The 72,089-nt window shown below is 44.7% G+C and overlaps 1 protein-coding gene across 1 annotated transcript; it reads right to left on the bottom strand.

Annotated features, from left to right (window-relative positions):
* Positions 1–17,685: 17,685 nt before the first annotated feature.
* LOC135547541 (A disintegrin and metalloproteinase with thrombospondin motifs 18-like) lies at positions 17,686–64,504 on the bottom strand. The gene is made up of 23 exons (XM_064976633.1): positions 64,184–64,504; positions 63,991–64,069; positions 62,895–63,214; positions 47,848–48,115; positions 47,127–47,326; positions 46,843–46,926; positions 46,584–46,734; positions 45,635–45,740; positions 44,599–44,736; positions 44,309–44,462; positions 43,256–43,351; positions 42,590–42,738; positions 35,198–35,370; positions 33,573–33,703; positions 33,320–33,443; positions 32,320–32,564; positions 28,404–28,524; positions 27,785–27,911; positions 21,645–21,849; positions 20,649–20,843; positions 20,028–20,261; positions 19,472–19,661; positions 17,686–19,371 (listed from the first exon to the last, which is right to left on the bottom strand). Exons 1-23 carry the CDS (start codon positions 64,283–64,285, stop codon positions 19,253–19,255), a joined length of 3,711 nt encoding a protein of 1,236 aa, XP_064832705.1. The 5' UTR covers positions 64,286–64,504; the 3' UTR covers positions 17,686–19,252.
* Positions 64,505–72,089: the final 7,585 nt, after the last annotated feature.

The raw sequence follows: 72,089 nt of genomic DNA, 5'->3' as shown, positions 1-72,089 counted from the left end.
AATAAGCCACAGGAGTTTTTTGAGCGAGAATTAAGACGACTTTCGAGTAGTAAGACATGTAGAAAAGCTACAGATACCATTAATAAGGAGGGGCTAGAAGCGTCTTATATGGTGAGCTACCAAGGGCCTAGGACAGGCTAGCCCCATACTATTGTGGAGGACTTACAGTAATTATTCCTACTGTCGTGGATATGGCTGGGACAATGCTGGGGGAAAAGGCCAAAATAAACTATACGAACGATGTCATCATCAAACAACACTGTTTCACGACGCAACAGTGACATGGCAGGAGATGTTCTGAAACAATTACTGCTTTGTTTACAAGCCAGTGAATACTATGCATTACAGCTGGATGAGTCAACAGACGTGGCGTGGCGGGCCTGGCACAGCTCCTGGTATATTTCTGTTACATTTACGGGGGGTCGATTATGGAAGACATCCTCTTCTGCAAACCACTGGAAACAAGGACAACATGAGAGGATATTTTTAAAGTACAGGACAGCTTTGTGACATGAAATGGACTTTGCTGGTCAAGATGTGTTGGTATCTGTACTGATGTCACAAAAGCCATGACAGGGAGACGTAGTGAAGTGGTAATGCGCGTGCAAGCAGTTGCTCCCGATGCCACTTGGGTACAATGCAGCATCCACCAAGATGCTCTTGCTGCCAAGGGAATGCCTCTGACAGCTTGAAAGACATTTTGGACACGATAGTGAAAATTGTTAAATTTGTTCAAGCAAGGCCCCTGAACTCTTGTGAATTCTCTGCACTATGCAATGATATGGGCAGCGACCATGTAACGTCTTTACAACATATCGAAGTGTGCTGGTTATCAAGGGGCAAAGTATTGACATGTTTTTTAAAATTGAGAGACAAGCTTAAAGTTTTTTCTTTACTGACCATAATTTTCACTTGTCTGACCACTTGCATGCTGACTAGTTTCTCACACAACTGGTCTATCTTTGTGATGTTTTTTCTCGCCTAAATGATCTGAATCTAGGATTACAGGGACTCTCCACAACTATATTCAATGTGCGGGACAAAATTGAGGCTGTGATTAAGAAGTTGGAGCGCTTCTCTGTCTGCATTAACAAGGACAGCACACAGGTCTTTCCATCATTGTATGATTTTCTTTGTGTGAAAATGAACTCAAGCTTACGGACAATGTCAAATGTGATATAGCGAAGCACCTGAGTGAGTTGTGTGCACAATAACGCAGGTACTTTCCCGAATCGGATGACACAAACAACTGGATTCGTTATCCCTTTCATGCCCTGCCTCCAGTCCACTTACCAATATCTGAACAAGAGATCCTCATCGAAATTGCAACAAGCGGTTCTGTGAAATTTGTATTTAATCAGAAGCCACTGCCAGATTTCTGGATCGGGTTGCGCTCAGAGTTATCCTGCCTTGGCAAATCGCACTGATAAGACACTGATGCCCTTTGCAACCACATTCCTATGTGAGTGGATTCTCGGCCCTCACTAGCATGAAAACTAAATACAGGCACAGACTGTGTGTGGAAAATTATTTAAGACTGAGACTCTCTCCAATACAACCCAACATTGCAGAGTTATGAGCATCCTTTCAAGCACACGATGGTTAAACAAAGAGCTCCAATTATTGATTATTATTAGATTATTTGTGCCCTGGTCCTACAAAGACCTCTTTGTCACTTCCCACAAGCTATGTTGTGACAAACTCACACTCGTTCTTATGTTTAATAAATGTATCATATAGTGTGTGTGTGGCAGGCTTACAATGATGGCTAAAAACAACATTTGAGAGTGCGCTGACCCTAGTACCAGAGGGGGTACGCAGCTGGAGCTTGAATGTTTGAAGGGGTACGGGACTATCAAAAGTTCGGGAACCACTGTCTTAGAGGAACCAAGGCGATACACTGCCATCTTGTGAGAGTATAATAAGTAGACCTTCATTCTGAGAGTCTGAGACTATAATGGAAAACCCGGCAGCCCTTATCCATTAGCTGCTCCTAGTTTTAGGTAACATCGAATGTAAGAGGATCTTTTATGTGTGTACATACTCTTTGTCCCCATGCTTGATGGACTCCTCTCCAGCTCCTTGGCTGTGTCTGTGTTCCACTCTTCCCTGTGTGGTGCAGGTAGTCCGGAGGGGTATTATCCCCACTACTGCCACGGCAATGGGACTTAAAGCTCACATGGAAAGACCACTTGGAACTACTTTGATGTGAGTTGGTATGGTAATTGTGTGCTCTGTTTGTTAGCCTCTCATCTGTGAGATTGTGAAGGCTAATCTGGCTGATTTCTAATGAAGGGAGTGATGATAAACAACAAAACGAGCTGTGTTTTCCTGTAAGTCTAAAACAAGGGACGGCAAAGGATCCCCTTGTTATCAGATTCCATCCACAACGCCTAAAACAAGAGGCAGAGTTACAGCTTTTAGCATCACTCTGTCCGGTTTCTCTCTCACTCTCTCCCTTTCATCCACTCTCAGTCTGCTGTGTGTGCAGTAAACCAGACTTTAAGAGCCATAGCACTGATGCTCTCTATCAAAATCGTAGTATCAGCCTGCATTCACTTTACACTGGATGACTATTTTCAGCTGCACATAATGCATCTGTGCTGGGGTCATCTACATGGACACTCTCGTTAAGAGAGACAGGTAGCATTTACAACCAGGCTCACACGATTATCAAGCCCTACAGTACAGTATGTTGCTGCATTAAAAGTCAAGGAGGGTGATTGTATCGAAAATTTTAATCTTTTCACCATAGCAGATGGAGTTTTTAAAAAGGCTGAAAATGACTACACAACCCGTGAATGGAGCTGCCCGTACCGCTCTTGATTATAATACCCAATAAAGCAGCCAGAGCATGAGCGAGCACAAAGCCAAGGTTAATGTGGAGATGGAGGGTGGCGATACGCACACTCACACTCGGTGAAAGGGACCCTGATGACTTTTCATTTCCAATGTTCATCTTGTTATCTGTAATTGTTAAGGGATGATATGAAAGAGTCAGAGGCGCTGCCTAATAACCATTTGTGTGACAGCCCCACAAATTGATGCTTATGGTCCACCACAGACGAGAGGAGGTCGAGGGAGAGATGCAGTGGGAGGGAGGAGGGGTAAAATGCAACACAATTATGAAAATGGTCATTACTTATTAATGCACTTTCGTTACATTGACAAACCATGTGGTTTTGACCAGGCAAAGGTATTTGCAATGAAGATGGTAGACTGCAGGGCCCTCAATACAGGCACACTTATAGTGCACACAATAATGATGTACTATTATTATTAGAGGATGTGAACACAAGATAAGTCATGAAAAGAATATTGATTTAAGAATTGACTGTGCTGAAATCCCCGAATTCAAAGTCTCTTCCATTAATATCATTATAGCCCATGCTCTACTCCTTTACTCAGCCCTAATGAGGTTAACATACATCTCTTGTGAATTTACCAGTGTAATCATTATTCATTATTAAGAGGTTTGATTACTATAATGTAGTTGAGTTATCATTTAGATAGTGCTACAACACTATACTTGCTATTGCTGAGCCCGATCCACCATCCTATTTCGTCCAGTAATGCATAGTATCCAGAGCTGGTCTCAGAGCTGGTCTCAGAGCTGGTCTCAGCTGCTGTTGTCTTCACCAGTGGATGAGTTGTGGAGGAAAGGTCAGTCTATCTGAGGAAGAGGAGAACAGACAGATTCTAAAGGTCTGTGGCATGGTCAGGGTGTCTGGGAATGAAAAATAAGAACAGTGGATGTGTGTGACACATACTGTATTTTTGTTCATTCAGGACTGGTTTGACTGTTGTAATGTCATAGCATAGCATAATATTGGAGACTTCTGGAATTAGAAATCACATGTGCAAAAGTTTGTGGTCATACGCACATCCTTTAAAAACATAGGTGCTTGGCTAATAAAGAATACTAGTATAGAACAAGAAGGCCTGCACATTGTTAAAGATCCCACTTCACCACCTTATTGACAACGTTTCGATCCAAAACAGGTCTTGGTCAGGTCAAACACACTGAGTGTTCAAATCCCAAAATATACACATTTCACCTCACATGACCATTGCGGACATGAGCCATGGTGGGTGCAATTTTCGTTTGTCTATCTCTAATAATTAAATAACAATGAGATGGGTGCATGTAATCGTTCCAGAACAAAGTAATCAAACAAGTTACAATTAATGGAGGACAATCCCGTTCTAGGAGAAACAGTCTTGTTCTATTTTACAGAAACAAACGGGACCTTAAACACAATCACCATACTTAGATCTAACTAATCAATATTATTAATAGCACTAATTATTGGACAAAATGGCTAAGTGGGTAACCTGTAAGGCAAGACAAATCAAAGTTAAGTGACATATTCAGGTAGGAAATGGTCTGAAATCAAACTCTTGATTCATACCTCTATGAGACATGATACGCAAGCGGTGAATCCAATACAATTCTCCTCTCAATAATAGATGATCAGTATCTCCGCCCCTCCTGGGAGTCTCCACGTGTTCGATGCCGATGTATCTCCAGGAGCTAATGTTGCGTCGAGCCTCCGTGAAATGCGCAGCCACAGGGTTTCTCTGGTCTAGGATCCTGATATTACTCCTTTGTTCTGCTGTCCTTGTTTTCAGGGCTCATTTTGTTTTTCCTACATAGAATAGACCACAAATACATTTGATCAGGTATATCACTTTTTTTTTGTGCAACATGTAATGATGCCCTTAATCTTAATGGCCCTGCCATTAACATTGTGCATTTCGTTTGTGAAGTTACACTGGGTGCACCCGCCACAACTATAGTTACCATCCGGCACATTGTCTAGAAAGATACTGCGTGGCACTGGTGGAAGATCAGACCTCACCACCATTTGACTGATGTTGACTGAAGACTGCCCGCGGGGGTTCTTTAAATGTCTTTTCCAGTTGTGGATCAGTGTTCAAGATGTACCCGTGTTTTTTAATGATGTGGTCGAACTGTTTACCAAGTGGGGAGTACTGAAGGAAGTATTCAATGCGATGGTCAGGAGGGCAGGGAGGTTTGGGCTTAAGGCTGTCATCCTGGGTCATATTTTTACAGTTTGTATTTTGACTTGGAGATCCATGTTAGATTCTTCACAGGTCTCTGTGGGGAAGAAAGCTATGATCACTGAGGGAAGCCTGGAGATACATCATAGAACATGGATTTCCAGCTGGATAAATATAGATACATAGAGAGGGAGGAGATGGTTGTGGTCCCAGAAGATATCAAATGTGTAAATGTGTATGCTTTTGCACATGTGTGTGTGTGTGTGTTTGTGTGTGTTTGGTATTACGATCCTTGTGGGGACCAGAAGTCCTCAAAAAGATAGTAAAACAAGGAAGATTCTGACAAGTGGAGACATTTTGCCAGTCCCCACAAGGAAAAATACAGTGTTAAGCTAAGGCATTAGGTTTAGGGTTAGAGTTAGGAGTTAGGGAAAATAGGATTTTGAATGGGATACACACACATGTTAGTAAAACACTTGAGACCAGTCTAGTTAGTGATCTTTTGTAAAGTGTCTTTTTATTTCTCAGCATGCATAAATAATCCATATTTTCGGCTGAATTATGAACACAGACATTTTCAGCTCTTATTATGTTGGCGACGTGACACAATTACAATCGTGGTCTTGGATTGGACTCGCATTGTTACAGTCTCGGTCTTGACTCAGACTGAATTTGCTCCGGTCTTGATCTTGACTTGGTCTGACTTTAGGTGGTCTTGAACACACCACTGTGTGTGCCCACTTGCGTGTGTGGGTGTCTGTGTGCAAGTGAACTCTCTGCTCCATAGGTTTAGAATTCAAATAAGCCAATAAGTAGCATAGTAGCGGCCTTATCTCTCTTAGTTAAGCCACACATCCATACACTCTTCTCCTTTTCTCCTAGTTAAACCACACATCCATACACTCTTCTCCTTTTCTCCTAGTTAAACCACACATCCCTACACAACTCATCTCCTTCCAACACAACCCAGAGGCTGCCGTCTCCTCTGCCCTGTGCTTTCTCTTCCTGGAAACAACAAGGTGACAGGAGGATGTCCTCCTACCTCCTCTATGGGCGGTGCTGCTGCTGTGACAAACAGCAGCATGACAGGCCATGTCACATGGTGGACAAGTAGCTGATGGGCACTCCACGGTAGGCTATAAACCCTGTCAATCTCCCAGCGTCAGCAACCTCCAGTCTCCTGCTCCGCACAGGCAGCCTGGCCATTAACATTTCACAAAGTGCACCAAGCCACATTGATTATGAGCTCCCACAGCTGGTTAGCCTGATAATCCCACAGCCCTCCTGGCAACGCGCTCCATTTTCCACACCTTTATTAATGGTCTATTTTTACATTGTGCTGTGTAGCCAATGGGGGGACTGTATGGGGGTGGTAGGGATGAGTCTAGGGAGGTCTTCAGTGTCTCTGGAAAGGTCAGGGGAGGTAAAAGGTCCTGCAACCCCATATGGGCCTTGAGCCTAGCCTTCCTGCTGACTGGCTCCCACTCAAGGCCCCCACCTTACATAGAGTGAGGAGAGGAGAGAAAAAATGTGTTTTCTTCCATCTTCCATCTCTCCTATTGATAGTTTGTATTTAAGGAGAAGAGCTTTCTGAGATTGCTTTCGAGCTCTGCATATGGATGCTGCGTTAAGAGTGCTTACCGACACGAGGCGGCGTATCTGGGGAGGACTGCATGATGCAAAGAGAGCCTCTCCAATTAGATGCTCCTCCACATCACCGACACCCGGTGGCCTGGCCCATTCGCCACGTCAAACGCTCCTTCATCCCTCTTCATCCCTCTCTCCTCTCCTCAACCGCTGCCGCCACACACACCCACCTCCACCGACTCCCCTCTCCTTCGTGCAGATCCAAACCATGCTGCTGAGAGCAACGGCGACATTAGCATCCCTAGTTTTCTCTCTCCACAATAAATAAAGGCGTCAATCTGTCTTGTTTTCTTCTCCTGCAAATTGACGCCTGTCTCGTCAAATGTTGTGAGAAAGAAAACACAGCTCTTTTCAAGCTGTAGGCAGTGTTCGTATGTGTCTGTGTTTCATGTGTTTTCATGTGGGACAATACAGCCTATCTGTCAGCTTCTTGTTGTACTTCTGTTTTCTTTGACACAATGAGTAATACACATCAAATGAAGCACTCTGCTCATCGTGTCATTATTCTGTTTGTCACACACCCGACAGAATTGACTATTTCTTTCTCGTCCTGTGTGTTCCATTTTCTATGGAACAGGGCCCTTTAATGAATTATATTGTTTATACGTAGTGCTCTGAAATGACCTCTGTGGTGTTAAATTGAATATCGGTGGCTACATGAAACAAAGGAAAATGTTGACAAAGTTGTCAACAGCATTACTGAAAACGTAACTTGTAAGAATGGAGGGTGAATATAACAGATTTTCCACCCTCATTTAGAACGGATGATAAATGATGACATTGTCTTGACTGGATGCCAGAATGAGGGCAAGAATGTCTCATCCAGGCCAGATTAATGGAGGCCTCAGTATTATCAGTCTGAGGTGAAATATTGTTGAGTCTTTGTCCATCATTAAACATTAATAACGGACAAGGTGCATGGCTGGTCTCGTCTGTATCCGGGGGGTGTGTTGGGCAGGCTGCGTGTACTGGTGAGGTGAGGACAGAAAGCCATGACCATCCTGACCATCCTATATTATTTTCCTATTCCCAGCATGCTATGTGGTTTATACCCAGCATGGTCAAGCTTTACTCGTGTTTTGATAATGTTCTCCCACTGGCCAAACCACACAGGGTGTGAGTCGCATATGGAGATATGTATCGTTTTCCTATTTCCAGCATTCAGCCTGGTTAAATGAACGCGGCTGCTATAGACTTTAGCCTGCTGTGGTTTGCCTGTCATTTAGATGCCAATTTCTTTCTTTCTATCTCTCCTCATCTCTCCCTCCCACTATCTCTCTGGGGCCCTCTGACAGCTGTAAAGGCTTGTATCAAGGTGTTGAACTCCACTGCGCCACCACCACCCCCACCCCCCCCCGCCTCCCTATCCACTTGCTGAAGCCTCCCGCCAGCTCTCCCTCTCAGACACGGCTATCTGCAGCTGATCCTCAGCAGCTGATAACAATGTCTTTTATCTATGGGTTACCAGCACAAAGGGACCTCTGCATTGATCAAATGCCAACCAGCTGATGAGTCCTCAGCGGACTGCTTTTAAGGCTGCAGCACCGCCTGGGGAGAGGCTGTTAAACGTGCACAGAAAACACAACGCTTGAACTCAAAAGGTGTCACAAGTCTTAAACTACCCGTAAAGAACTGTTCTGGAGCAAGTAAAGATTTGAATGCATGAATGAAGGGAGATCATTTGTCAGCTTTAGCTGAAAGTTGAACTCCACTGCTGTCTTACCATAGTCTTACCATAGTCTTACCATAGTCTTACCATAGTCTTACCATAGCACAGAGATACAGCGCCTTGCAAAAGTATACATACCCCCTTGGATTTCTTCACATTTTATTATGTTACAAAGTGGGATTATTATAGATTTTATTGTCATTTTTTTTGTCAACCATCTACACAAAATACTCTGTAATGTATTTATATGTGTTAAAGACTGATAGAAATTCAATAACTAAAATATAGTTGTTGCATAAGTATTCACTTCCTTTGGTTAGGCAAGCCTAAATTAGTTCAGGAGTAAAGATTTCAAGGAGTAAAATCTGGCTAAACAAATCACATAATAATTTACATGGACTCACTCTGTGTGATATAATAGGGGTTGACATGATTTTTGAATGGCTAACCCTTCCTCTGCCCCCCATACATACAACATAATGACATAAATGACAGATTGAATATAAAGAAAAAAAATATTCCAAAACATGCAACTCTATGCAACAAGGCACTAAAGTGATTCTGGGAGAAAGACAAAAAACAACAGCAAAGGAAAACACGTTTTGGCCTAAATGCAAAGACTTATGTTTGGGGCAAATCCTTCACAACACATCACTGAGTAACTGCCTCATTATTTTCAAGCATGGTGGTGGCTGCGTCATGGTATGGGCATGCTTGACATCGACCATCTGATCATTTATCACTCCAGTGTTAATCTGCAAAGTTGTAATTATTCGCCTACCTCCTCATGCCTTTTGCACACAATGTATATAGACTCCCCTTTTTTTTCTACTGTGTTATTGACTTGTTAATTGTTTACTCCATGTGTAACTCTGTGTTGTCTGTTCACACTGCTATGCTTTATCTTGGCCAGGTCGCAGTTGCAAATGAGAACTTGTTCTCAACTAGCCTACCTGGTTAAATAAAGGTGAAATAAAAAAATAAAAAATAAAAAAATCGACAAAAACTGGGGAGTTTTTCAGGATAAAAATAAATGGGATGGAGCTAAGTACAGGCAAAATCCTAGAGGAAAACCTGCATCATTCTGCTTTACACCAGGAATTCACCTTTCAGCCGGACAATAACCTACAATAAAAGGCCAAATCTACACTAGAATTGCTTACCAAGAAGACAGTTAATGTTCCTGTGGCCATGTTACAGTTTTGACTTAAATCTGCTTGAAAATCTATGCAAGACTTGAAAATGGCTGTCTAGCCATGATCCCCAACATCTTGACAGAGCTTAAAGAATTATGAAAAGAGTAATGAGCTAATATTACACAATCCAGGTGTGAAAAGCTCTTAGAGACTTACCCAAGAGGAATCACAGCTGTAATCGATGCCAAAGTTGTTTCTAACATGTATTGACACAGGGAATACTTATTCAACAACTACACATTTTTCTTCCACTTTGACAATACAGAGTATTTTGTGTACTGTAGATGGTTGACCATTCTTTTTTAAATGAAATACATTTGAATCCCACTTTTGTAACACAATAAAATGTGAAGAAATCCAATGGGAATGAATACTTTTGTAAGGCACTATAAAGCATCGCTGTCCGAACCACTGTCGTCTCTGTCAGTCCTACTGTTGTTGTCAGATTTAGGTGTTGGGGTAGCCCAATTGAGCACACAGTTAATGGAAACGGCATATAGCGAGATAATGCCATCAATTCCACTTCGGGTCCCATCAATTCAGCTATTACGACCTGTACTAGTCTAGTCTGGCTTTGATGTACTGCCATGCTTACGTGTGCATAACCACATGGGAGGTTGTTTTTTTCTCGCTCTCTTTTCAGATGCTGTCAGAGGAGTGCATACATGACGGTGAGGATATGTACGCATGTATGTGTTCATATGTGCACATATCTGTCTATGTTAGCACGCCGTCTGGAAGTCATCTCTTGCGAAGAGATGTCTTTGGATGTCTTTGGCTCAGCTATAAATCGTGAACCTGCGGCAACCGAGGGATTGGCGATGAATGAGAATCGTCCCTTGTGGTCGGAACAGTCTAAATCAACATTCACCTTCCCCTAGTATCTGCCCTCTCTCAGTGACTTGTGCCTCTTTGTGTTCCAGGATGACCTTCTAGAGAAGGCATAAATAACATATGGGGAAGGATGCAGTGACCACCAAAGCTCTTGGGTATTCAATGATCAAGGATGCTGCCAGAATAGCAAGCACTTCCATCTCCCAGAGCACAAGTGGCTCTTTGGACTTTATATAAAGCTCAATGGTGCTTTGGTTTTTGTTCCAGGGAGAGAGAGAACAGACACATTAACATTCCACCCACTTATAATGCCTGTATTGAGATCTCTGATTAGAAAATGGTGTCATTTTGTACCTGCCTAATACGGTGGGTAATGGTTTGCCATAGAAATATGGTGTGGAGCATGATATCATCTGTGATTATACTTATCTATAAATTGAGTTGCTATTCTCATCCCCTTATGAAAATGCCACAAATGACAGTGGAGTTCTCGCAGTAGGCTCCTCATGTACACATGCGTCACTTTTGCTGCAGTTTGCCTTTCCTGTTGGAGGCAGCAGAAAGCACTGACACAATAAAGTAACTCTTTTGGTTCTTTACCATTGAGTTAGTTGAATAACTAATCTATATCTCCTGCTGATTTCAAGCTTGCCTCGAAATAGCTCTTTTTGGGTGCTTGCCTTGCAATCATTCCACAACAGCATGCAGAGAACTTGTGTAATTAAGCTCCACCATCCCCTGTGAATCCCATCCAGGGAATGGGACTTTCATTCTCCACTAATTGAGGCCATCGCAGGGGACAGACAAGGTATCAATGGCTCCTTGAGGGTTGGTGGACTGCTGAGAAGGAAGATTACAGTGGATAACTGGTTTTCAGACATGCCTACTCACCCCCCCAGGTCTCATATAGGAAAACCCGAGCCTCCCCAAAACAAACCGTGCATATTGGCTCACGAGAAAGTTAATGATGGTTTATTCTTTGTTGTTCTGAGAAGGAGGGGAGCAGGTGGGCTGATTGATTTGCTTAATTTGTGCTGATATCTATTGTAATTGTTACTGTTGTTGACAGCTGTTCCGCCAGCTCCAGTGAGATGGTAGAGCACAGGGAGCTTGAGGCACCCGCTGATGCTATGTCTAATAAGCGGATCCATTTGTAAATATGATTTATTTATTCGGGAGTTATTAAAGGTGTGTATCCTTTCTTTGCTTTGCGTTTTGCCGAGCCGACCGAGCTAAGCTAAGGCATGCAGCCCCATCAAAATTGTTTCCTTCGTTTTTGGTGACAGTTGTTTTTGTGTGTAATAACATCGGCAAATGGCGTCGCTGCAATACCTCGTTGCTTTCATGCTCACTTTACCAGAGGCGATGTGAAAAGAGTTGACTGTGTGGAGTACCTGTCACAGGACGCCGTCTCCTACTTTCTCCATTCCAGTGACAAATCTGACAGCTCTGAAGCCGCAGAGATCCATGTAATGGTTTGCTGCTGTTGTCTCAGGGAGTTGTCTTGAGTTATACCTGCCTATCACACGTCTGCATGAGGGATCTTCCGAGACGGCTGCTCATAAAAATAGCTCCTGTTCTGTTCCGAGTGTTGCAAAGCCGCTCTGTCAATGGTTCAGGGCTTAGTTTAGATGCTGCCTAAGCCGCATCAAGCAGGTTTCACATTGTTCTATACTTAGAGGAATGACTTCTCAGAAGTCATTGTTTCCTAACGGAGGAGTGCAGAGGTTCAGAAAGGATTCAAGCTAAAGACTTGTTCAAATGTGCAAGTATAATGAGAAAGCTTAATCAATAGGACAATATGTCAACCTAAAGGATAAGTACAGTTGAACAGTGCATGTTTCATGCACCACATACAGTAGTGCATGTTTCATGCACCACATACAGTAGTGCATGTTTCATGCACCACATACAGTAGTGCATGCGATGTTGCCAGCTTATAGTTATCTTTGAAACAGTGTTTCACTAGTAGGCCAAGTCATTTTGCTTGCTTGCCCTTGTTTGAAGCGATGCTTGCCCTCTTTGATTTATTGAGGTTTCTAACCTTGGCCAATTACATACAAATTCTCTCCTTGTTTTGCAATGACGCTGGAGAGCACCTTGGCCCTGCAAAACAACACCTTGTTGCTTTGTTTGCAAAAAATAATTCAACCTTGTGTGATTATTGTCTTGTGTGCTAATGTTTTCCCTTAGCTGGCAGGGTAGTGCTCCATTTACCTATTAGATCACTGGCACACCAAACAATGCCCATTTTTCACTTATGCATCAGGGGTAACACTTGGGACAAGAATGCTCTTACTATTGCTGTTCGTATTTATAACCAATGGTTTAGGAATGCACATCAATGGAATCACACAATAACATTCCATTCAGATGATTGTCAGAAGAGGCCAGACATAAATAAGGCATAAAAGTACAGTAGTATGCAAAGGTTATTATTATCAAATGGATATTATCAAACACGAGGTGGCATGTTAGCGATACAAATTCCTGATACAGGTAGAAAACATGACATTAACATGCCTTTGGTTAAAGCTTTGGCAATTGAACTACTGATTTAATGCCTATAATAAAAAAAACATTTACGTTTCACAAACATTTATAGCTTATCTCTAGTTGACTTAATCATCATTTGTTTAGACAATACAGGTCACCCTGGCGAAGGAAATGGTCTACTGAGAAGAGGAGGTAGTGGACTCTGTCGGGATGGTTTTTTTTTGGTGAGCATTGTCCTCTGCTGGACGGAAAAGTAATAGACATATTTTGTAATGGAGGGCCTCCATCACAGCACAGTCAGTGTCATTGTCCTCACATTTTCTCTTTATCCTTACACAAGAACTGTAGCTTATTGTACAGTCAGATTCAACGTTAATAGTGTATCCGGTGCTTAATCACAAATGGTTGCCCTGACCCGTATGTGCCCACAAAATGACACATGGTCGGCAGTACTGTAGGTGACCCCGGTGTTTGTATTACTATGTCAAAAACAAATGGATGTCCTCTGAAGCCATTGCACCTCTAGGGGGGCGCTGCCTTACAAGTCGGGTACACATCAGCACTTTGAAATACAACAGTGGAAATGGATCCGCTCACAGCATTACATTGATTAATTCAAAGGTGTCAAAAGGAAGGTCTTCCGAATATACATTACGACAATTTAAGAGTCATGAAATTCTGCAGTGTGGCCTTGGAGCAAGGGAGGGAAGGCAATGCCAGAGAAAGAGAGTGAAGGAGAGAGAGAAGGAGAGAGAGCGAGAGAGAGCGAGAGAGAGAGATTGAAGGAGAGAGAGAGAGAGAGAGAGAGAGAGAGAGAGAGAGAGAGAGAGAGTGAAGGAGAGGCAGTCAGAGGGAGAGAGAGAGAGAGAGTGAAGGAGAGAGGGAAAGAGAGAGAGAGTGAAGGAGAGAGGGAGAGAGAGAGAGAGTGAAGGAGAGGCAGTCAGAGGGAGAGAGAGAGAGGGAGAGAGAGAGAGAAAGAGCGTGAAGGAGAGGCAGTCAGAGAGAGACAGAGACAGAGAAAAAGACAGAGAGAGAGAGAGGAGGGAGAAAGAGAGAGGGACTGAATCCTTTGCTGTTACTTTGCTGCTGTTTCCTCTGCTCAAGGTCAGAGCGTGATCCGCTAGGCTCGGTGGCTGCAGCTGGTGCCCACGGGGATGTGGATTGTAATCAATTCTAACATTTCAAGGGGAAAATGATGAGAACGAGTTGCTCAAAGGAAGATAGATGAGAGAGGACCGCCACAAACACACAGATCAATAATATGCATAGCCCAAATTACAAAATACAATAAATAACAGTTTTAATCAATGAGCTTTTATGGCATTGCAGAGGGATGTGGCTGTAAATTCTCCATAAGCAATTCAAGGATTATTTAGAGTGGAAAGAAAATGAGAGAACTCTGAGAAATGTACAGCAGGTGGACACAAACATAAAGGCATAGACACATTTGGCCTTCATGTTGATATGAAGTGTCTGTTCAGGAATGAAATATAACTGATCTTGAGAAGGATTCACTATGAATCCAGATAATTAAACTACGATAATAACATCATGTTTCCATGTACATTTGAGTCATTTGGCAGACGTTCCTATCCAGAGCCACTTACAGTATCTCCTTTAAGTTACAGTAGTTGTTTATGATGTTAGGACACCCTTGTAAAATCACTGTTCAGGATATCAATCCACATTCAGCCTCGATCTACTCTACTATAGGCAATGGCTTGGTTAATTGCACTTTGTAGAAAGGATTGTTTCAACCTTGTGCTCAGATGTTCATTGTGATATTATAGAGTATCCCTGTAATCACAAATGTGTCTTGTAATATGCTCCTGCTGTGTTTTATCATCATGGCCATATAACCAATTAATATAAGACAATGCCCTTCATTAGAAACCAAGTCACATTGACGCAAAAACCTTATTACCTCATGTCGTCTCGCTATGACAACCGTGAGAAACATAGTGTATCAGCTTTATAGAAGTGTACACTCCATGTGGACAGATCGCCTCTTGGATCCACTCCAATCTGCCAGTCCTGACTGACTAACACTACATGGGGTGGCTCTATGGTTTCCGCTGCTCTCTCATAGCCCTGTCTTGCTGTGCTCAATGCAGCGAGACGCTCTAATACGACTGGATCCCCTATGAGAGCGCTAAAGCATAGGTGTCACTCCACAAACCGAGTAGTCTTTCCAACAGGGGGGTTAATGCTGCGAGTCAACCTCTACAAAGTTGGGAAGGTTAAGGAGTCAGGGCTCAGGGGCTGGATTTGGAGGGTACCAGGGAGGGTGGGGGTGAAAGGCTAGAGGGGGTTGAGGGGGGTTTGTGCAGGCTTCTGATTCAGTCGATGTGATGGCAACATAATGGCGAGGTGAGAAGCTGTCAATTCATTTGAGATGGTAATCTGAGAGATTTTTGCCTCTGACAAATGGGGCGAAGGAACCTGCCATCTTTAAATTATAGAAAGATATGGGCAACTTCACCTGACAGCAACAAATGAGGCGTGTGCCTGGGCTCCTGCACAATCACACAGATCTAAACCCACCTGATGCCCTAAGCCCCCTGATATAACCCCACTGGGAATGTCAGACAGACTCCTCACACCCCATCTGACTGTGTGTGTGTGTGTGTGTGTGTGTGTGTGTGTGTGTGTGTGTGTGTGTGTGTGTGTGTGTGTGTGTGTGTGTGTGTGTGTGTGTGTGTGTGTGTGTGCGCGCGCACACACACAAGTATGTGCTCAGTGAACTCTGCCTGACATTGTAGTGGTGATGAGAGCGGTGGCATTGAAATATGACAGTTCGCACTTCGATTGAAGTCTGCCCTTAGCCTGAGCGCTGGGAGACATAGAGAGATCACTCTCGCACAGAAAAGGAGACGCTTACGGACAGAGCTCTGTTCAAATGTGATTAGAATGACTGTCAGAAGTGCGCAGCTCTCCAAAGGTTCATCTCACAGGAAGGATCATAGGTGACTGCCTTAGTGCAGCTGAAGGATCATGGAGTGTGGGGGTTACCACCAAGTTACAACTTAGCTGGAGTTGGTCAGACGGCAACTTGTGCTTCACTGCCTTAAGAAACACCCACGACAACTAGCTCAATGCTCAGTGTGAAAGAAAGAGAAATACTGTCGTCTTTCAGCTTCAAATGAAAATAAAAAACACAGAAAAGGTGACAGACCCATTTGGATGCTGGCAGAGTATATAAAGAGATACAGTACCATGTTCTTTGGAATGAATCATCTCTACAGTGTTTTTATAAATACATGAGCTGAAGTAGATCATGAGGAGAAATAACCAAAGGGTGTAACGTTGTGACAGGTCTGTACGTGAGTGGTGTTTGGGGAGGATGGAGATGACAGAGAGCAGGCTGGTGATCATGGAGGAAACAAAGGGGGCTGTTATGCACAGGACCATGACAAGGCATTCATCCTCCCATGAACAAAGGAAAGAATATAGCTGAAAAACCTCCACCTCCCAGACCCATCGCTACCCCTGAAAATGTACAAAATGGCTGCATTGATCCGTGAGGTGTTTATAATTCACTCTGCCCTGCCTGCCTCTCAGTAGGGTAGTAAGCGTGCAGTGGAAATGATGGGGGATTCCTGCCGTCATGATTCAGGGTAGATAGAGAGAAACGTGTTGATTAAACCCAATCATCCCTCCCGCCGAGTGTGACACAAAAGTATTAGAAGCATCGGAGAGGTAGGGGGAATACATTTTGTCATAGTTTTATTATAAAACTTTGAGAAAAAGTATTAAATATTACACGGATCATGCTCTATAGTACAAGCAGCTCCCCTCTCAACCAATAGTGTTCAGTATCTCAGATCCAATGAAACAGTAATAAATTACACACATTTCCTGTCTTTACAGGTGAAAAGACAATAGAGTATACAACAACTGTACAGGACATAGAAAATAACACGAACAACACATGTGGAAATACCAACGAAGGCTGATGAAAAAACACACATCAAATCAAACATTCCCCGCTCCCATGACCTCCTACAGGCCAATGTGACATTTGAAAGTCTATTTGAGAGCATTAATTCAGCACAATAAACTAGAGATCATTCACACAGACAATTCCCAGGGACCGGAAACTATTTGAGTGGTTTTATAATACAGAGAGAGTACCATCCCTGGTGGAAACTAGTTCATTAACCAATATAACACACAAAAAAAACATAAAATGACCATACGAGTATAGCAAGAAAGGGAGAAGGAACAGTCAACAGTCCATCTTGACCCTTTGTGAGCGTAGGTTGCAGGGATGCTGTACAGAGGCCTGGTGGAGGCAGGGGAGGAAGCTGTGGTACTGGAAGGAATGGTAGCCTCCCATGAGAATGACCGTGTTAGCCGTGAGCAGGCCAGACCAGAGGCAGAGAGAGCCACCACTCAGGAATGTCCTTCACAATCATATCAGTCTTTCTCTCTCTGTCCCTCTACACTCTCCATTCCAAGCCACTGATGGGAGAGCAGGCTGAGGAGGAGGAAAAACAACTCCATGGTCATAGAGCCTCTGACCAGACCAGACATCTCTCTCTGTATGGGACCATCCCTCTCTGGGGAGCAGGGGGAGACGGAGGATCTTTATGATTTACAGCCAACAACATCCTATACTTGAGCCATGCTCTTCCTGTTTCTCTCCCTGCTGGCTGGAAGTAGGTTGCCCTTGCTGTCTGTACAATTGTCTATCCCATTGCCTTCCACATGGCCAGTAGTGCAAAACTGGGATTTACCATCGTGTAGCTGCGATCTACAGGACTTCGTAGCACTGACTGATGCTAAAAATGAAGGTGGTGGTGGGGGGGGGGGGGGGGTCACGAGAGAGGGAGCGGGGGAGTGGAGGGATGCTGACATTTTCTCAAACAAACCAAACAGAGCTGGTCTGGATGGTGAGAGCAGGGGCAGAGTAAACAGAGGGAAGTATGCAGCAGCCCTCTTTAGAGGCCTTTGTTGGTCTGCTCTGCTCCCCCCTAAAGTCTGTCTGCTCCCACCACGCCAGGCTCTGTGACTAATTAGCATTCTGAAAAAGTATGTCGAGAGCACGTGACAACCTCAACCCTGGCTACCCCTTCCTCCCTCTCAACTATGCCGCAAACTCTCGCCTACCACTTCTCTCCACATCTCCCACCTGGCCAGGCAGAGGAAATAAAGCATCTTCTCTGGCCCGGCCCCATCCACAGCTCCCTTTACTAGCCTGCAGACATTGATTTTCATGAATGAGTGGTGGAAGTCTGGGGGATCCTCAGTGGCTATACCCAGCGCTAGTTAATGATTTGGCATCATATCTATCCGGTGTGAGAGGACCTAGGTTCAGTGCTGCTGGCCCAATAGACAGAGGATGTTGATGGGAATGATGGGAAAGAACATAGGGTGTCCCGACGGCTGTCAGAATTGCACCAATATTTTCACAAGAAAGAGAAGGAGGATACCTAGACCGTTTGCGCAACTGAATGCATGCAACTGAAATGTGTCTTCCGCATTTAACCCAACCCCTCTGAATCAGAGAGGTGTATGAGGCTGCCTTAATCAACGTCCCAAGTCATCGGCGCCCGATGGAACAGTGGGTTAACTGCCTTGCTCAGGACACTTGGAGCATACATTAAAATGTGGGTAAACAAATGTTATTTTCTCATACACAAATATGCATGTATTCACAACATGAAGATGTATCGACTGAACACATGTACTGTAAGTACTGTATCTTGTTACACAATAAAGCACCAATCATGAACCATGAGAGAAAGAGGGACCGGGCCTGATAAGTGCATTTGGGAGATGTGATCAACTTCAAAACGTCTTTTTAAAGTTTTACATGTATCATTTCTGTGATAGGTAGCCTGCTACATGTAAAGAGCTTGAAACATGGAGCACATGCAGCACACAGAGCACATGCAGCACATGGTACACCTGACAAATGCTAAAATGACATGTGTGCCGTAATAACTTAAAATGTTGTCTGAAACTAGATGCCTTTACATATCCAAAACATGAGCGAGCTAAAATGCAGATATTCTCAGAGCTCTCTTGATGGCTTTGAGTTAGATGTTGACAATATCAGGACATACAACACATATATTTACACAGAGAATGTCCTGCAATGATTTGTTGCACTGCATTTCCAGTTATGAGATGCTGCGTTCGCATGAATGTCTTTGCCCACATTGCCATCTTTAGCACAACGTATCCAGAAAGTTGGAGATTATTCTCTTTTATTTGGCTAAATCACTGTTAGTCAAGTACTCCAGGAACAGAGACTGCACCTCAGTTCTCTTGTGCATTATGGCCCAAAGTGTATTTTCAACCACAACAACCTTTAGAGTTGTAGCGCATATTAAGCAATTCGCAGCTAGAGGCTCATGGGAAAAGGAGTCCTCCGAACTTATAGCTTTTTGCCATTGCAGGACTTGCAGCACTGATGTCCGTAGAACTTGTGATTGCACACACTGTGCTGAGGAACCAGGTGACACCAGCTGAAGAAGTCGACACAAGACTGTTCGTCTGATGGAGAGAAGATCAGGGGGATCGTGTCAATAAACGCACACCGACAAAAGTGCCAGACAGAACTTTACGATAGTTTCTATGAGTTGAAGTAGATCACCTTTGAGGGCTGGCCCAGGAGCAGGAACAGGAGGAGCAGGGGGAGCAGGACGAGGAGCAGGACAGAAGTGTGTGTTGCAGGCCCGGGAAGTTATGGGTCTCTGGGGGTTCAGGCATCCAGCTGCAGGACGTCCCTGTCTCAGACACTGGATAGAACGGGACTGTACCCCTCCCCCACAGGATACAGAACACTGAGAGAGAGAGAGAGAGAGAGAGAGAGAGGTGTTGAAGATCGTACTTCGAATAGATTACGAATGCATACACCATGTCCATTACCTCCAAGCTATGTCTAGGGAGAGGAGAGAGAGCCTATGTGCATACAGACATCACAGGCCCCCTGATCAAGGGGAAGTCAGATGTCAGACTGCAAGAGGTTGCCTTGGTAGATACTACATACATATACATGAATACCACCCCCTTTGGGCCTGACAACAGAGAGATAGAGAGCGAGAGTCGAGGGCGAGAGAGGATGTTTCACTAAGTCCACATCTATTCAACATGAATCCCCATCATGTCTGGGAGAACAGGCAGGGTGGATGGAGAGTGGATATACATACCTGCTGCCAAGGAGAAGAGTACCAGCCCAGGACCACTGCACTGGCTGTCCTTCCTGGGACGACAGGTCGAGGCTCTGGGCACGGACCCATGCTGCAGGTCTGCTGGAGCTCACCAGAGGGTTTGGGAAGGTTCCTGCACCTTCTCATAGGGAACTCTGTGTAGCCCCCCTGTGAATCCCTCTCCCTACAACGCAGCTCTCTGCTTCTGACACCTGGGCCACAGGATGTGGAGCACTGCGGAGAGAACAGCCAGAGGAGGCACCATTAGCAAAAAGAGAACGGAGAGAATAAGACAAGGCGAGAACCCTCAGAGAGAAATACAGCTGGTCCCCCAGTGGAGAGAACAAGACAAGGTCAGCCCACATCGCCATAGCAACAGTGCTCAACTTATAAAGTGAATGTCTGAAATGTTTGCCTTTGGTATTCAGGCTATTTGCTTTGTTTTGACACAGCATCAGCACTCTGGATGTGTATGTTCGTCACAAATGCATTTCTGTCTAGACAATCTTCAATGCATGTATGGGTTCCTTTGTGCGCCGGTGTGTACAAGGTTATACAAAGTATGTGTGGGTGTGTTTGTACAGCATGTGCGTCTGTCTGTCTGCCTCCGTGAGTCCCTACCTCGCCCCAGGGTGTTGTGAACCACTGCAGCCGGTCATTCTTGGGGCAGCGGCGCACGACGCACATCTCCTGGGCCTTGGGTTTGTGGTGTGGCTTACACATACTGTCCGGCACCACCACAGCCTTTGCTCCGGGGTCAGTGCTCCTGCAGAACACGCCGCGCTTCCTCATCCCACGCCCACACGACTTGGAACACTGAGAGGAGAGCGGAGGAACAGAGGGTCTGGTAAACTCAGGCTGAACTCATACTGGGAGGCATATGCTCAGTGTTGCGTCTGAACCCTGTGAAGGATGCCGTCAATAAGGGATGAAGTCAGTGCACTAAATCACTCGGAGCTCTCTCTGCAAAGAGACACACTCAACTTGAGAGAACTCTCAAAGACAGTATGACTTACTGTAACAGTGTAGGCCGGGTATGTTTGAAGTATTGAATAAGACGTGAAAAGACCTGGAATTAAAGTAATTTTATTTGTATCCTATACTGTGCACTGCTTAATAAAAGCATATACATCAGATAATGCAGTAAAGAGAAACGCCCCTCCAGGTATCTGCGGTATCACTGACAGACAGGCTTTTATAGAAACAAAAGGAGGAGATCCCAGTCACTACTGACTAAGATGGAGAACACTGTCACTGATCATGACTAGGTATTCATAGCCTCTATAAATCTGGCTATGTCAGTTTTGCCCAGCCAACTAAATTGAGAGACTCAGAATAATGGCATGTGATTAATGATGATAATATGATTGAAATAGTTCTCTGCAGTCTCTGTCCTGTTCTCAGCCAGTGACTATGCAATTAACCATGTGTCCAGCAGAGGGCAGAGGAGTATTTTCCCCCTACATTAGGCCACCACAGACATTTGCTAATTAATTGCAGTGCTAGCTGACACATCTCAAAGTCTTACAGAATCAAAATAAAAATAAAGATTTCAAAAAACAACCTTTTTCTAACTATAATAGGCAGTATATGGGCATGTCGCAAAGTGTGGCCTACCTGTGACCAGGCTCCAGAACTCCACTCAGATAGGCAAGCCTGGGTGTGGCAGGGCTGCACCTGGGCTGGGGCGATGACCGGGCACAGGGAGTGAGCCACCACCTCCTCCCGCTGGTATGTCACCTTACGCAAGCACTGGATGTGACGAGTCTGTTGCCCGCCACCACAGGACCGACTGCAGGGCCCCCAGTCCCCTGTCGTCCAGCTGAGGAGCGAAATGGAGAGAGATGTGTCAGCCCAAGTACCAAACTAACAAAATGCTCCTCGAAAAAGAGTCACTGAATTATGAGAAACAGAATGGCGGTATAGCTCTTAGAATGACTCATAAACCTGCACATAATCTCACAGTCACAAACACACACGCAAAATAACTGCTGTACTCAGCAAAGTCATCTGACAAATGATTCGGCTGTATACATTCCCCTCCTAAACTCTGTCATAAGCGTGTCAACCACATGACACAGATCCCTAATCCTGGCAAGGAACCACTGATTTCCTCAATCTGTATAATATATGTTGGGTCTAAATACACCCATCACTCTCTCCCCTGTGCCCACAGGAAGTACAGAGACACACGCACATATAAGGCACATGTGCTCGACAAGCATCAGTACCCACCTCTGCACGCAGCACAGACATGAGAATCTAAACATAAACAGTACATCACTGGGGACGATCTCCCAGCCATTCGGGTACCTCTAAACCAGGTGATGTCAGAGGAATGCCCTAAAAATGGTCAAAGACTCCAACCACCCAAGTCTGGAACCAACAGGACCCTGAACAGCTTCTACCCCCAAGCCATAAAACTGCTAAATAGCTCGCCAAATAGCTACCCGGATTATCTGCATTGATCATTTTTGCACAAACTTTTTTTTACTCATCACATACGCTGCTGCTACTGTTAATTATCTGTCATTTCATTCCTCAATTACCTCTTACCCCTACACATCGACTCGCTACTGGTACCCCGTGTACACTACCAGTCAAACGTTTTAGAACACCTACTCATTCAAGGGTTTTTCTTAATTGTTTACTATTTTCTACATAGTAGAGTAATAGTGTAGACATCAAAACTATGAAATAACACATATGGAAGCATGTAGCAAATAGAAAATAGTAAAAAATAAAGAAAAACCCCACACCCAAGTGTTCTAGGTCGAACGTTACATACACTTAGGTTGGAGGCATTAAAACATGTTTTTCAACCACTCCACACATTTCTTGTTAACAAACTATAGTTTTGGCAAGTCGGTTAGGACATCGAATTTGTGCATGACACAAGTAATTTTTCCAACAATTGTTTACAGACAGATTATTTCACTTATAATACACTGTATAACAATTCCAGTAGGACAGAAGTTTACATACAAAGTTTACTGTGCATTTAAACAGCTTGGAAAATTCCAGAAAATTATGTAATGGCTTTAGAAGGTTCTGATAGGCTAAAAAAGTATCTATATCCACAGTAAAACGAGTCCTATATCGTCATAACTTGAAAGGCCACTCAGCAAGGAAGAAGCCACTGCTCCAAAACCGCCATAAAAAAGTCAGACTACGGTTTGCAACTGCACATGGGGACAAAGCTCATACTTTCTTCGAGAAATGTCCTCTGGTATGATGAAACAACAATAGAACTGTTTGGCCATAATGACCATCATTATGTTTAGAGGAAAAAGGTGAAGATCACCATCCCAACCCTGAAGTACGGGGGTGGCAGCATCAAATTGTGGGGGTGCTAAGCTGCAGGAGGGACTGTTGCACTTCACAAAATAGATGGCATCATGAGGATGGAAAATTATGTGGGTACATTGAAGCAACATCTCAAGACATCAGTCAGGAAGTTAAAGCTTGGTCGCAAATGGGTCTTCCAAATGGAGTCAAGGTACTGGAGAGGCCATCACAAAGCCCTGACCTCAATCATATAGAATATTTGTGGGAAGAACTGAAAAAGCGTGTGCGAGGAAGGAGGCCTACAAACCTGACTCAGTTACACCAGCTCTGTCAGGAGGAATGGGCCAAAATCCACCCAATTTATTGTGGGAAGCTTGTGGAAGGCTGCCCGAAACGTTTGACCCAATTTAAACAATGTAAAGGCAATGCTACCAAATACTAATTGAGTGTATGTAGACTTCTGACCTACTGGGAATGTGATGAAATAAATACTATTATTCTGACATTTCATATTCTTAAAATAAAGTAGTTATCCTAACTGACCTAAGATAGGGAATTGTTACTAGGATCAGGAATTGTGAAAATGTATTTGGCTATGGTGTATGTAAACTTCCGACTTCAACTGTATATAGCCAAGTTGTTACTAATTGTGTAACTATTATTATTCTTATTATTATGTTTTACTTTTCTATTATTTCTCTATTTTCTCTCTCTGCTCCCGAGTGGCACAATGGTCTAAGGCACTGCATCTCAGTGCTAGAGGCATCACTACAGACCCTTGTTCAATCCGTGCTGTATCACAACCGGCCGTGATCGGGCGTCCCATAGGGCGGCGCACAATTGGCCCAGCATCGTCCCGGTCAGGGGAGGGTTTAGCCGGGGTAGGCCGTCATTGTACATAAGAATTTGTTTTAACTGACCTGCCTAGATAAATAAAGGTAACATAAAACAAATGTAAAAACTGTTGGGAAGGGATGTAAGTAACCATTTCACTGTAAGTCTACACCTTTTTTTCCCCAAGTATGTGATTAATAAAATGTGGTATGATTTGTGTACAACATACTAAAACAGTGCTAGGTTTCCACCATACAGTATAAGGCTAACCTTATACAGCCGATTCTCACCTTCAGTTAACCCCAAAGCTCCCCTCAGAGCTCCCCTTAGCCCAGCTCTCCTCTCCCCTGGCCTGGTCTGATCTGGCTGTAGGGAGGGACGGGATCCTACACTTAGCGTCTCCACTAGTTGTGGCCTTCTGGTATCTGTGGATCATTCTCAGCCTCTGATGAAAGCAGCCAGTCTCTAAAATAGACTGTGTCTTGGCATTTTGGGCGTAGGGAGATTAGCGCAAATGACTGCTCCGACTACCACATGACCAGGGGCATGGAGGACGGACAGCTGACTCAGTCGAGTTCTGAGGCTTCGCTGCCGACCAGCCACTCCTACTGCCCTTCTGTCAGACCTTTCATTTCCCTTCAAACCCATCTCTGATAAATGAGGGAGAAGGCTAAACTGCAATTTTGAGGGGAGAAACACGACCCGTCTAGCAAAGCACCGGTTCAGATTTCTCTTCTCTCTTTTTTTCACTGCCATATAAATAACAATATGTCACTGGAATGAGCTTGAATTACTGTGCTTCACTGCAAACCAATGTTGGCTTTAGCTGTAATTTGTATTTCTGGAATCTTTCAATAACTCCCATATTTCCAGCCATACAATTTAACTTGAAAAATGTTGGGAACATTGAGAAATACTGCATCGCTTTACATTCGGGCAGTGGTTACATTTTCCTGTCATGGTGCGGGCTGCATTTCACTGGCAAACGTTGACTTTCCATCTGATGCACAACCTGTTACTATACTAACAATCTATTCAAGTGCAAAGTAGCGGTTGCACAGCAACCAACAGCACTTCAGGTTAGTGACTTCAAGCACCACTCTAAAACAGCAGCCTCTCTGAGCACCTCCTCCTACTCCCTGCTCTGGGCCTGCCTGCTGAAGTCTCCCCGTTTCCCCCGGAGTTTGGTGCACGTGCCACAACGACCCAGGATGAGCCAGATAAGTACCTCTACAGCTGCAGCCTGCCTACAGGAATCTTCTTCAGAGCACTAAATAAACTATAAACTAAATAAATAATCATGTCAAATAAATAAAAAAGGAAGTAAAAGTAACATTGGGAGACAGACAGAAGAAAGGAGAGAGAGAGAGAGAGAGTGTAGAAACGGATGCACCAGGGGAACTGCAAAACTCTTTAAGGCATTAACATTTATCTCTCCGGTGACATCCTGGGCTGGCAGATAAAAGTTGGCTCCTAGCAGGCCTCGTGGTGTTTGATCTCGCCATGCCTCACACTGCACAGTGACTGCTTGAAAGCAAGTGGCCCTTGCAGGCAAGCCTGCATTGTCTGGTTGAGGCTGGGGCTCTAGACCGGTGCTAAGGCTGGAGTTGGCGCAATAGGGCTGGGACTCAGTGCTGGATTCCTGGCTGGCTAGACGGATCTGGCCCTATGGGGATCCAGACTCTCTCTCTATAATAAAACATGGACAGACCTGTCAGCACTGCAGATAGTCGATGGAAAGAGGCCTCTTTTACGCTCCTCCTTCTCTGTTTTTTGATAGCATGCCCGTACAGTTTGGAAGCATTTGTAAAAAGGTATCCCATAAATCCTGACACTTAATCAGCGGGAAACAGGGTCCACTGTTTCAGGAGTCTGGTACTGATGAACAGGACTCTGCTCGTGGATTTATGTTGATGATATCATTCACCTGGACGGCACACTTCCTCTCCAACTCACACGGGGGGAGGTCATTAGTGGTCTGGTCCATTTAAACCTTTCCCCTAGATAACAGATATAGTTTGACCCAGATGACAGGGAAGAAACCCCCTCTCAAATGGTGGGAGCCTCACAGAGAAAGAGTGGCAGCATGTTTAAGTCGTAACTGGCTGGTTATTAACCCTCTCAGAGACAGGCGGGCAGCACAGTCTCGGGTCTTAGCCTTCTTCCATACAGTGACGGAGCCACCTGTGAAAATGTGACGTGGTAAAAATGTGACCGCAGCACATATACCAGAAGAAGAGAAGGTGATCTCTGTGGTATGTGCCCCTGTCACATTTTTACGACGATAGTCCCCTGAACACAGAAGAAAGTGAGTGGTTTAAGTGGTCTAGCACCAGGCCTACAAACATGTCTCGAGAGATAATGATGTAGAATAGAATGATGTACCAACGCACTCCCCAAGATGCAACAGTACTGCGCTGACACAACAACACACACACACCAAAGGCACTCACTGACTCCCACCAGGCTTAGAGTCGTTTCAATTACCCACTGTTATTGAACGATTTGTCAAGATTTTGACAGGGAAAGCTACACTGGTTATTATTGTTTCTTTAAGGAAACAGTTGTATGGTCCTGATTTCCCCCTCAACCCACCATCACTCATATACGCTGTACTGTAACGTGAGTGTAGGGGTGGGACATCAGACAACACAGGCAGACAACAACAAGGAGAGGATGACAGGCGGGTGGCGAGAGAGAGAGAGAGAGAGAGACGTTTGTCATCTCTTTGTCAGCGTGTCAGGCTCAAAGAGTCTCTCTACTGACTGGTTCATGGCTGTTCCTTTGAAGATGGAGCATCGTAAATCGAGTCAGTCCCATAGGAGCTGAATGGATTGTCACTGGAGCAGAGCCGGAGTGAAATTCATTCAATATCCCAACGTTTATTTGCAAAGTTGAGAATTGCATCCAGTATCTGAAGAAAATGGTTGGTGTCTGAAATAAATTCCCCGAATGATGAGATCAACCAAAATGTCTGAAAGGATTCCATCCTGATGCCCAGTAAGTGTTTGGAAATTACTTTTACTGGTCTGTCGTGGTTGTAGAACATTGTTGACGATCCCAATTTAGCAGACAGTTGTTAATAATGGGCAAACAATTGAATCTGTGATCTCTGTCTGACTTTTTCTAGCATCTTCATTCTTTGTCTCCGGTGGTGAAGACCACTCATTGAGGAGAAACGAGAGGCTGTGGAGGTCTTCTTCAGAGTTGTCTCTGTGCTGAACCTTATCAGTGCGAGCAGTACTCAGACGGTCAGGCAGGGTGAAACTGAGCATGAGTGGGGCTGGGGCAGCTCTCTCCTGTGGCCTGGTCCAGAAGCTGTGGCTTTGAGCTGGGGCCAGTGCTGGGAAAACCAGGTCGGCCTGCCCCTGTCTGAAGGGTATGTTAATCCCGTTTGGTTTGGGGGCCGGAGCCTTGGGTAAGGAACGTACGGGGCTCTCCAGCAGGACGCGACAGGGAGAGAAGGCTGAGTGGTCCCTGCCCGCAGCAAAGAGACCACACCAGCATCCCGGACCAAGCCACAGCAGCTCGCCAATGGAACTAAAGTACAGACAGTAGGCTGAGGTTGTGGTATGTGTCTGTCAGAATGAGAGAGAGAGACAGAGAGACAGACTGAGAAAGAGAGGGTTAATTACTAGGCTGGGCAGGGCTGCGTGTTGCACAGGTGAGAGCTGAGCACTGGTCGGGTCTGAGGGTTGCACTGTGTCGAGTTGACTTGGGTCCGCTGATCTTGCAAACAGATGGCTTTTGTCGAGATCCGACCTGAAAGAGAGAAAAAGAGAGAGAGAAGGAGAGCGAGGCAGACAGACAGACATAATCATTCCTATCAGTTTGCCTTGTCTTTTACAAACACAGAAAAGGTCACACACAAAGCCCACACTCTTCTCCCGTCTGAGCAACATGGGGGGGCTTGACAACTAAAGTAAAGTATGAACGAAATAGTGACTGGGTGCAGATAGCGATCTCTGCTCTACGCTTGTCTAGAGCTCTCTGTCTGCTTTCACCCTCCCTACTGGGATAGAGTGAATAGAGCAAGGGAGCCACTGATCCAGGCTCACATATAAAAACACACACATTCGCTGACATACATTGATGAGTGAATAGGATAGAGTACTCAGGGAGGTCTGTAAAGGACCAAGGGAGACCGATGAGCCAGAATGCACTTCCTGCTAGCCCAATGCACCACACACATATACACACACACACACACACACACACACACACACTCATGGAATTCTCTCATCCTGGGCTCACCTCCAGCACACGGGGCCGAGCAGTCAGAGCGAACCACTCCCCATGTGTAGTTGGGTTTCCTCTCACTGCGGGGCAAGGTGTACTCCCACACCACACCAGAGTTCTTACCCTGCAGCAGGATCTGAGGGAGGGAGGGAGAATATGACAGTGAAGTATTGGATCTGTATTAGCACCTTCACAAGTGTGGTTAGCAGTCATTCCCCTCCCTGCCAAAATAGACAAGGCTAAGCATACCCTGAAGTGGTTCCAAGCAATGGACCATAGAGAATGACAATGAAAAACTAAGACATGTGAAGTGGCAGTAAACTGGTGACTTGGTGACAATGGTGTTGTGGAACTGTGTGTGTGTGCGTGCGCATGTGTGTGTGCATGCAAGTCTTTGTGTGTCTGTGTGTAGCCCTTGTAAGGGTCCAATAGACAAAGCTCTGTGACTGAACTGAAAAGTGACCGCTTGGCAGACATAGATGTTGGATTATGGAGCACAGGCTGGGCTTGCTTCTAATGGAGTGGAAAGCTCTCTCTCAAAATGAAGGGCTGCTTTGTTCCCCATAGACTTGGTCAAAACATTTTGGGGTCAATATTCAAACCGCCAAACTGATGGATTTGTTGACAATGCCCAGCAGCAGTGACACTGATTCAGGCATGCAAGCAAATAGCTAATTATTTACCTATTACAAGTAATTGTCTCTCATATCAAACTAACATTTGTCTCAAATGTTGTTGTGTATATAAACCAGTAAGACACACACACACACACACACACACACACACACACACACACACACACACACACACACACACACACACACTTTACTACAGGGGGTTCAGACTTTTACAAGCTAAATATGCTAACAGCCTCAGCTCTCACTGTAGATTATCCCTATTGTAGTCCAACTAGAGCAAAGGCAGGGGGTTTACACATGGAGAAGACATCTGTACTGGGATCAGATGTCTGAAGGAAAGGTCCTCCTGTTCAATGCACTGGGATCAGATAAAATGACTGTACATCTGTCCCATGGGCACGGTCAGCGATATGAACTTTATGTGCATCCGGATAGATGTTGAAACATGCGCTCTCCAAAGCTCAGTGAAGCAGGACATACGAACATGAGACTGCTCTGTACGGGCTCCAGAGGCACTCTCCAGTGAGTCCACAACAGGTAACAGAAACCACGAACCTCGGCAGTAGGTACGGTGAGAAGCGAATTGGATTTAAAGCGTTATCAGAGGAGTCGTTGCAGAGGGGGTTTAGTGGAAAGAGAAAGTGAGGTGGAAAATGTTGACTTAGCTATGAACTTAATAAAGCTTTAAGCTAACCCCCAGAGCTTCCAGGCTAAATATATTGCCCTGGACCTGTGCCATTGGACCCTTTCACACTAGCCTTTCCAGGACCGGTCCAAATTTACTGCTGGCACTGCACAGCAAACACAAGTTCCAGAACGCAGCCCCAGGGGCTCCCCTGTCCATCTGGAGACCTGACATCAGACACAACATGAGACAGCTCTCCCTAACCCTGCCTGCCTGGGATAGTCCACAGTCCTAAATGCCCTCTCCCCACCTCCACCGCCATCCAAGCCTCAACCTAATTCACTGTGCATGACTTCTCTCTGATATGCCGCAGTGGTTTCAAACAGACAAAAACCCAACAATCTAACAACATCTCATTTTGCCATTCTCACATGACAAGGGTAGATTAATGCATATGAAATTAATAATTCATACTTTGTACCAGGGTATATTATTAATTTCACTGTAGCGCTCATTCGGCTAAGGGGGAAATGATGATGAATTACAGAGTGGCAAACATGGCTACAACTCCCCAGCATCACCTACTGCCTGCGTGCTGCCCAGGTCCACAATACTCTGCTCTCGACTGACGTGACCCCACCAAACACTTTGCCACTTTGTCAATACAGAGGATAATCCCTATTCTAAGTCAAATAACATCTCTAGAGCTCACCATATGTTGTGTCTCGTTTCTCCCTGCCCTTGCCATTCTCCAGTCTGGTTAGGCTATATACATGAACACTGTCAGAGTTTACCCTCACCACTCTTCAACATTTGTTTTCATGAATTGTTTCTAGCCGAGTCAGGGTCTCAGAGCCATCAACATCGTTCTAGTTTTCCACGACAGCATAAAAGATCTGCCAGGCTCAGTGGAACCCAGTTTCCTTCCCTTTCTGCTAGCTTTATAATTTGGAACGCATTTAAGTCTCACTCTCTCTCTCTCTCTCTCTCTCTCTCTCTCTCTCTCTCTCTCTCTCTCTCTCTCTCTCTCTCTCTCTCTCTCTCTCTCTCTCTCTGTGCCCTGACCCAAGCTCTTCAGATCTATACAGATCAATTGCAGAATTCTTTTAATCTTTTAAACTGGGTCCCTCTCTTCTTTTTGTAATTACGGAACATACTTAGAGAGATTAATGTCCTCTCATCTGCAGATCAGCAACCTGCTACTGCTAACCCTGCTACTGCTAACCCTGCTACTGCTAACCCTGCTACTGCTAACCCTGCTACTGCTAACCGCACTAGTGGACACATGACTCAGGCTACATGGGAGAAACCACGTCAGTGCAGCGAGCAGCATGCTGTTACCACACTCAGAATGGAGCACTAAGCACTTTAAAGTCCATCAAATCAGGCCATTTGAACTTTGTGTGGTGATGTAAAGCTAACAAAAAACATGTAGAAAAACATTTAGAAACGACATGGTCAAATCCACTCTTTCTGCAAAATGACAAAAATTACTGAAAGGCATTCCAGGGATTTTACTATGGCATTTCTCATATATTTATAGGCGCCATTTAAACTTCAGCTCTCAGTTCACAGGCAGCCTGAGGCCGAGGGCTTTGTCCAAACTAGCTTTTACATTACTTTCACCTTGCCTTTGGTGGATAGATAACAGACCAAACTTTCCAAACTCACCTGGTTTTCCCCCTCTGTTTTTAAGAGTTCAAAGGGCATGTGAAAAAAGCTTGCCACCGTTTACATAGCTATCTGGGGAATATATCCTCTGCCTCTCAACACCCTAACTCTTAAATATACAAACTAAAGCATGAGCAACCTTGAGAGTCACTTATTCTCCAAGGACAAATCAATAACACTTATTTTCATTCGACTGTCAGGAGCTTAATTTCTATTCTTTTCGACCATCAGTTGCAGCAGTGAGTGACGACAAGTAAAGGCTTGCTTTTACCTCAGAGCTTAGGCCTCTGCTCTGACAGGTAATACAGAAGAATGTCCTACGGGTGTGTGAACTGTGCAGTGTCCAACCAGCTGCTGTGTCTACATCCTTACGTTTTAAAAGGAAAACACTAAATCATAGGATCACACACTCGAGCATGTGACACATAAGGTGAGGTGTCCACTTTGACCTTAATGGTGAATATGGAAGCACGACGGCCCGTTTAGCCTAATTGACCACTTTTTCTCCCTTCTCTGGCTTCCGTGTTGTTGGTTTTCTCTCCCTCTCCCTCTCCCTCTCCCTCTCCCTCTCCCTCTCCCTCTCCCTCTCTCTCTCCCTCTCTCTCTCTCTCTCTCTCTCTCTCTCTCTCTCTAACTCTCTCTCTCTCTCTCTCTCCCTCCCTCACTCCCTCACTCCCTCCCTCTCTCAGTTAAAGCCGCTGGCCTGGTTTCAGATTTTTTTTTCTTTTGCATTAAGTGCACAAACCTGGAAGTTCAAAGCACATGGCGATCTGTTTGAACCCCAGACCTCTTGATTATAGAGACAAAAGCCCTGACAACATCAGAATCAGGACACAATTCGTCCTGAACCACTCGTTTTCTCTTTTTTCCCGCCCACCCTGCACTACAGCCCGGCCTTGTTTTCATCTGGGTGAACATCCGAGCCCTGTGCCAAGGCCCTGTCACCGCTAATTCGGTAACGGATGTCAGGGTAGACGGGGACGGAGGGGCAGCTTACTTCAAAGACCAGGGTCTCATTAGTGGGTCCAGCCGTGTACAGGCTCTCTGGGTGGTTGAAAGAGCGCTGATAGTCAAACACCGTCCCACCGAACTGGAACTTTCCAGGCCAGTCTACTGTCCAGTCCCCTGTCAGATAGTACTTCCTCTTCAGGGTGCGCACAGCCAGGTAGCTGGTGGAGATCTCCATCTCCTGAACAAGGATGCTCCGCGCTCCAGGTGGGATGGTCACCATGGCGTAGTATTCTGAACAGGGAGAGAAAGAGCTCATTTACCTTCTGAGAGTCAGGATATTGATTTATTAGAGATTCCTATTTTGTACAACATGGCAACACTCATTACACTGTCCTGGGTATATTCAAGTATTTCACTGGGATGAATTATCATCAAGACCAAACCCAAAAGTTGATTACCAGTGCAGAAAACACCTTTCAACTAACAACTTTCCCTGGTTTTAATCTTACCTTTGTACATTGTATTACACAGTGTTTTATATAACATGATCATATGGTGCTGTGTTTTCAGTAAAGAGGTGAGACAGTAAGCTTAATTCACTGAGACAGCATAAACCATTATAACTCTGCAGTATACGGCTGCCCTGGTGTAACGAAGCATGCAAGCGGCCACATAAATAACTTTCCACTATATTAGAAGCAACCCCAGCCTGTGCTCCATGACCCAACAACTAGGTCTGCCAAGCGGTCACTTTTCGGTTCAGTCACAGAGCTTTGTCTATTGGACCCTTAAAGGGCCACACACAGACACACATACATACACACAGACGGTGATCTGGAAAGGTTGCTCTTAGCCAGTTGTGAGAGTATAGTATGAGGTCTGGAGGAAGGGACCATCTCCCCCACAGTGGCATCTGCTAGAGAATTCATCCTATGATGTTCAGATAACTCTGCCCCAATGACACTGTGCCAGAAATGTCCGACAACAGAGCTCCCACTCTCTCCCACTGCATCAAATTGACCCGTCAGTCTTCCCGCTTGACGTACCGTTAGCTCTGTGCTGGAGGACGTACTGGCCTTTGAAGAACTTGCAGGTGGAGTTGTCCCCTCTACAAACTCCACAGGCATCCAGAGTTGCCTTAGAGCCCAGCACCTGGTCACAACCCACCGGCTACAAGATGGAAGAAACAGAAGGAACTTGGACAACACAGAAGGCATCCTGGGTCCTACATCACATTCAGTAGACTTAGATGTAGTCAATGAGTTGCTGTACATAATGTTCCTCAAATCTGCACTTTACCTCACAGACTCCTTCGATGCACAAGTCCCCTCTGTGGTCTGAGCAGGATGTCCCGTCCTTGACTTTGCTGGCCATGGCAAAGAAGAAGTCAAAGTCCTCGGCGATGCAGTACAGCTTGCAGATATCCTCAGCTGCAGAGGACATAGAGAAGATTTAACAGGTGTTATAAACAAGATCATGGAGGTTACTGCGCACCTGTGCATTAACCAATTCCTCCTTCCCAGGTGTGAGTCTCCAGGACTACATAAAGAGCACAAACCTCCGTATGGCCTCTATCTGTCACTGGTACACCCAATATTACAATGTGGGGCTTGGGAAAGGCCTATGGTAATGAAGGAACCGTACTCGCCAATTGATGAGGGCAAGCTAGGAGCCAATCGATGGAGTAATGGTGAATAGGGTATTCAGGATTCTATTGTGTTAACGATGCATGTTCACCACAGTGCAATGTACGGACCCTCTGGGGACTGAAGGAGTAGCAGACCTCTGGCAAAATTCCCATAAGTCAGACCTGAAAGGCTGTTACAAATGGGCCCATAAAACAGGAATGCAGGGAGGGCAGCTTCTCCACAGATCTCACACAGAGTTCCAGACATGGGTTCCGGATTCTCTGTACAACACACAGTCATAGTCTAATGACAGGGGTGTTACCAGCATTATGGCAACAGCCTAGTGACACAGGGGCATCATTATCTGACCAGCTTCAGTTATGGGACTCTCTTCCATTACAGAGGATGTGAACCACTGAATGCATTCCAGAAGCATTTCTATTGGACATTTAATGTTAGTAATTCACTTCCGTAGGCCAAGTCCCTTGATTTCATGAAGTCTATTGGATTTGGTGCTTAGAGCCCAGTTAGACTGCCCTTACCTCCTGATACCTCGGCTTGTCCTCTGAAATGGTGCCACGGTCAGACACTACAGGCTGCCCTGGGGGCTGGGCCTTAGGGAGAGTCCCTCCACAGGGGGAGAGAGAGGGAGGAGGGCGAGCGGTGTGGAACCACTCTACAATCACCGAGGCGACCATTCAACTCAGTCCCCAAGAGGCTTTTCGGGATCGGCTGCTTGCATCTTCATGAATCAGCGTCTCACTAAGGTAAATGGGGTGACAGCCAAACTCTCTCTCTCTCCCTCCCTTCTCTCTCACTCATACAGTATGTATGCTGTAGACACAGGTAAAACCTGCCTTAAGGGCTTCCTTTATAATATATTCCTTCTCCCTGAGAGAGCAGGTGGCTACATGTTTCCCATGTAGATTAGACTGACCGGTTATCCACAGCCCTCCTAGGCATGAGTAGACTGATACATATGTAGAGTAGACTGACACATTGATATGGTGCACATGAGGCACATTTTTGGCTTCAACGTTAAAATTAGTACACCAGGTTTGTCACAAAAGATTCAAAATGTCATCCTAATTTGAGAGTTGAAACAGGACATAACGCTCTGATTAATCTGCAATGCTAATTAAATGCACTTTTTTTTAACAAGCCTGTACTGTATTAACAAACAGTGAATCTATCAAATCTGGCTGAATGAGGTGCATTCTAGATGGACTCTATTTGCTCATTCAACATTTACCCTGTTCCTAATTACAGAGGGAATTGAACAAATAGTTGCCATACCTTCCACCTTGGTGTAGGGCTTCCATTTGTAGTACCATCCCCTGAAGGGTTTGCTGTTGTACTCAGCACACTGCTGAGCACGGAAGTCCACTCCGCTGGGCTGGCACGGCTTCGTGTTACACAGCTGGTTGAGACGACTGGAGCCCTGGCAAAACTTCCCGTTGTGTTGTGGCCTAAAACAACACACAATTAACACATGTAGACCCAACACAGATGTGGCATAGGTTAGGGCAGGCATTCTCTTCTCCTCATGTTCAACACAAACTACCTCAACTAACCTGTTGATGTACTTTGTGCATGCAGGTAATGGTGAAGTGACTATGGATAGATAATAAACAGCGAGTAGCTGCAGTGTACGAAACCAGTGGGGGGGGGTCAATGTAAATAGTCCGGTGGCATGAGAAGGGACTCAAGCCAACATTTCTAGGGCCCTGTTTTGACAGTTTCAAAGCAGAATGAAATAAATCACATTTAAGACAAAGTATACAATGACAGCCTCAAAACAACACTACTACTCAGGTTAATGGGTTTTCATCCAGGTTCCCAACCACTCCTGTGAAGACAGCAGCCTCAAGTACCTCCAGTCTGCCACATTAGTCTGCCACGTGTTTGATGTATTTGATACCATTCCACTCATTCCCCTCCAGCCATTTAACCACGAGCCCGTCCTCCCCAATTACGCTGCCCCCAACCTCCTGTGGAACCTACTCACACCGTTTCCCTGTTGTGAGCCTGATAGGCTGTTTTAAAGTGGAGTGGTGCACTTCTTGGGCAGGCTTCCACTGCCTAACCTCAGAGCAAATGAATCTCCGTTAGGCTCCTCCTGCTGGAGCAGAGCCAGCATTCACTTACATCTAAGTGAATGTGTGGATGTCGGTGTTTGTGTGTGTGTGCTTGCGTGTTCACACATGGGGATCAGTGTGTTGTTAAATGAGAAGGAAAGTCTTCCATGATTCATTCAAGTGACTGGGTAATAAGTCTTCATTTCAAAAGCCCTGGGTAGATGTGTGTGCATTAGTAGACAGTCTGGGTTCAAAATGTCAACCGAAATAGAAACAAATAAACACTACACTTGTCATAGTCACCTAGACAAGCTCTGGGAAATATTATTGGATTTCATTGCCAAGATCAAATATGTAAGCTAACACAACAACAACATCAGCTCAGACACTAAACAGCAAAGCAAAACACAATTACAAAAAAAAACACTATTTGTGGTAAAGCATAAAACCTCAAACCACTAATTCCTTTCAAACCACACACCGCAAAAATATGATATGCGTATTATGTTCAGCAATAAAGCGGCACACACTCCATAATTTATTTTACTGTCAACACTCGATACACCGACAAATGCGAGTGCTGATAACAGTGGATTGTCACACATAAAACCTGGATGGCAAACCTCTTTCTGGTGCGTCCCAGAGCTGCTCGGAAGGCCCAGAATGACAGGCTCTATTAAAGGTGTCTGTGTAAACCTCCTGTTTGCAGAACACCACTCATTTTGTGTGCAGAGATCTGGGCCTGAGCTCCCAGTCTGATCCTATTAGGGCTTAGGAACGGAGACACATAGGCCCATATGTTAGACTGCTTATGAGGTCTGCAGACAACCAGACGTTGTCGGGTTCTAACGGGGGTTCGGGTGCTACTTGTTTCATTCAGGGAGATGAGGTAAAGGATCATTAACTACATTCAGCCGCTGGCAAACAAAAATATTGAGCGGATGGTCAGGGGGCCGGAACGTAATTACAAATCATTTCTAGACGGCAAATTGACCGCAAGAAGCCCAAACAGATATAATATTTGACTAAAACATAATCATTTCAAACCTTGCTTACATTTTTATACGATCAAATACATCTCTCTATTATGTGTGTTAATACTTTGGAGCAGATTTCAAACATGTAAATCACTTGGAGCTGATTTGCTGCTGTTTTTATAGTCTTTCATGTCCAACAATTCAATTGTTTTATATATTTAAATTCCAGAAGAATTGGGGTGGCCAAATAAAATCACCCAAAACTTTTTGGATAGCTGACTACTCACTCACATGCATACAGGGGGGGTTGAACTTCTTGTTATACCTGTTTTATTTTCTTCTCTCTCTCTCTCTCTCTCTCAACAGATGCTGTACCTCCAGCATCCCAGAGGGACATTAAATCTCACGGCGACAGCTATGAGTCCAAATTTCAGTGGCCTAGAGGTCATCCTGTCTGGCTAGTCGTCACCTGCTCTCTCCCTTCCCCCTCTTCCCCCTCCTCCCTGTCCCTCACTTAGCGACCACCACTACACAGGGTCATCTCTCTCAGGCTCCTGACCACCCCTAACCACCACTACACAGGGTCATCTCTCTCAGGCTCCTGACCACCCCTAACCACCACTACACAGGGTCATCTCTCTCAGGCTCATCTCTCAGGCTCCTGACCACCCCTAACCACCACTACAGGGTCATCTCTCTCAGGCTCCTGACCACCCCTAACCACCACTACACAGGGTCACCACCCCCACCCCTAACCACCACTACACAGGGTCATCTCTCTCAGGCTCCTGACCACCCCCACTAACCACCACTACACAGGGTCATCTCTCTCAGGCTCCTGACCACCCCTAACCCACTACACAGGGTCATCTCTCTCACTCACCACTACACAGGGTCATCTCTCTCAGGCTCCTGACCACCCCTAACCACCACTACACAGGGTCATCTCTCTCAGGCTCCTGACCACCCCTAACCACCACTACACAGGGTCATCTCTCTCAGGCTCCTGACCACCCCTAACCACCACTACACAGGGTCATCTCTCTCAGGCTCCTGACCACCCCTAACCACCACTGGACCTTTGCTGCCCTGCTTCCTCACCAGTCACTCCGCACTAGTATTCCCACCTGAATCAAAGGCCTGCTGGATCACACTCCCCTCTGTGTGGTGCGGAGCCCCCAGTGAGCCCTACTGACCTCTCCCCTCGGGGCCTACTGGACCTCCCCTATGCCAGGCTGCGATTAACCCAGGGGTCTGCAACCTGATAGCGTCACAGGCTGCACACACTGTCACGCCCTGATCTGTTTCACCTGTCTTTGTGATTGTCCCCACCCCCCTCCAGGTGTCGCCCATTTTCCCCATTATCCCCGGTGTATTTATACCTGTGTTTTCTGTCTGTCTGTTGTGAGTTTGTCTTATTTCTTCAAGTCTACCAGCAGTTTGTGTCTCAGATCCTGCTTCTTCCAGTTTCTATTTTTCTCGTCCTCCTGGTTTTTGGCCCTGTCCTGACCTGTACCTGCCCAGCTGACCACTCCGCCTGACCTGAGCCTGCCTGCCGTCCTGTACCTTGGCCTCTACTCTGGATTATCGACCCCTGCCTGCCTTGCCCTGTCGTTTGCCTGCCCCTGTTTTTACAATAAACATTGTTACTTCACACAGTCTTCACTTGGGTCTTACCTTGGTACCTGATACACACTGCCAATAACTGCTGTGTTTTGACCTTTGTAAAGCATCTTTAAGAGCCTGTCAGATGCTGTCGTGAAACTGATCATCACCGGTCCCATGCAACATTATAAAGGGTTTTACTATCAAACACCAACCTATGTTGCCATATTTATCAAGACTGTTCATTCATTTAATCTGCCAGGTGATTGCTGCGTTCAGAGGGGGCTTCCCTCACTACAAATTTCAAATGAGACTGATAAAAAAATATATAATTTTACAACACCTGCAAAGATGTGCGTTAGCGCCCTATCGACAGTCTCTTCGAGATGATTTGAAACTTTTGAGACTGTTTTAAAAGGTCTGCAAACAAAGATATAATATTTACTGAATAGAATTGCATAATACATTATATAATATGTTCTGTGGTTTTTGAGGAGAGAACATATTCTCCTAATCTGTAAACTACATGGGGATGTTACAGCCTGATAGCCAAGATAGATTGAGGGCAATCTATCTCCAGAACCAGAGATTATACCAAGATTGGGCTGCCAAAATAATCTGACAGATTGCTTCAAATATACTCTCCTGTTCTCACGGATCAGAGCTAAAATGTGATTCAAGGGGACAAACAGATCCAACAGTCCAATGGTGAAAGGGAAGACACTGTGCTCAGAATGGAGCTACTGTATATATGATTCTAATACTGTAATCGACAGCAAACTGTCAGAAACACAGAAAGTAGTCAGCAGAGAAGTAAAGTATCATTTATATTAGATTTTTCTATTTAACTAAACAAGTCAGTTAAAAACGAATTATTATTTACAATGACGGCCTACCCCGGCCAAACACTAACGATGCTGGTCCAATTGTGCACCGCCCTATGGGGCTCCCAATCACAGCCGGATGTGATGCAGCCTGGATTTGATCCAGGGACTGTAGTGACACCTCTTAGCACTAAGATGCAGTGTCTTAGACCGCTGCGCCTAGGATCTTAATTTGAGACAGTTTGCTACAGCAGGAAAATAATCCTGCAGCAACAGGAAATGTAAACTATTATGTGGATTATAATTAATGGACATTTGTGTATGGGGTTTGATGCATTTTTCGTAAGGGAACATTTTAAAGTGGAAATTATAAACTTCAGAAGCCTTTTTAAACATCAAATACTCTACAAGTTTTACATTTCCTGCACTGCAGAAAAGTTATCCTGCAACAGGATGATCAAACTGAGGTCATGTTGGTTCTGTAGGTAAACTAACAATTCTAGGTCAGGATTCGCCATGATTCCCAATTCGCAACATCAACCAGGATTTAGTGGCTGCTTCATACTTAAAAAGACCTCTTAATTGCCCCAAAAACATTTTAAAATCAACATTACTCTTAAAGTGGATTATACTTCTATAGCTCCATGTATGGTCTGTCTGCTAATCACTGACTGTATAATGTGCATCGTTGAGGGTCTGTCTGCGTCTGGCTCCCCAGGCTGGTCCAAGCTGGATTAAGTGAACAATCAGGTACAGCAGAAAGGACAGCACCTCACCAATGTCAGTCCTCCAACACATATATGGCTGGTTGACTGGACAGACTGTTGGGGGGGAGAGAGGGAGAAGGAGTTTCCAACTCTGTGCTGAGCCACTACATCCAATCCAATTGAGGGTTCCCACTTGTGGGATTTTGTATTTCTTTTGCTTTTGTCTGCATGTATTGATTTGAGGTACCAGTAAAAGCCATTGAGACGTTACGCCATTAACGAAAAGAGACATACGTAAGTGAGGAAGGTAAGGTGGACTTCCCATGACACATAGTTTACACACAGTGACAGCATAGGAACACCTGGGCCTGGGAAGGTTACTCTATCATGCCTGTGCTGAGAGGAGAGGTCCTCCACCAACCTGCTGCAACTGTTGGGAGGAAACATCTGGTCTTACACCATCAGACACACACACACACACACCCACACAAACACACACACACTAAACTGTCCTGGAAATCATATCTGCCATTACATTTCTAAATCATAGTCTTATGAAATTACATTTCTCGATCATAGTCTAATTGGTGTGGCTCACAGATCACCATATTCATCAATATTATGGAACAACGAAATCAGTGTTCTCAACACACTGGAAAGGTTTGAGTTGAGGTCTTCATTATCATTGACGCAAATCAAAGTGGTTGAGTGGCTGGATGTTATCCAGTAGGCATGATCACATCCCATCCTGCAAGACACAAACCTGAGAACAAGCCAGATGCTTAGAAATCTAAGCCACCTGTCCATCAATAATGTCCCTCCTTCTTTCAGCTCCTTGTCCTTTTCTGAAGCAGCCAAGCCCTCCAAAGCCAAACATGCCCTCAGAGGGAGTCGTAATCTCAAATGAATACAGAATCTTCTTGAGCTTTCACATCCATCTGACTACTAGTGGATGTACCAGGCAACAAGCACACGTAGCCTGACATCAACCAGACGTATTCTGAGAACAATCGAGCAAAGAGATAATTATTTTACCTTTATTTAACTAGGCAAGTCAGTTAAGATCAAATGATTATTTACAACAACAAGCTGGTTGTGATACAGCCTGGAATTGAACCAGGGCCTTAGACCACTGCACCACTCGGGAGCCCCCAAGTGCACAGAAGATCTGACAAACTCATCTGGACCTGATAATTTAATCTAGTGTTGGGGCATTTGTGTGCTATGTCTCTGTATTTACTTGTGTGTGTGTTCAGTGTCTGCCTCGGCTGTGACTGCTTGAAGAAGAAGAGGTTTGTGTTTCCTAGGGAAGTCAGAAGATTGGACAAGTAGCTTGAGGCAGAGCATTGAGTAGCACTGTGGGCTGAGCAGGTTAAACTGGCATGAGAGAGAACCCTTTAATCTGGCCTGCTGTCTGTTTGTAGACTGACAGATAATAGTTTAATGGGCTGACAGCCAACTGGCAGGCAGGCAGCCAGGCAGGCCACACTCTCAGGTGCTCAGTTAGTAAGTCAGGGGGAGCTGACTGGGAGGAAGGCCATGTTTACCTGTCAAAATCCAACCCTGTTCTGTTTGCACAGAGCAGACACACTGTATGTGGAACTCTTCATGTGTTCTATGGTGGTGCTGGTAGAGACTTAGCGAAGACAAGCAACAGTTGAGGTAAAACGTGGCTAATCATGCCTCAAGCTCATCGATCCATCGGCCATCTTGTATGGAGCGTTAGCTCTGCTAGACAAGGTAAAGTGCCTCAAAACAGGGAGGAGTAACTATCACAGTAACAATCCTCTCTGGGGTATTACCAGGGGTTCTTGAGTTCACCCAGTGCAAATCTAGGCTTGTTATGGTGTTATGGTAGGGGAGAGTGGGTTGAGCCAAAGGGGTAAAAGTTGAGCCACCATACACAACTTTAACAATTTGACCAAATATTTTAGGAAGAGGTCATAATTTCATGGAGTCGTGGAAAAAGTGTTAAACAAGTTAGGTCCAAAAAACTGATTCTCACCAAGTCAAATGAATTTGGTGTGTTAGACATTTCAAGTGGAACATTTTAAGATTGTTCTATACACCAGTTGGGGTCTCTATAAGTGTGAATATGAGGTCCTAAACCTTGCATGAAAGTGCATCCTTGTAGCTTTGTGAGCTAATATAGTCAAAATGTTTGTCTTGGGGTAAATTGAGCCAATGGTTGAGCTAAGAGCAAGTTGAGCAAATGTAAGTATTTTCATTAATGCAAAGCATTATCGTTGGGATATGAAGTAACAACAGGGCCTGACCTATGATCATTTGTAGACGGCTTAACTGACCCTGTCCCATGGCTCAACTTACCCCGTCCCTGGAGTACGTTTGGCCAAGATACCACTTTTTTGGGACAAGCTTTGTTTTCAAAACTGTAATTTTTACATGATTTCGGATTATTTACAGGGATACACAACATCCTAAAATATATGTAGATATTTTTGTTAAATATAATACACCTGACCCCCTAGTACTGTACCTGGGGCTGGTGCAGGATCGCTCCCTGTACATCACCCCTCCCCCACAGGTCCTGGAACAGTCCGACCACTCCAACCATCCTGACCACTGACCGTCAACAGCTCTCGGACCGTGGTCACCATACTTCACACACTGGCCTCGCCGACACCACTGTTGAGAGAGAGAGAGAGAGAGAGAGAGAGAGAGAGAGAGAGAGAGAGAGAGAGAGAGAGAGAGATGGGGGCGGGGTGGAGAGGAAAAAGTTGAGTTAGTATCGGTGGTAGGATCTTTGGCTTGCCCCAGTGCTGAGGTTCCTGGTTTGGGTGAATGCCCAGCACCACACCTGGAGACCTAGGCCTGTCTGAGCCAAACCACACACTCACACACATCACCACCTTTCTTTCTCTCCCAATATCATCTTTCACTGTGGAAAAAGAATAGGAGCCTTGTGTCCTTATGGGACATTTAACAATGCACAAAACGCTCCTGCAGGTGTGTGCATATGTGGATTTGTGAGTGAACCTGTCTTTTGTCCTTGGGCATTTGTGTACACGTCCCTGTGTGTTTTTACATCTGTGTGTGTTTGAAAGTGTGTTAGGCTGAATGATAATGTTAGAGGTAAATCCCTGTCTCCTCCCATCCCGTTCACGATGGGCAAGATTGCCATGGAAACAGATGGTACACTTACCATGTCAGTCCCACAGCTGGTGCCCTCGGCAGCGGGCATGAACTTGGTCTCACACCGGTGACCTGTCCTGTGGCACCACAGTGACTTACAGATGTCCTGCCGAGTGACCGGAAACACCAAACAGTGAGTCCAGCATCTGCCCCCCCTCATCAGAACACCACCAACATCACCACTGCCATGGTTACACGCAATAATCCCTCATTTCCAAAAAACCTGTCAAAACCAATCATTGTATTCCCTGAAACACGCTATTCATGTATCTTTTATTTCTTCCCACAATGCAGTATGTATGGAGAGATGAGGCATTGGGAGCCAGGCAGTGGACCTGTGCCACGCTGGCATGCCGCCCGATTGCATCTGGCAGACAGCTAGCGAGACCGGGGTTGTGAGAGAGCTGGTCCCCCCCCCCCCCGTTCTAATCTAACTCTGCAGCAGACTGACTGAGCTAGTGTGCCACGGCCAGCCGTAAGAGCAGAGCACGCGGCTAATTAGCTCTCCTCTGCACCGTGCGAAACGACCGCAGAATCCCAACAGGGGGAAGAAACACGGGGAGGCAAACATCCCAAATCCTTGTTAATTAAGATGTAGAGTCACCTACGTAGAGGTTCAGGAGACGGGTTCAAACTTAGGGCTGGGGTTCAGGAGAACACAAAAGGTTGTATGGGGGGATACACAATGGAGCAGGCTATACCATGAGCACTAATCCTACAGATGGACTGGCGTGGATGTTGATTTCCCACACACAACCTCCTTTTCTTGACCCGTTCCTTATTCATGCTGGATTTGCATGTCAATGCATGTCTTGTTGAATGTATTATAGTGGAAGCTTAAGGAGGCCCATTCCCTTAGGGTTGTGTTCAAGTCTGTTGGACCCGTTTTGAATACTGTAATGGGAGATTAAATATGGCTGTTTTAGACATAGAATGGTTTGTCCCAGAAAGATCATGCAAATTAAATAATACTGGTTTTAAACCCTGCCTAGTTTTCCCAGTAGCACACTTGTCAGACAGTTTCATGCAACCCAGTAAGAATGTGCCTATCCGTGTCAGCTACCTTGACAAAGTCCAGGTTGCACAGTTTAGCCTTGGAGCCAAACTGCCACTTGCACTGTGTGTCAGCATCATAGAGCTGACCTGGGAGCTGCTCTGGGTATTTATACTGCCCAATCTGCCTGGGCTCATCCACCAGACATGATGCTTGAGCTGTTCTGTGGAAAAAAAAACAAGAAAACAATCAGACAGGGACCTAGGATGATAGACTCCTAAACACAAACAGGTGCAGGAGAGAACCACACATCATTACATGCATGGCAGCCGTTTCAGTTGTCAATATATAAGGCTTACCCAAGGAAGCGGCTGAGGTATTGGCGACTGCAGGCAGACCAGGAGAAGACCCCGTTATTTCCTGCCAGGGTTGGAGACATGATGTTTCCTTCAGCTTTCCGACAGGGATTCCCCTCTCCATCATGGATCATCCCAAAACTGCCAGAGAGACAGATCATTGAGAGAGGGGGGGGGGGGGGGGTTTGAACTCTTACCTTAGTAACCTTACAACATTTTTTTTATAAAACTCGTTAAGCTCCATGGAGTGCGATGGGTCACACATTGCCTCACGCTTGTTTTAGAAGCAGATGTGTTATAGCCAGGCATGTGTTGATACATCATTAAGGTCTACCCTCCTACAGAACAGTACATAGCTGAGGTTCACTAGTCTGTAAAAGATGACATCATCTATTTAGAAATGACATGCCCTCAATTTGTCAGTGATTAATGGTATTTGGCCTGGAAGTGGTTTTCATCTGAACAATGTGCAAATTCTGGGAATGATTCCTATTAATTTGACCAAATGTGATTATGAAAATTACAGGAATTCTGACATGTTACCGGCTCGGCGTATCGAAGGAACAGGTTCTTTCCCGTTAGTGTTGAGAGAGTGCCAAGCAGACAAAGGGCTTCACCATAATAATTCAATCTCAAATGTCAAATATAAACGGCCTCTTATCTCGATGGAAACGTGTAAACACAAACAGAGCATACCTATCGCCTGTGGCACTTCATATGGTTTCACACATTGTCGTGGAGAAGATGAAGTGCTTCGCTCGCGTAATGCGATTGTTTCAGTCTGTATTTTTTTGCATCTTTGATGTAGCACTGTAGATTAATGCAGTCACATTGCAAGTAAGCACGACTTTCTATAAAAACTAAGCCTGCACGCATTTATTAGGACCAATGTCCCACGAATGCACTGCTGTATAGTAACACGCTCATCACCTGCACTAGGTGTTCTCCTGTTCTCCTAAAACGCATGGGGGTCTATTCTGCTGCATGTGAAGGTAAAGCTAATGGCTAGTGCTAATTGCGAGGGCATTGATGGACTTACTTGTGGCCTGATTCATGAGCGATGGTGAAAGCTAAGCCCAGTCCTGTGTCTTCATTAATCGTACAGCTACGGTGTTTACTACACATTCCACTTATAGGAGCAAAACCTGCAGAGATAAGCAGAGCAAGAAGGAGAGGAGGAAATGTAAAAGAGTATTGTAAGGGAGATGTCAGGCTCAAATATGTATTCAAACAAAGCTACTATGTCTATCTACAAAAACCATCAGACAACATAACTGTTCTGGGAAAAGGAAGGACGCAGGCTGTGTTACACGACAAACTTATTTTCAATACAGGCATTACTATTGCCAACCTAAAAAATGCAAATCCCGCTATTAGAGGGAGCAAAGACTGCTGTTACATGGCAATAAAGGCAGTCTTTACAGTTTAAATGGTCCACGGAGAGCATGAACGCTATGGATTGTAGCAAGAAAGCTGTGGGCTGTGTTACAAAGAGCATATTTAAATCAAAGCCCCGCTTGCTCCTCACACTGTACGTCCCAAAGTACATACTTGTGGTTTAGGGCCGTTGAGATGAATTAATTATAGTTGGCTGATGCTTCAGTTTTAACTGATCTGACAATGCTGCCAATCGTTCACACTATTGAAGAGAAGAATAGAACGGGATGGGTGTAAGATGTGTGTGTGTGGGTGGGTGCATGTGTGTGCGTGCGTGCATGTATGCATGGCCATACTTGTGTGTATGTGTGTGTGAGTGAGTTTTTACAAGGGTGTATTTAGTGCAGGAGAAATCCCCTGCCGGAGGGAGTCCAGGAAGAGCATGCAGGATCCCGCCCACCCTGGAAGTGACCCCATGATCTCTGGTGCTGTCTAATCCCCCAGCAGCACCATTACTAAGGGATCTAATCTCCAACAGTCCCCTCAGGAGCCCTGGCTGACCTACTTCACCTCCGCCCCCAGCCCTACCAACCCCCCCCCCACCCACTTACCCAGGGTGTCACAGGGCTCGTTCTTCCAAGAGCAGATGTCCAGGCCGGTGAGGAGCACGGCATGGTCGTGGCGCTTACCGATCAGGCCCGACTGCCACTGGCAGAAACTGTTGAGAGACTGGTCAGCGTGGTGGTTGATGGACAGGCCGAGCTGGGGAAGAGACAGAGCGGAAGAGATCAGAAGGGGAGACTGGAGAATTCATGACGTTGGGGAGACTGGTGATTTCTTTTGTCAGGCACTCAGATCAATGTGACTCACTGGATCTTGCTCTAGAAGAAGCAGGCTGACCACCACAATGTTGATATCAGTTCCGATGGTGCCGTCTTTGAAAAGGCTGGAAACCTGAAACAAAACCAACCCAGATTGCCAGTTGTAGATTCAAATTTTGGTTAAAATGAATCGTTGCTTAACATTTTGTGTGAAGTAAATACCGAAATCATGACATTCATTGCTTGTCAAGGCCAGGGTTTTGCTTAAGGATAAAATCTACTTTGGGATATGTTACATGACTGATGACTGACTGGTGTCCCTCCCCTGCTCACCATGTTCATAACAGTGAGGACGTAGGTGGTGACGTTCTCTCTGCCATGTTTCTCCAGCATCTTCCTGTCTGCCACCACCAGCGTTTCCACATTCAGGGTCCCCACCTTGTTAGACGTGACGGGTGATCGCTTCCCCCTGCCTGGGAGCTCAAACTCATCAGGCATGACGAGACGATCCTCAGCAGGGGGCTTGGGAGTGTCTGCAGAGATATGGTAGACAGATAGAGGGCAGGTAGGGAGGGATAGAGATATGGAGAGAGAGAAAGAGGAGACAGGGGGAGAAATGCTTTGGAAAGGAGCTCAAATGACAGCTCCTCCTTTTTCCTGGACCTTTCCCTGATAAGAGCAAGGGGCCGGCAGAGCGTTGAAAGAGCAGGAAATATTCAAAGTCATTCACTCCTCATGCTGCTTCTGAGTTTGAATTTCAATAAAGGCCAGCTACTTTATACCCCTGTGCAATCTGAGCACTATATTTCTTTCAAAATGCATTATACACATTACATCATAAACAATCAGTAGTGGAACATTTGAACATGTTGACCTTCATTTTTGTTATTTGTCATTGTACTGTTACCGTTCTGTTCCTGTGATAAAACTACAAAGCAAGTCTCCATCTTTACTACCACTGTCCTGTACACACAGTCTCACGTGACTGTAATGTGTTTTTCTCATGTGAGCGGATCAAAGGCAGTCATAATAATAAGGACGTTCCCTTACATACATTGCTTGCGGCGTCCACAGAAGTGTTGTCTCTGCAGCTTCCCGTGCTGGTAGTCGTGGTGATGCTGGTGATGGTGCTGTAGATATGGGTTGTCAGGTTGGGAGCTGTGGACAGACCTCTGGCCACCATGGACTTTGTGTTCAGCCGAGCGTTTGTAGACCACGTGTGGGTGGTGTCCACTCGGGGAGGTGTAGTTGTGCTCTGCGGCTAGGTGCTGGGGCAAGGGGGCGATGAAGTACTCATCATCAGACATCCGGATCAGACCTGACTGAAGAGCACAGATACCCCTGGGCCTTAGATTTATTCATCAACATTAAACATTCATCATGGTGGATGAAGACGAGAGCCGGATGAGTAATAAGTCATGTAGATTGTCATGTGTTAAGGAATGGCGTAAGTAAGAGGTCTGTCAGCAGTTCTTAGATAAGGCCTGAAGGGACATAAAAATAGAGAGGAGTCATGTCAAACCAGACACAGACACAAGAAACCCTGGGACAAGGTGGTGTCTCCATAGGTCAGGCTCCCATAGGAATGTGACTTACTGTCTGTCAGGATGATAACACAGGCTACAAGAGGTAGTCTGGGACAGCTGTTCCTCAACATAGGATTCCTTACCCACAAGGTTAGTGGGTTCTGAGACAATCTAGAACCAACTCTTACACTGTAAAGGGGTTGCTGTGAATTTGACAGTAACTTACAGGCAGCTCAGTGGCAAGTACAATTATGTATTTCATATCACAGTACACCTACTGTAATATAAATACAGTATCAAAGAATGTACTGTGTAATTACGCACAGTACAATACTGTAGAATTGACTGTATTATACTGTACAAAAGTCAATGCTACCGTAGTCAGAATGAATGAATGGATACATTTAATTCATTGAGGGGAGGAGTTTGTATTTTACCGTATTTTACTGTAATTACAAGGAATTGGTAAAAGCAGGTTGGTGGCTAGGTAAAGTATTTACACATCACAACATATTTATACATATTTAGTGTTTTAGATCACTTGCACTTCTGGAGGCCTTAACAAAGTCTTTCAAACTGGCAGCTACAGGGCGACTACAGGGCAAAACAGACCAAAAGGACATGGCAAACCACAACCATTTAAGGTTCTAGACTTGCTGCCATTCCAATCTTTAAAATTAATGGCGCACTATAACCACATAGGAGTTCAATTTGTACAGCATTCTCACTCATGGATGAAACAAATATAGCCTCTAAACAAGGCACGCCTCAAAATATGTTAATGAGCCATAAACAACAATTCTATGCACCCAAAATGTTTTTGGCGTACGGTACCCAAAAGTGAAAACATGAAGTAGACCAAACTTTTTGGTCCTTTAAAAACCTGCTTTAAGTAAAACACTATTGTGGGCTATAGCTTGGAAAATAAATACATGTGACTCTGAATGACAACATAATGATGTTTGTTTCCAACATTATTGCTGTTTTCCTAAAGATAAATATGCTTTGTGTTTTGTTTCTTTGTCACAATAATAACCAGTATTGTGATACTTGTATCATCCCGGCCCTAGTATTCTAGGAACAGTACCATTCTACTGTTGATAATACCCCACATTACAGTATAAATTACAGTCTTCAGTTACAGTGTAGTTTACTTCTCAAACACGGCCGTAAAAAAAAACTGCTGTTCACAACCTAAGTACTGGCAGTCGCCATGGATACAGCAGTCAGATACAGTGAAAAAATATATAAAGTAGCATGATGCAAGAGCTTTATATATGATAGTGCAGTCAGGTTGCTAACTAGTTGTGTTTAAAATACTTGCAGGTCAACAGAAACGACAACTCAAAAACTCAAAGTGAAAAAAGTCCCTTTGAACAGACCTCTGCCAAAAACTGTTCTTTAACTAACCAGCTTTTCATGTAAAGGATTACAATACACTCCAAAGAAAGGAATAGAGTGTTGAGACAACCTCTTGGAGACTGCCTGTAAAAACACAGTCAGGCGGGAGGCCATTAATCTTCAACTTCAGCGTGGTCCTGTTATCAGAGCTAGCACTGGAGGGGACTGAATCAATTTGATTAGCGAAAAGAGCTGAAACACAGCGGTATTCACTTTCCCTTCACATGTTAGAGGAGGGCTACGATGTATGAGATAGCCTCTCTATGGAACCCTGTCAGCAAGCCAACCACTGATTGAAAAGATCCAATATTAGCTCTTTGTCATCCTCCGAGGCAGATAGGCAGATAGCTAGGGCTTTTTTACTTCAACACCCTCCCTCCATGCTCTACCGACTGAGCCACACAGGACAGATAGCTGTGTGTGTATGTGTGTGTGTGTGTGTGTGTGTGTGTGTGTGTGTGTGTGTGTGTGTGTGTGTGTGTGTGTGTGTGTGTGTGTGTGTGTGTGTGTGTGTGTGTGTGTGTGTGTGTGTGTGTGTGTGTATGTGTGTGGTTTGATGATCACATGGAACAATAGGGAGGTAGAGAGAGAGGTTGATGTTCAAGTCAAAAGTAAAAATATTGTTTCATAAATTAGGCAATCACAGAACATAAGGCAACGAGCTTCTGTAACACCTCTGAAAATGCATTTCACTTACTCACTAGTCAGCTTTCTGTCTATGGGCCATGTGCAACTGCCTCAGCACCAAGTCTTACATTTGGCAATCCATAGCAATATGATTCATCTTTGAAAGTTTGACATATTGATACAGAGCACTTTCCAATTAATAAAACATTTATAATGAATATAATACAACTGTAGAATCCTTATTTATACCATTACATTATATGGAAGTGTAAAATATTATTTCAAACATCACCACAGGCTGACAGTTTAATTTATACTCAAAATAAATATAAATGCAACATGCAACAATTCCAAAGATTTTACTGAGTTATAGTTCATATAAGGAAATCAGTCAATTGAAATAAAGGTATTAGGCCTTGATCTACTGACTTCACATGACTGGGAATAAAGATATACAGTACATCTGTTGGTGACAGATACCTTAATATAAAAGGTAGAGGAGTGGTTCAGAAAACCAGTCAGTATCTGGTGTGACCACCATTTGCCTCATGCAGCGCGACACATCTCTTTCACATAGAGTTGATCAGGCTGTTGATTGTGGCCTGTGGGGTGTTGTCCTAATCCTATTCAATGGCTGTGCAAAGTTGCTGGATATTGGCATGAACTGGAACATGGTGTCCAGAGCATCCCAAACATGCTCAATGGGTGACATGTCTGGTGAGTATGTAGGCCATGGAAGAACTGGGACAATTTCAGCTTCCAGGAATCGTGTACAGATCCTTGCAACATGGGGCTGTGCATTACCATGCTGAAATATGAGGTGATGGTGGCAGATGAATGGGATGACAATGGGCCTCAAGATCTCGTCACGGCATCTCTGTGCATTCAAATTGGCATCAATAAAATACAATTGTGTTCATGTCCGTAGCTTATGCCTACCATTACCATTACCCCACCCCCACCATGGGGCACTCTGTTCACAATGTTGACATCATCACACCGCTAGTCCACACGACCTCACACGTGTGGTCTGCGGTTGTGAAGCAGGTTGGACGTACTGACAAATTCTCTAAAATACCGTTGGAGGCGGATTATGGTAGGGAAGTGAACATTAAATGATCTGGCAACAGCTCTGGTGGACATTCCTGCAGTCAGCATGCGAAATGCACACTCCCTCAAAACTTCAGACATCTGTGGCATTGTGACAAAACTGCACATTTTAGAGTGTCCTTTCATTGTCCCCAGCACAGGTGCACTTGTGTAATGATCATATTGTTTAATAATCAGCTTCTTGATATTTCACACCTGTCAGGTGGATGGATTATCTTGGCAAAGGATAAATGCTCACTAACAGGGATCTTTACAAATTTGGGCAGAACATTTGAGGAAAGATAAGCTTTTTGTGCATATAGAACATTTCTGGGATATTTTACTTCAGCTCATGAAACATGGGACCAACACTTTACATGATGCATTTATATTTTTGTTCAGTGTAGTTTTGGTTGGTTATAGTTGAGCAATTGTAATGCATTTGCAACAGCCCTCCAGCTTAAGGTTTGCAATATAAGACTAGAACAGAATTACCATTAATCTGGCAGCAACGACCGCATCCAAGATGTTCTGGAGGAGTTCACTGCGCTGTGCTAGCTGAGCGTGCATTTATCTCAGTACGTGAAACGTGTCGTGTTGCTGTAGAATGAAGAAGCAGTGGTTTGGTTTATTTCGCCTGGCAGGGCTACCAGACAGACAGACAGACAGGCTGATAAACACCCTGGCCTCTGACAGACCATCCGTTCACTGCTGTGGCTGTTCATGACAGCAGGGTTAGACAGCGTCAGACAGCACTGGGTAGAGGCGTGTATCCACTTGGCCTCATCCACAGTGAGTTACAAAGAGAGGAATAATGATGAAATGGACTCGATAAGCATTGGCAGACTAGAGAAAAAAATATGTATTTTCTTTTGGTCAGCACTACTATTTTATTATGTATTGCCTGATCATTTGTTTATGTGATTGCATGAGACAGAGAAAGAACTGAGTGAAGAAAGGTGAATGCAGCCATTTAATTGTTGTTTTGGTTTCCCCAAACCTCTGTCCTTTCTCCCATTTGATGACCAAGTCAAGCAGTTCATTCCACTCTCTGACCATGTCTGAGATCCATCACTAAGAGTGCTGAACCTCACAAATTCTGTCTGGCCATGGAATGCCATCTAATCTCACCTCCTACTCTCCAAATCCAGCCCAAATAGCTGTGCAATTGTCATCCACACCCCTCACACCCCATGACCCCTGTCCATTTTCTATGCGTGACACCCACCTCCCCCTTCACCCTCCTGATCCACATTTCCCCAGACTAGCAGGTGGCAAAGTAAACATAGGCGAACAAAGGGGGAGCCATGCAGAAGCTCTTGTTGTGAAAACAGTGGCGAGCCATTGGCAGACTGCCACCATGCACAGGCATCCGCTCCCTGACTCCCACCTCCTGGGACAGGCCAGAGGTACAACAGGGGCACTCTGGGGAGGTCCACCATAACCCCATCCATCCCTCTTCTCCCAGGACCTGACAGAACACACCAAACCACCTCGTATCACTCATTCCTCCCCCGATGAGGATCAAAAGGCCATGTGAGTAACCCAGAGGCTCTTGTCAAATTTGGTTCTGTTTCTCCCATGATAGTAATGGGCAGTAATGGCATCGGGCGTCCGTCGATGTCTGTCAGCCTCGTTCTCTGTGTTTCTCCGGTGCTTTGTTGAGGCAGAGTGATTTCTCTTTCCGACTGATGGGTTTCAATCAAAAGGGGGTTTACACTAAATGCAGTGACGTCTATTTTGGCCGAGCCACATGGTACCTTGTGTGCCTTGCCTTCGTGTGTCACATTTTCCTCCTCTTCCTCTAATGTGACCTCGGCAGAGCCCCACATGCCTTCAAAAACTGTGTCCAGACAGAAAGAGGATAACAGTATGATATGTCTTCACCACAGCTGGGCAGCCAGAACAGCCAGGACCCCTCCTTATGAACCAGCCCTAGCTAGCCCCCGACACAGGCCATAATCTAGGAGTAGACCGCGTGAGGACAGAGAGCAGGGAGACACTGACAAACTTGGGGAGGATACACAATGCTATACCGGACTTAGAAACCATTCCACTTCCTTAACAGCCACAAGACTTGAGTGTAACCCGCACTGTCATTTCATTACACTTTTCCACTGCACTGTAAAGATCTGGCAGCCTGGCCGGTCTGGCGACTGCTCCAGCCCTTTGAACTGACGAGTTTAGGGATCTCACCAACTAACTCTCAGCAAACTGTCAAGCAACATAGGCCTATGCATAGATATATGGATGCTATTTGTATAAATCTCTGCTATGCATTACATCCATAAATATAATATTTTCTGCTCATTTTTGCAGTGGTGACAGTAGTACTTCATCCCAGATGAGCCCATTTTTAACATTTGCATACGTTTTGTGAAGCTACCCTGAACTAAGCCTGTAGCATTATTAACAAATCTGACAGCGACCGAATTACTCACACAGACTGAAACTGTAAAAGAGACAAAGATGGAGGAGACAAAGTACCTCTTCCAGGTTCCAACCCCTATCTGTGTAAATCTATTAGCACATTAGCCTGGAATCTCGCTAGCCACTTCCTGTTGTGATGTGCCTTGTTAGCTAGCTAGCGCTTCCCATTGTCTTCCCATTGTCTGCCAACCCCCCACACCACCTCACACTCAATTATCACACATGTATTCCATTTGTCTCAGAAACATACCAAACTTTACTGTAAAATATCTATCAACCTCTTCCAGCAGTTAGCATATGGAGGTGCCTATGCTTGATAATGGGAGGAAATTGATTCCATCTGTCGGGATGTGGTGCGTCTCTCTTCTTGTTCTGCCTGAACTGTATGTCTGTGAGAGTCCTGAGAAGACTAGAAGAACTGTAAAAGTAGAACACTGGAGGGACAACTTGCAAAGAAAACATAAGCATACTAGTAGCCATAAAATATCACTAATATCAGATACTGATAGTAATATCAGGTGATATCAGGTACATACCTCAATGTACTGTATTATTTCTGGCATTACATTTAATACATGTTTTAACATGCTGTTAAATGGATGTTATTCATGACAACATATATCCTCTGAAAGGTACTTGAGATTTATGGAATTTCACAGGGAGCAAAGAGACACCAGGTCCTGAAACTTCAAGTAATATTGATGTGGCAGACCTCTAGTGATTTCCTTAAATGTACACTTGTAAGAGTTACACAGATTAGAGGGAGATGTCCTCTGTTAAACACCAGTCTATTTCTCCTAAGACCTGCAGACATCATACGACCCCCCCTCCCACCACCGTTCTCAGTTTACAGCATAACATGCACATGGTTACTCTGAGGAGACAGTTTTTCCAACCCAACGGTCTATGTTGTTGGGAATGAGCAAATACACCAATGGTCTCAGAGGAATTTCCTATGGAAGCTATTACAACATGACTTTGCTTTTGCTTTCATGTGGTTTTCTGAGGCCTGTGACTACACACATGTAACCTTACACATTTTGACCATGCATGTCTTCAGTGTAAGTGCGAGACACAATTTATAGCTTGTTCCTTAGGATCTGTTGCGGGGGAAATTAGCTTGTCTTTGTGTAAACTGTAGCTGCTTTTAAGGCTTCCAACCGTGACATTATATTTTAAATTAGTAAGTGCTTACATGCTGTTAAAGACTGGGAGAGAGAGATGTGTGAGAAACCCAAACCCAGTGATTATAAAGCTCTAAAACACATCTGCACTCCAGCTCAGCGTTACATGTGACCACAGTGTCGGCGAATGCAGACCAGAGCATCCACATCACTCAGTGTCTGTCAGCTATGGTAAAAGGATACAGGCCATTATCAGTCCAAAATACAGCCCTCGTCTGTGTGAGCGGCCTATGTCTCCGTGTCTATCATTCGACCTGGCCAATAATGATTTGAGTTTCCCTCAGCGTTAGCCTAGAGCATTCCACAGAGTGTGTGGCGTCACTAATTGCCTTTAAAGAGCATAGACACCCACTGAGCAGCCCTTGTTCTCCAAATAAAGCACAGGTGGGCCTGGAAACACCATGGCTAATAATGTTATAGATTCCCCTTATCAGCTGAATCAAAATGGGCAAGGTTCACCTCATTTTCCTGTCAGCCCAGTTGGGACCAAGCAACTTCCTCTGACAGTGGATGATGACTCAGCAGGTGGCCAAATTGGGAAGTCCACTATTTCAGGCAGTCAGTCCCTCCCAAACTCACCAGAGGTCAGAAATAGAGAAAAGGAGAGGATATGAGGGGGAAAGAGAAATTGAAGTAAATATGGGATATACTGTATATGGTTCTGTGTTCAATTTAAGCTAACATCTTTACTGTTTCCACTGCTTCCAGTACTCTGCCCTGAACCTCGGACACGGTCACTAGCCAGCTACCATCCAGTTGTCACGCCCTGGTCTTAGTATTTTGTGTTTTCTTTATCCATTTGGTCAGGCCAGGGTGTGACATGGGTTTTTGTATGTGGTGTGTTTTGTCTTGGGGTTTTTTCATAGGTATTGGGTTTGTAGCTTAGTGGGGTGTTCTAGCTTAGTCTATGGCTGTCTGAAGTGGTTCTCAATCAGAGGCAGGTGTTTATCGTTGTCTCTGATTGGGAACCATATTTAGGCAGCCATATTCTTTGAGTGTTTCGTGGGTGATTGTCCTTATGTCCTTGTTTCTGTCGTGTGTTAGTTTGCACCAGTATAGGCTGTTTCGGTTTTCGTGTTATGTTTGTTGTTTTCGTATTTTTGTGTTTTTTCCTTGTTTCATTAAAATATGAATCGCTATAGCCACGCCTCATTTTTGTCCGACTCTCTTTCACCTATAGAAAACCGTGTCAGAATCACCCACCACAACAGGACCAAGCGGCGTGGTAACGGGCAGCAGCAGGAGCAGCGCAATAAGGATTTCTGGACTTGGGAGGAGATCCTTGACGGAGAAGGACCCTGGGCACAGCCTGGAGAATATCGCAGCCCCAAGGAAGAACTGGAGGCGGAAAAAGCGGAGAGGCGCTGGTATGAGGAGGCAGCACGGCGACGCGGATGGAAGCCCGAGAGTCAGCCCCAAAAATTTCTTGGGGGGGGGGGCTCACAGGGAGTATGGCGACGCTAGGTAGGAGACCTACGCCAACTTCCTGTGCTTACCGGGGGGCTAGAGAGACCGGGCAGGCACCGTGTTATGCTGTGGTGCGCACGGTGTCCCCAGTGCGGGTGCATAGCCCGGTGCGGTACATTCCAGCTCCGCGTATCGGCCGGGCTAGAGTGAGCGTCGAGCCAAATGCCATGAAGCCGGCTCTACGCATCTGGTCCCCAGTGCGTCTCCTTGGGCCGGCTTACATGGCACCAGCTTTGCGCACGGTGTCCCTGGTTCGCCTGCATAGCCCAGTGCGGGCTATTCCTGCCAGTCTGCATGGAGCAGCCAGAGCTGCCAGTCTGCAAGAAGCCGCCAGAGCTGCCAGTCTGCAAGAAGCCGCCAGAGCTGACAGTCTGCATGGAGCAGCCAGAGCCGTTAGTCAGCATGGAGCAGCCAGAGCCATCAGTCAGCATGGAGCAGCCAGAGCCGTCAGTCTGCCAGGATCCGCCAGTCAGCCAGGATCTTCCAGATCCACCAGTCAGCCAGGATCCGCCAGTTAGCCAGACTCTTCCAGATCCGCCAGTCAGCCAGGATCTTCCAGATCCGCCACTCAGCCAGGATCTTCCAGATCCGCCACTCAGCCAGGATCTTCCAGATCCACCACTCAGCCAGGATCCGCCAGTCAGCCACTCAGCCAGGATCCGCCAGTCAGCCAGACTCTTCCAGATCCGCCAGTCAGCCAGATTCTTCCAGATCCGCCAGTCAGCCAGAGTCTTCCAGATCCGCCAGTCAGCCATACTCTTCCAGATCCGCCGGTCAGCCAGACTCTACCTGCCTGGGCCAACTACCTGCCTGAGCTTCCTCTCAGTGCTGAGCTTCCTCTCAGTCCCGAGCTACCCCTCAGTCCCGAGCTACCCCTCAGTCCCGAGCTACCCCTCAGTCCCGAGCTGCCCCTCAGTCCCGAGCTGCCCCTCAGTCCAGCGGGGTCCTGGGTGAGGACTACTAGGCCAAGGTCGGCGGCGAGGGTCGCCTATCTAAGGACGCGAGGAAGATGGACTAAGACTTTGTTAGGGTGGGGTCCACGTCCCGCGCCGGAGCCGCCACCGTGGACAGACGCCCACCCGGACCCTCCCCTATGGGTTTTGGTGTGCGGCCGGGAGTCCGCACCTTGGGGGGGGGGGGTTCTGTCACGCCCTGGTCTTAGTATTTTGTGTTTTCTTTATCTATTTGGTCAGGCCAGGGTGTGACATGGGTTTTGTATGTGGTGTGTCTTGGGTTTTTTTCATAGGTATTGGGTTTGTAGCTTAGTGGGGTGTTCTAGCTTAGTCTATGGCTGTCTGAAGTGGTTCTCAATCAGAGGCAGGTGTTTATCGTTGTCTCTGATTGGGAACCATATTTAGGCAGCCATATTCTTTGAGTGTTTCGTGGGTGATTGTCCTTATGTCCTTGTTTCTGTCGTGTGTTAGTTTGCACCAGTATAGGCTGTTTCGGTTTTCGTGTTATGTTTGTTGTTTTCGTATTGATTCATGTTTTTTCCTTGTTTCATTGAAATATGAATCGCAATAGCCACGCCGCATTTTGGTCCGACTCTCTTTCACCTATAGAAAACCGTGACACCAGTACTCCACCCTGCACCTTAAGAGACTTTTGCCCTATGTACAGTCATTGAACACCAGTCACTTTAATAATATTTACATACTGTTTTACCCACTTTATATGTACATACTGTATTCTAGACATGGCTCATCCTATATAGCTGATTGAGGACCTTCTTATTGATGAATGTGTTTTTCGATTGAGGACCTTCTTATTGATGAATGTGTTTTTCTTTCTACTTGCATTTTGTATTTATATTTTGATGTGTGTATTTTCTGTCATTTCTGTAATTCAAGGCTCATCTGTAAAATAGACCTTGGTCTCAGTATGACTCCCTGATCAAATAAAACTTTGATAAATAAAGAATCTACTGCTATACACACACACCTTTTCTATTCACATACTGTCCATACTGTCTATACCCACCATTCACATACATACGTATGTATCATTTATATTCCGGACTCAGGGAGCTAATTTCCTGCAATTCTATCCATTTTGCTATGGGGTTGTGTACTGTGCATTTAAATACTGTGTTCTCGACATAGCTCATACTAATATTTCTACTACTGTACATTGCATTTTAGCTACACTGTTTATGCACACAGCATATTATTTATATACTGGATTCTTGACATCGCTCACTCTAATAGATCTACTGCTGTACATATCCTTCCTAGAATATTCCTTGTGTAAATTCATCCATTGTAGATACGTGTAGGTTGCATTTGGATTACTGTTACATTGCTATTTGGGTTGTTAATTGGATTCGTTACGACATTTCTTAATTTCTTAATTTTTTACTTTTTGGATTATGTGTGTATTATTTTGTATCGCTACGTATTTCTTCACTGTTGGAGCTAGAAACACCAGCATTTGGCTGCACCTGTGATAACATCTGCAATATCTGCAACCAATAAATGTTGATTTGGTCTGTTCTGCAACCATGTTTGTACACGTCTTATATACAGAGAAAAATTGTTCACTAAAGCAGCCATACAGGTCAAAACGCTATCCTCATTTAACGACAAGCCAGAACCGTTGTCGGAAAATAACTTATTGTCTAACAAAAGGGGTACTGCATCTATTGTGCTGACACAGACGGGTCGAGGAATATGTATGGATTCTGCTTTGTGAAGTGACGACCACTTCAACGCTCCTCATTCGTCTTGTGTGAGAAACCCGAGCACAATGCCTGTGACAAGAGCAGAATGGCAAGGGCCTGGCTCCCTCTCCTACTGGCATCTAGCGGTGGGCACTACATCACTGTCACCACGGAGACCACCAGGGAATCTCCCTCCGAAGCGCTCACAACATGACCGGCTCACGTCGTATGTGGCATAACAGCCTATGAGTTATGAGTGGGACTAGGGAGCCAGAGTACCTACAGAGTTCCAACAGACGTTCCAATTTGTCCCGTCCTCTTATGAAAATGGACAAGTACAAATGCCCAAAGTCCTACCTGAGAATTCCTCATCATGTGTCAGACTCAGCCCTACGCCCTGTACTCCCTGCATCCATATGGAGCCCATTGTGGGGAGATGGGACACTGAGCAGAGAGAGTTGTGGTTTACAGTAGGTCATATGAGGTGCTGAGAAAGAACTGAGCATCAGCCATCTTGTTTATTTCAGGCCTGTGCAACAACATTTAAATATGATACTCTACAGAGAAAAGTTCACTCCAGAACAATCATTTATGGCGATGACATCACCTATAACTCATGTTTAGTAATATATGTAGGACTATAATTCTGATTTTGTTTTTTTATAATCCCACTAAACCGGTTATATGACGGATACCACACCACGGGAAGAGAATGAGTGTCATTTTTTTTCTCCACACAGTGGAACGTCCTACGACTTACACCTTGTTGAGACAGTCAAATGTGCATGTCTGCTGACGTGTTTCCTTTCCTCAGATCATTGTTAAAGGATATCACAACTGTCCCTGCAATAAGACCCTGAGCAAAATAAACAGCCTCCTTTGAGGTGTCAGAGAGCAACAAGCTGGGTAATGAGAGAAAGGAAAGGAAAAGGGGAGGTTTGTTTTCACACTCATCCCCTAGTACATGGGGGTCATTAAAAAGACCCCTAGTACACATCAAAACAGACTCAATTACCTCCCTAATTAGAACCGGTCTACAACTCTACAGGGGTTGTGGGAAAAGAATACACCTAGCCCTCCCAGCCTCGTTTTGAAAATAAAGAAGAACTACAAAAACCTGTTCTCAGAATATATGTGGTTACCTAAGAGAGAGTGACCTGCTTTAATACCACAGGAAACACTGAAAAGAGAGATGTCTCAGAGAGACCACGTTTACATGCGCACAGTATTCCGGATGGTAGCTCATATCCCGCTTTTGGTCTTACTCGGGATAAGCTGTTTACATGAACCTTTGATATCCCGTTCACGAGTATCCCTGTATCTGTAAATAAACAGAATATTCCTAATTTAAGTTCATATGGGTTAAATGGAATAATAACTGCAATCTGGACACTGACTGTAGACCTATAACCTCTCACATGTAGAGTAATGTAACATTAACTCTAGCAAAATTATGCATTTCTTGCAGTAACATTATACAACAAATGTTAATTTTGTCTCGGAACAGGAGTGGAGAAATATGATTTCTTTCTTTCAGCATCTCTTGAGAAAAAGTGAATGCGTGCGTAACGTGTTATCTTTGACACTTTTATGCAAGCAGACTATTTCAACCACATAAAATATGACCCCTAGATGAACTTGAAGTCTTATCAGAAACGTGTTTCATCGTTTTTCTCAGCTAGCACTTAAAACCTTCGATGGTGTGGCTGTAACTGTATAGACTGAAGAGACATGCATCCCAACGTGGAAGAGGGGGCTTGGGAAAGGTCATGGCTGAGTTTGTCATGGTCGGACACGCTTAGCCAGAGAACCGGAATCCGCTGAAGGGGCAATCTAATGGCTCAACAGCCAGACAATATAGCTGGCCCACACACCAATGATCCCGCCGTCCAATAAGATAATAAATGACATATTAATCAAGGTCTCAGAGAGTGCATCCAAGCCTACTGTTCTTGTTGAGTTCAGTTCAGCTCTTGGGGTCTGGTCCTTGTGAGGAAGGGCTGGCTCTGTCACCCAGTGTACGGAGCGGTGACCTGGGGAGGACAGCAGAGCTCTAATTTATCTCTCACTGCATTCACAGAGGAATGGGAGAGCAGCTTTGAACTTGCACTACAGAGGAACTGAGGCCAGCGTGACCCTGAAAGAGGGAGCGACTGAGGCCTACCACCGTGACCTCTGGACCAGAGAATGCAGGCAGAGAACTCCTGTGTGCAACCAGCAATACCTGTACAATTTCTTTTTTTTAACTGATGCCTTCAAGTCATTCGAGGTCAGCAGAAAAGAGAAAATACTTTTCGACACACAAAGGAAGTACATGTCCTTCTCATGAGGAGTGTAATTAAAAACACCATGTTAAATTATTCAGGATTTACTAAGCAAATCCCCTATCCCCGGTCTTAATACAGAGTCTGCCTGTTCTTGATTTAAAAACAGCATCCCCCTCCATCTGCTGGGGCATGATGCACACAAACTGTAGTTAAGAGGACCAGCGTGGGCGGACTGTGGAGGCCGGGGCTTCTCTGACCGGCCGTCTGTCTGTGTGCCAGCAGTGGAGACCTACACTACCACAAAGAGGGCCTCCATCGGCCCATAGAGAGAGCAACCATCCTCCCTCGGAGCGCCACTCTAAACTCGGAATTAACATTCTTCTTGCAGAAAAAAAATCTAGCTCTCACCCAAACAGGCTGCCAGTGATCCTCGGTTTCCAGGCAAAAGAAGCTGCTGAGGATCAACAGGGATGAATGGGTCCTCATTTGTACTTAATCCAAAGCTCCTCGTGAAGGGGAGATGACATGTGGGGTTAAACTCCTCCAGGCTATGCACTCTTTCAGTGCAACAGACAGACCTTCTTTCTTGTGCATTTTCCTCTCTTTTCCCCTTTATTCAGTTTTAATGTACTACTGTAAAAGTAGGTCTTTTAATGTGGCTCTCCCTCCCATCCATCTGAAATCTAAAAGTAGAAGCACATTTTAAGAAACGATAGACTAAGTGAATGTCTGATGGCCCTCGGGTCATCCTTGGGAAGAGAAAAAAGGATAACTGGGGCTGAGAAAAACAGATCAAAGAGTACTTCCAGTCTATTCAAATGCGTCCGCTCCCAAATTACATTGTGTCCTTGCACAGTTTTAAAAATAATGGGTCACTGCTGTTTAATTGTGAAGAAGCTACTACTAATGAAAAGAACAATACAAAGATTAGCACTGCCAGCCAAGCGGCTGAGACTTCACCCTGGGTTTAATTGCACTGAACAAGGGAGATGGGGAAGCAGGGCAAACAAGGGACAAAAGAGCAAGGAGCAAAGGAGGTAGAGGCTATTGGCAAAAATAAAGGCATGTTTTATAGAGGCCTAGTGTCCGGGGTGGGACATGTGATCTGTTTGTCCGCCTAAGGGAGGAAATAGTGAGAGAGACACTAAGGCCAGCAACTTAAAAAAAAAAAACAGAACTGTCTCTTTTCCACTCTCCTCCCTTCTTCTCCCCACTCCCCCCTCCCTCTCTCTTTCTCACCCCCACATACACACCCCTCTCTCCTTCTCTCTTCCTCACACACAGAAACAGAAACACACTCTTTTTTCTCTTTCATTGCTTACTTTGCATAACATAAAAGGTGGTTTGACACAAGGTGTAATCCATGACAAATCTAAATCACGAGAGAAAAAAAAAACAGGTGTATGTTTCCTGACGCAGGGTAACGTTTAACGACTCAAGGGGACACTTACCAAGCCAGAACATGTAGATATGGCTGCAGAGGAAGCTGTGAGGTTGCGTATGAATCCCTGATACAAGCAGTCCTGATGGGCTGGCTCCTGTGCCAATGTGGTGATGCCCTCTGTCCCCAGTACCTGTACTGTGAAGCCCTCTGCCACTACCATGGCAGGCTGTAAGTCCAGGTGCATGTCCCTCCCGAAGGCAGAGAGCCTGTAGTGTACAGGGCCTCCCATGGACGACAGGGACCTCTTATTCCGGCCTCGCCGCAGCATATCGTGGGACACATACCCACCCCGAGCATCCACCTCAATTGGCGTCACAAACATGTAATCTGGGGGAGAACCACAGAAAAGGTCACCACCAAACCCACATCCAATAAGTTAATCTTATTGGCACAAGCATTTGCACACATTTCAACTCCCTCTAGTCTGTTTATACTGATCACAGTATAATTGATCAAACAGTGTTATAATATTTAAGTGACTTATGAGGGGAGAATTTGATATCATACTGGCATGTGTATTCATTCGGGTCTTTCATAATCAAACCAAGTTTCAGATCCAAAAGTTGTAAACCTTATTCCACTACCATAGCCTATATTAATCTAATAAACAGTTATTCAATAAGAGCACAAAGACACCCATCATTTAGGAACAGTATCAGACGCCACGTAGGCCTAATAGGAACGCCCAGAAACAAATCCAAATCTTTTTTTTACAGTCACATCCACTCTCATTGGTAAATCAAAGAATGTAAATCATCTAAACTCTACCCGCCCCGTCGCCGGCTGCTCAAGGAGGAAACTGCCGCTTCTGTAGGGAATTCCTTCACCGGCAAACGCGCGTGGCTTAAATTTACCAGCCAAGAAGACGAGAGAGGCAGTATGCGCGCAAGGCACCATGAGCGCTTTACCTGGTGACTCATCGATAAACCTGACACAACACATACAAGTAATGCGTTTTATTCTTTCTGAACAGTAGCTTTGTTATTGTTTCATTCGAAAAGGTTGTAAAAGTTACAGACTGCTGCAGACTACAATGTTGTTAGTAACCATTGTCTTATCAGTTATGGAGAGAAGTAAACAACCGGCCCGTGCAAAATACAAACCATGATTCAGTCCACTGGTGTCACTGGCAAAAGTGGACGAAACAGAGTAAATGGAATGTGAGCAGTAGATATGCAGCGTCTGCAAAACGACAGGTAGCAACAAGTTAATGGCACAACAAGCGCAACAGTGTACTGTAACAGGCTTCCTACTGCAATTTAAAAGTATATCTGATGATAGTTAATTGTCACCTGCCTTCAATGTGTTCCAGAACCACAGAGTTGATAAAATCTTCACTGATGTGCAGCTGACAAGTGGGATAGGCAAAGTCCATATCAAAAGAAAAAGGCAATCCATGTTGGCATGCAATATCCTCCTCTGTTACCTCCTAAAAAAACACAGAAGTAATAACCTGTGGCAGCGGATAATGCAACTGTAAGACATTGCTGATTTCTTTAGGTGCCTTTTACATGTAATCACGCCTAGTCCGCCGGGTCCATTTGGCTGTGCCTGGAGAGGTAAAGCGCACTCGTGCGTCTTTCTGAAACAGGTAGCAAATCGCCGGAGTGCTGACTGTGCTCTCTACAGTGAACAGTGACAGTCAGCTCCTGCAGACCGTAAGTAGCACCAGCGGGTGGAAACGGAGATGGGCCAATCAGCAAAGAGCATCATCTTCTCTGTTGTGCAGGAAAGCTCTTAACTATCTTTGGCTCAGTGTTGAGTTTAACAAATTCGTGCTCCCCGCACAACCCACCGGGCAAAAACAGGTTGAATCAACGTTGTTTCCACGTTGTTTCATTTCACCCCCCCCCAAAAAAAAATATATGTGATGATGTTGAATCATGTGGAAACTGATTGGATTTGCAAAAAGGCTTCATCATCAGGACATTCCGTGTTTTTTTCACGCATTTTTTTTGTTGAATTGACCTATAAAGCTCTTCAATTAATATTGCAGGTCGATGCAACTTTCCAAATGAAAATACAGAAAGTATTTGATTGGATGTAAATTGTGTAGCCTATAATTCAAGGTCAGATTTTCATTCCACTTCTGGAGTTGAAATTGCCCACCTGACTGACCTTTGTATGTAATGTAGGGCCAGAGTAAAGAGATTAATAAACTATGTGTTATTATAGGCAAACCTTTCTATTCTACAACAGGTCATTCACGCAAAATGGTGAATTACGTGTAAACATAAAGGGATACTTTTGTGCACATTTGGGGTTAGTTTTTCAGTCGTGCAGCCTAGTATGTTTTTTTCATTTAGCAGATGTGTCAGTGGCTTGGTCACTATCCCACCTTAGTCAAGAAGAGTATAGGCTAGTGGCCAATACTAGCGACTGGGGCCCCTAAACGACATTTTACGTCGTGTATGCCTGAAACCGGCCCTGTTAAACCCGTACTCTTGAAATTATGTTTAGGGGCAACGTACGCTTCTAAACTGTGCGCAGTAGCCCGGAGACTGCCGCCCAGCTCCCCCCGGACTGCGGCGCAGAAGAAAACGGTATCAACCCATGCAGAGAAGCACGAGATTGAACTTCACTCAATTTTCTAGAGTTTCCCCTGTGAGCTAACACTATCAACGTTCCCTTTACTGTAGAAATTGTGATCGAATCAATGCAATATTAGCCACTTTCAATGCAACGTACCGAAACAAAACGAACTATGCAAGATTTAGTACGCACAACTAACTGCAGGAGATGTTGAAGGCAGAACGCATTGGACACGCACGACACAGCCAGTAATCTACACAGACCATTGCGGTATAACCAATCAGAGCTGCAAGTAGTCCTATATGCAAATAGACTATTGCCATATATGGATCTGTGAAATTTACATTTTTTTATCTGTGAAGTTAACTTTGAACTGGACTGTTTACACGAATGAGCGGTCATGAGTACATGCGCTTGTTTGAGATCAAAGCAAGAGCTGCATGTAGCCACTTGCGCACATTTTGTTTGCTAATTAGTGAGTTATTGGCTCAGTTATAGATCATTTGAAGTCAGCAATAGGGGAGTGATTGCTTCCTACAAGAGCACAAAACGTGTACATTTCTTTGAAACGTAAGTCAGGTAAAGAGCCTTTTTCTGTGTTAATGGGGCAGTGGTGTATTTGGAGACTGGCTTCAATAAGCTACGGTAAGTAGACCATAGGCAGAGGGTAGCATCATTTGTCTGAATCTCTGTAATAATGCTACGGGAATAATAATAATGTTTTATTTTGTAAAGGGGTTTCTTGCATCAAACAAGTTGATAAACAGCTTAATTTCAAGCCCTGCATGTTTTTTTCCAAGAGTCTCATGGAATGTAGGCCTACATTGAACACCACACATTGGCTGCTACTGTAGGCTGAATGATAGAACAGCTATTTCCATGTTATGGGATGCATTTTCTCCCTTGTTTTGATGGTAGGCCACTCTGTGAATGATTCAGAATCCCAGTATTTGCCTATTCACGTGTTATAATATTTCTGTATCCGTGGGCTGTATGGATAGGATGTTTTGCACTCATGACATGACCCAGTCTAGGCCAACCTGTAGCACACGGACACCTCAGTTGTAGCTACCCATTACCTCTCACTCCACTAACTTTTCACACTTTCACATCTGTGACCTGTGTCACAGCAAGCCCCCTGAGCTCCTGTCATGTCTGGGAGGTGACAGAGGACAGCTGCGACTGGTCCATCTTAAGGTGTAACCTACTTCTGCAATTCATCGTCTATAGCTTTTCAGTGCTATAATTATTTGGTATTATAGACAGTATTTGCCATTTGGTTGTGTATTATATTTTATGATTCTTATGGTTCTTACTCATTTATCGGGGCAGCGGGTAGCCTAGTGGTTAGAGCGTTGGACTTATAACCGAAAGGTTGACAGAATGAATCCCCGAGCTGATGTAACGAATGTGAAATGTCTAGCTTAGTTAACGGTGCGTGCTAAATAGCGTTTCAATCGGTGACGTCACTTGCTCTGAGACCTTGAAGTAGTAGTTCACCTCGCTCTGCAAGGCCCGCGGCTTTTGTGGAGCGATGGGTAACGATGCTTCGTGGGTGACTGTTATTGATGTGTGCAGAGGGTCCCTGGTTCGTGCCCGGGTTAGGGCGAGGGGACGGTCTAAAGTTATACTGTTACACTGACAACATAAAGATATGTCTCTCTGCCCATGAGCAAGGCATTTAACCCACTAGGCTGTCATTGAAAATAAGAATGTGTTCTTAACTGACTTGCCTAATAAAATAAACAAAACTGTGTACTTTGCCAGTTTATGACATCATTTTAAAACATCTTGTTGCAGTATTGGAGTTAGGGCTAAAGTATAAAATACATATGATTTTGTTCACCTTACCAAAGTTTCAGTAAGTAAGTGACGAGATTGTGAAGGATCAAATAAGCACGCCTGCTGTAAATGTAACAGAGGTGGTTCAGGGAACTATACTTGTGTAATTAGTTACCAAACAGCTCTCAGAGCTAAAGCTTTGGTTCTGCACTCTTAGAAAAAAAGGTTCCAAAAGGGTTCTTCGGCTGTCCCCATAGGAGAACCCTTTTTTGGTTCCAGTGAGAACCTTTTTTTGGTTCCAGGGAGAACTCTTTTCGGATCCATGTAGAACCCTCTGTTTAAAGGGTTCTGCATGAACACTTTATCATCTTTCCGAGATACTGTGGTTGCCATCGGCGGTGTCAGGCCAGTCACCCACAGACCTCTTAATGTGCTCAACCTATGGAACTGTTGAATTGCAAGTAGGACGGAGGGCAGGAAAGCACATTTTGCTTTGACTACAATGTGGTTGTTTACCAGATGGTTCTTGTTTTCCGATGTTTCTCTTTCTTCTCTCTTTTCAGTCCTGACAATGCAGGGTAGAGTGGCCACAGATGGCCCCAAACTGAACAAGGCCACACTACACCGCTGTGTTCACAGATTAGTTTATATACGGTACGCTTAACCAACTGTCCAAAATGTCCCAAAAGTCAAGAAATTCACCCAAGCCTCTCTGTTCATTGGAGCATGTCAGACAGCTAAGTTGTTTGTTTCAGGAGAGCAATACAAGATATCACATTACGAATACATGTAACCAGTGTGGTTCTCGTGGGGACGGATATAAAATCCCAGAAACCGCAGCAGGACATGACATCTGACAACAAAAGACCAGATTAACTAATGTACATACTGTGACCGGAGAACTCTCACTTGCTGTCATTTCAATATGCAAAGCTTATGCTATCATAAGCAAGCCACAGCAGTTTCCTCAGCATTTGCACTGGGAACTGGCAAAGAGAATTAGTGAATTCTGTTTTGAATCAAATTATTTACCCAATAACACATACTCAATGAGGTCATAACCAAAGGGTAACCTTAGAGACTTTTTAAAAAAAATTCCCATTCTCTTTTCCTCCTTTAGTTTTGTTTGTTTTTAATTTGTTTGTTTGCTTATTGTGTGGCAGTCCCTTTTCCAGCCGTGGCTTGAGTTCAGATTCTTTTGCCGGCATCCGTATGCAGCTCCCTGTATCTGCTCTTCATTTCCTTGTAATTTCATTGCTGGTCATATCTGCAAACGTTTTAGGGGGAGGATTTCTGCTATTTCTCCTAGATTTTATTTCTGGTGCTTTTCGTGGTTGCCACTGTGGCAGCCATATGTTTGCCTGTCACTCAGTCAGTGCTCGTCCTTTGCCCATGTGATTTTCCGTAACTGAGCAGAGAAATAACCCTGTTTTGTCTGCACGACATACCACCGATGCCATATGCTTCTTATCATTGAGCATGCATGGAATACTTCATATGACTTTTTATGTCGTTTAGAGGAGTGATATTTGACTTAGATTAGTCACTGTTCGTATGTCTTTTTTGGGGGGTCAGGATTTAGTCATGGTCATCATTTTTGGGAGATTGACTGAAGACCACACATTAGGCTAAATCAAATGATGTACTGTATAGGCTAACCTCAGCATATATCATAATTGGATCCTCTGTACTTACTTCCAGCATCCACACTTGGGTTATGGGGTCATCAATCAGAAGATGTGACATGAGCACATGTAACAGTATAGTTTCCATCCCTCTCCTTATCCCTACCTGGGCTCGAACCAGGGACCCTCTGCACACATCAACAACTGACACCCACAAAGCATCACTACCAATCGCGCCACAAAAGCCACAGCCCTTGCAGAGCAAAGGGAACAACTACATCAAGGTCTCAGAGCGAGTGACGTCACTGATTGAAACGCTATTAGTGCGCACCACCGCTAGCCATTTCACATCGGTTACACACACATTGGGTGGAGGGGTACGGTGGGGGGTCTCTCAAACTGTTTATTTTTCTCTGTCATCGAGAGCCCAAACAGTCTACAGGACTGGGTAATCGCCTTTCAATACTGACCTGCAAGCTTAACCCTTTATCCCAGTTCTCCATCCATCCCAGTTATCCCAGTCCTAATGGCTGCTGAAGACCACAGTCTGACTGTTATCTCATCCAAAACTCAAGATCACATGTTTCAGGGGAGACCTGACCCACCTTTTATGTAAAATGGTCAATGTTATGCTTAACATTATTCATTTAATAGCACAGATTCTCATAGACCACTGATCAATGTGATTATCTGGAGAGCTGAGTGTAGCTAGGATGATGTTTAGTTTTAAGGTGATACATGGCAGATGTTGTTTCCTGGATAAACTATTTGCCCTAAGCTATTGTCCCAAGAAATTGTGTCAAGAATCACAACCAAACAAGCAGCAGTGTTACACCTAGTAACATCTCCAATGGTTTATTACTGCAAAGCAAATTAAAGGAGTTTTGCTTAGCAGTAGAGAGAACATTTGTACATACAGAGTGTGTGGTGGGATTTCCCCCGTTTTACTTTGATCTTGAGGCAATTACAGGTTTTAAAATATTTCATTACTTTTAAGCCAGATGTCAGGAGAAAGACATTGCCCATTTCCTTTGAATCAATACTTGTATTTTTTTCACTCCATCTCTTTATGCCCTCAATCAAATCGACGTGCTAACAAACTGATTTGTGTGTGTGTCTGATAGGGCTACTTACTGAAAGAGGGTTAAAGGACAGATTGCATGATATATTTCCACAAATCTAACAATGTAGATTGATGATATTCCATCGAAATGGCAAAAGTTCATACAAAAATAAATAATTATACACTTCTATTTTTGACCTCAAGAGGAACGGCCTGGTGGTGGCGGCAGTGTGTTGTTTACTGGAATACATGTTTGGTCAAGATGGGAAGAAAGTCGGACCGCTTCGGGTAGACTGGGTCATGGGAACCTATTATGTCCCATTATGTCTGGCGAAAACCAAACACTGCATTCCACAGTAAGAACCTCATACCAACGGTCAAGCATGGTGATGATAGTGTGATGGTTTGGGGATGCTTTGCCGCCTCAGGATCCTGCTCTGTATCAGAGAATTCTACAGGAGAATGTCAGGCCATCCGTCTGTGAGCTGAAGCTAAAGAGCAGCTTGGTCATGCAGCAAGACAATGATCCAAAACACAATGAAGTCTAGAAGAAAATGGCTAAAAAACAACAAATTTGAAGTTTTGGAATGGCCGAGTCAAAGTCAAGACCTAATCCCAATTCAGATGTTGTGGCAGGACTTGAAATGAGCCGTTCATACTTGAAAACCACAACTGTCACTGAGTTAAAGCAGTTCTGCATGGACGAGTGGGCCAGAATTCCTCCATAGCAACGTCAGAGCCTGATCAAGAACTACACAAAGTGTTTGGTTGCAGTCATTGCAGCTAAAGGTGGCACAACCAGGTATTGAGTGCAAGGGAGAAATTACTTTTTCACACAGGGGAATTGAATGATGCATAGCTTTGTTAATTAAATCAATTAAGTATATATTTTTTTTTTGTTATTTGTAAATTCAGGTTCCCTTTATCTAATATTTGGTTTTGATTGAAGATCTGAAAACATTCAGTATCAAAAAATATGCAAAAGTAGATAAAATAATAAAAGGGGGAAATCATTTTTAATGCCACTGTCTGTGGACAGTGGCTTCACTCCTGCTTGTGTAGTGTTTCTCTTTAGGTCACTTTTACAAATGTTTTTCCGACATGACCAGTCAAATTCGGATAAAATCTAAATGTAAAATAATATGTCGTATTGGGACTTTTAGTTGGAAGGATGAAACAAATCAGAATGTTTAATTAACAGCAACAGACCTCTACACTGTTCCCAAATGAAAACAATAAAACAAGTTACTGTCACAAATAAGATTCAGTTGAATGATTTAGTGAGAAGTGTGCCAACCCCTTTTTCCCAATACGTTTGGGCTCCAGGGCCCTTAAACATACTTTAGATGATGTGATCAGAAAACGTACCATTTGGCCCAGGTCCAAACCATCTGTGACTCTTTGGTAAGAGGCACTGGAAGTAGAACCCAGAGAGAGAGAGAGAGTAGAGCCTTATCAGGCCACAGACTGTACCTGGCGCTATAGGTGGCCCCAAGGCCTAGAGGGGTGGGCTACACCAGCCAAGCCACCTGGCCTCCACCTGGCTCAAAGACAGACCCCTCTCAAGTGAACTGCCACTCATCTCACACTTTGATGCAAACAGATTCACACACACACACACACACACACACACACACACACACACATACACATAATGATTCACAAATTGTTCACATTGTCATAGGAAACACATATAGAAACATACACTACACAGCAAGCACACATAGAAACCAATAATCAAAGGAATGAGAAATGGACTTTCATGTGTTCTTGTTTATCCATCTCAATGTAAAATGCACCAGTATGACTTAATGATGTTCAAGATTTTTATTATGAGTGAGTCATGTACTGTCTCCAGCTTTATTGATCCAACATGAATCACAACAGTTGCTGAAGGACAAGTCCCTGTGTGTTTCTAAATGCCTGTGCATGCATTTATAGAGAAACTTTATAGGAACCATAATGATGCATGACACTCAAATAACCTATATTACTAAGCAACCGACTAAAAAGCTTAGAATGAATAGTGACCGTAATCGGCGGCGGATTTAGGTATGGATGACGTGGGCAGCCGACCAGGGCGGCATCACGGGGCGCCTGCACCCCAAAAAACTGTTATGGTGACATTTGCACGTCACGTCAATGATATCATGTGTGGGACTGTGGGTCAATTAACCTTGTCAGAGTGGGCGCCCTGATT

Source organism: Oncorhynchus masou, chromosome 1 (genome assembly GCF_036934945.1).
Source record: "Oncorhynchus masou masou isolate Uvic2021 chromosome 1, UVic_Omas_1.1, whole genome shotgun sequence".
NCBI classification, from domain to species: Eukaryota; Metazoa; Chordata; class Actinopteri; order Salmoniformes; family Salmonidae; genus Oncorhynchus; species Oncorhynchus masou.
Note: the sequence above shows the minus strand (reverse complement) of the source record. Positions and strands in the feature narration are given on the sequence as shown.

What these genes read in the sequence shown, in the direction of transcription:
- LOC135547541 (XM_064976633.1), bottom strand. Translation starts at nt 64,285, where the DNA reads ATGGATTGCCTTTTTCTTTTGATATGGACTTTGCCTATCCCACTTGTC. An exon ending in TTCTTCTAGAGCAAGATCCA is followed by an intron (nt 46,735 to 46,842) that starts GTGAGTCACATT and finishes TCTCTTCCCCAG; the next exon opens with CTCGGCCTGTCCATCAACCA. An exon ending in GCATCGAAGGAGTCTGTGAG is followed by an intron (nt 33,444 to 33,572) that starts GTAAAGTGCAGA and finishes TCCATCTTGTAG; the next exon opens with CCGGTGGGTTGTGACCAGGT.